Source organism: Hypanus sabinus, chromosome 1, assembly GCF_030144855.1.
Source record: "Hypanus sabinus isolate sHypSab1 chromosome 1, sHypSab1.hap1, whole genome shotgun sequence".
Taxonomy (NCBI): Eukaryota; Metazoa; Chordata; class Chondrichthyes; order Myliobatiformes; family Dasyatidae; genus Hypanus; species Hypanus sabinus.
The window spans coordinates 133,163,848-133,235,936 of record NC_082706.1 but is presented as its reverse complement, the minus strand read 5'-3'; the positions used below and the strand labels follow the sequence as shown (position 1 = coordinate 133,235,936).

The 72,089-nt window shown below is 42.7% G+C and overlaps 2 protein-coding genes across 3 annotated transcripts; one reads left to right on the top strand and one right to left on the bottom strand.

Moving 5' to 3' along the window:
• The first annotated feature begins 40,993 nt into the window (after positions 1 to 40,993).
• On the top strand, positions 40,994 to 42,061 carry LOC132404593 (melanocortin receptor 5-like). Its single transcript, XM_059988895.1, has one exon. It carries the CDS (start codon positions 40,994 to 40,996, stop codon positions 42,059 to 42,061), a length of 1,068 nt encoding a protein of 355 aa, XP_059844878.1.
• A 19,741-nt stretch (positions 42,062 to 61,802) lies between these two features.
• mc5ra (melanocortin 5a receptor) lies at positions 61,803 to 71,646 on the bottom strand. Of its 2 annotated transcripts, XM_059976849.1 has the most exons (3): positions 71,410 to 71,646; positions 68,127 to 68,215; positions 61,803 to 63,891 (listed from the first exon to the last, which is right to left on the bottom strand). In XM_059976849.1, the coding sequence occupies exon 3, from the start codon at positions 63,807 to 63,809 to the stop codon at positions 62,850 to 62,852; it is 960 nt and encodes a 319-aa protein (XP_059832832.1). In that variant the 5' UTR covers positions 63,810 to 63,891; positions 68,127 to 68,215; positions 71,410 to 71,646; the 3' UTR covers positions 61,803 to 62,849. The 2 variants fall into 2 exon arrangements, with proteins under 2 accessions (XP_059832832.1, XP_059832839.1); XM_059976856.1 differs by lacking the exon at positions 71,410 to 71,646 and having other exon boundaries at positions 61,803 to 63,888; positions 68,131 to 70,720.
• Positions 71,647 to 72,089: the final 443 nt, after the last annotated feature.

The following is a 72,089-nucleotide window of genomic DNA, read 5'->3' as shown; positions in this document are numbered from 1 at the left end:
ACAGGGAGAACGTACAAACTCCTAGCAGTGGTGGGAAATGAACCCGACTTGTTGGTACCATAAAGCGTTGTGCTAACCACTCTGCTACCATGCCATGACCTCTGATCTCCCACTGAGGAATGACTCGTGGGCCTCTGGTTTCTTCCTCCTGAAGTCAATAATCAGCTCCATGTTCCTGCCGACTTTGAGCGAGAGGTTGTTGCTGTGGTACCAGATTTTCAATTTCCCTCCTATATACTGATTCATCACCATCTTTGATTTGGCCAATGACAGTGGTGACATCAACAAGCTTAAATATGGCATTGGAGCTGTGCTTAATCACACAGTCATAAGTGTAAAGCAAGCAGATCAGGGGGCTAAGCACAGAGCCTTGTGATGCAACTGTGCAGATGAACTTTGTGGAGAAGATTTTGTTGCCAATCTAAACCAAGAGTCCAATTACTCAAGGAGGTATTGAGGCCAAGGTCTTGAAGCTTATTAATTAGTTTTGAGGGGATGATAGTATTGAATGCTGGATGGTCATATTTAATTTCATGATCAATTTAATCCTTTTCTCCTACACAGTCCATAACTGTCCAATTTACATTCAATTCCTAGTGCCCAGTTCATGTACTTCCCTTCAACAATTCATATCTTTAACCAACTTCCATAACCCTACTGGTGTGAGACTTCGGTGTCAGCAACAAAATTTCTGATCCCATTAACCACATGATCATTCAGCTCATTGATACAGTTGGCAAACAATAACAGAACCAGCACTGCTCCCTGAGACAATCCACTAGTCACAGGACTCCAGTCAGAGAGGCAACCATCTGCCATCACTCTCTGGTTTGTCCCACAAAGCCAATATCTAATCCAATTTCCTACCTCATCTTGAATGCCAAGCAACTGAACCTTCCTGACCAACCCCTGTATTCAGGACCTTGTCACATGTCTTGCTGATGTCCATGTAGACAACATTCACTGCCTCGCCCCAGGTCCAGCTGACCCAGCTGGTAGCAACTGGTAAGGGTCCCTTGCTCAGTGATACGAGTGATGGCCAATGGCGGACCCAGCAGGAGACTGGTGGGGAAGGTGGAAGAACTACGACCTTGGAAGACTATGGCTGCTTTGCAAGCAGATGATCTACCAAGAAGGGAGATGGTGATATCTTTAAACTCACCCGGCAGAAGGCAAAGGCAAACTACTGCGGTAACCTGCCAAGTACATGATTTCCCAATATGTCGGTCTCAACAAAGGATCAAAACAATGGTGTTAATGACAAGTGTCGGGACAGAGTGGCATGGAGGGAAATCATCCGCCAACTGGAAATTCCAGATGCAACCTAACAATGAACATTAGCTATACTCCAATCCTCTGGTACCTCACCTGTCACTAAGGATGATTTAAATATCTCTTCTGCACTTGACTCCCACAGGTTCTGGGAATCTATCCATCCTAATTTAAGAGGAATAGATAGAGTGGACAGCCAGTGCCTCTTCCCCAGGGCACCACTGCTCAGTACAAGAGGACATGGCTTTAAGGTAGGAGGTGGGAAGTTCAAGGGGGATATTAGAGGAAGGTTTTTTTACTGAGAGAGTGGTTGATGCCTGGAATGCACTGACTGGATCAGTGGTGGAGACAGATACACTAGTGAAACTTAAGAGACTACTAGACAGGTATATGGAGGAATTTAAGTTGGGGGTTATATGGGAAGCAGGGTTTAAGGGTTGGCACAACATTGTGGGCTGAAGGGCCTGTACTGTGCTGTACTATTCTATGTTCTGTTCTAATTTGGCTCAGGACAGCAAACACAAAGTCTATCATATTTCAAAGCAGTCATGTGTTGCTGTACTGAGGTGATGATCGGGTTGTGCAGGTAGCTTCAAGAACCGAATGGTTGAAGGGAAGTAGCTGATCTTGAAACTGGTGCTGTGGGACTTCAAGCTTCTGTACCTCCTGCATGATGGTAGCTGCAAGAAGATGGCATAGTCCAAACAGTAGTTATTACCGCTTTTAAGCAGCTTCTCCTATATATACCATCGAAACTAATCAATAAGCTTCAAGACCTTGCCTCCATACCACCCTGTGCAGTTGGATCCTTGGTTTCCTCACTTGCAGACCCCAGTCAGATTGGATTGGCAACAACATCTTCTCCACAATCTCCATCAGCATAGGTGCACTACAAGGCTGTGTGCTTAGCCCCCTGCTCTACTCACTTTACACTTATGACTGACTATGTGGCTAAACACAACTCCAATGCCACATTCAAGTTTGCTGACAACACTCTCCCAGGTCAATTCCAAGGTGGTGATGATTCAGCATATAAGAGGGAGATTGAAAATCTGGCTGAGTGGTACCACAATGACAACCTCTTACTCAGTGTCAGCAAGACCAAGAAGCTGATTATTGATGTCAGGAGGAGGAAACCAGAGGTCCATGAGACAGTCCTCATTGGAGCATCAGAGGTGGAGAGAGTCGGCAATTTTAAGTTCCTCTGTGTTATCCTCTACTTCCTTATGAGTTTGTAAAGATTTGACATACCATCTAAAACTCTGGCAAACTTCTATAACAATGTGGTGGACAGTATATTAACTGGCTGCATCACAACCTGGTATGGAAACACCAATACCCTTGAATGGGAAACACTACAAAAAGTAGTGAAAAGAGTCCAGTCCATTATGGGTAAAGCCCTCCACACCACTGAGCACGTGTACATGCAGGGAAGTAGCATCTATCATCAGCAAGCCCCACCACCCAGATCATGTACTCTTCTAGCTACTGCCATCAGGAAAAAGGTAAAGGAGCCTCAGGACTTCTCACCATCAGGTTCAGGAACAGTTATTTCCCCTCAACCATCAGCTCTCGAACCAAAGGGGATAACTTAACTCAATTTCACCGGCCCCATCACTGAACTGCTCCCACAACCTATGGACTCACTTTCAAGGATTCGTCATCTCATGTTTTCAATGTTTATTGCTTATTTATTTATTAGTTTTATTTCTTTCTTTTGTATTTGCACAGCTTGTTGTCTTTTGCACCCTAGTTAAATGTTCATGTTGGTGTGGTCTTTCATTAGTTCTATTATGGATTTATTGAGTATGCCTGCAAGAAAATGAATCTTAGGGTTGTATACAGTGATGTATATGTACATTAATAATAAATATATTTTGAACTTTGAGATACCTCCGATGGTGGAGAAGGATGTGCCCCTGGGGTACTGGGCTGTGTCCTCTATCCTTACATTCCTATGCATTTGAATTGCCATACCAGACCATGATGCAACCTATCAGGATACTCTTGTTTATGATAGTCATTAAGGTAAGTGTCCATTTGGATCCCAAGATAAGCTATTAGACAAATTGAATCTGAAATTGGTTTGGTAGTAGGAGGCATACAGTTGTGGTTAAAGGCTAGTTTTTACAGTTGAAAGCCCATAATCAGTGGAATATCACCAGAATCAGTCAGGTTCATTGTAAGACAGGGATATGAGACTGGAAAAATAAACATCACACAAATGTCAGGTGCTGGAAATTAAAGCCAAAATAGAAAAATGCATTGACATTTCAGATTGTCAAACAGAACCCACTATGGAGTCTGCCATTGCAACCAGCAGTTTGTATAATACAAAAAGAACAAACATTATTAATAGAAGAAAATCATCAACAGATCAATGGGAATTATTTTTATCATCTAGCTGTGCAATTAGGCACCATTCACATGATCATTCAGAATACTAGAGTATTTAAATTCCATCTGTTTCCAAAAGTGCATTCAAAGACATCACAAATAGCTGTGTTGTAACAATACCTTACTTGATCTCCACACCTTGGATCAGTGTCACACATTTTCACGAGATTGATCACAAACACAAGAAAATCTGCATTTACTGGAAATCCAAGCAATGCACACAAAATGTTGGAGGAACTTAGCAGGTCAGGCAGCATCTATGTAAAAGAGTACGGTTGACATTTCAGGCCTAAACCCTTCATCAGAACACTTCCTCCTCTTCCCCCTCATTCTCCTCTCTCCCTCGCTCCCCTCCTCTCCCACCCCTCTCTTCCTCTCCCTTTCTCTCTCTCTTTCTCTCCTTCTCTCCCTCATTCCCTCTCTCTTCCTCTCTCCCTTGCCTGTCATTTCAGGCCTAAAACCTTCAGCAGAACTCTTCCTCCTCTTTCCACCCCCTCTTGTTCTCTCCCACCTCTCCCCCTACTCCCCCCACTCCTTTACACCTCTCTCTCTCACCCTCACCCCTCTCCCTTTCCCGCTCTGTCAAAGTGTCTCGGCCCAAAACATCTACAGTGCTTTTTTCCTTAGGTGCTACTGAGCTCCTCCAGCATTTTGTGTTGGCTGTCCACTTTATCACATTTGGGCTATATCCCTCAGAATCCTTCCTACCCCTGCACTCATTCAAGTGCCTATTAAATGTCATTATAGTACATGCCCCAACCACTTCCTCTGGCAGTTTGTTCTATATACACTCTGCATTGAAGTTGCCCTTGTGAATCTTTCTCCTCTTGCCTTAAGCATATAGCCTCTAGTTTTCAGTTCTCTTTCACTGGGAAAACAACGGTGAGCATTCACCCTATCAACACCCCTTGTGATTTATATGCTTCTGTAAGGTCTCCAACATTCCAAGGAATGAAGTTCAGTTCAAAGTACATTTATTATCAAAGTATGTATACGTACTTGAGATTTGTATTCTTGCAGGCAACCACAAAACAAAGAAACCCAAAAGGACCCATAAAAAAGAGGACTGTCAAATGCCCAACGTGCAGAGAGAGAAAAAACAAATCATGCAAACAATAAAAGTAGGCAAATAGCATTCAAAACAAAAGTGAGCCCACAGGCACAAAGCCCGGAGCAGCCAGAGCAGGCCACAGCCTCAGCCTCTGGTCAGTGCAGAGCCCAGTAACCATCATGAATCCCAGAGCAGACCACAGCCCAGCCTCAGGTCAGTGCAGAGCCCAGTAACCATCATGAATCCCAGAGCAGACCACAGCCCAGCCTCAGGTCAGTGCAGAGCCCAGTAACCATCATGAATCCCAGAGCAGACCACAGCCCAGCCTCAGGTCAGTGCAGAGCCCAGTAACCATCATGAATCCCAGAGCAGACCACAGCCCAGCCTCAGGTCAGTGCAGAGCCCAGTAACCATCATGAACCCCAGAGCAGGCCACAGCCTCAGCCTCAGGTCAGTGCAGAGCCCAGTAACCATCATGAATCCCAGAGCAGACCACAGCCCAGCCTCGGGTCAGTGCAGAGCCCAGTAACCATCATGAATCCCAGAGCAGGCCACAGCCCAGCCTCAGGTCAGTGCAGAGCCCAGTAACCATCATGAATCCCAGAGCAGGCCACAGCCCAGCCTCAGGTCAGCACAGAGCCCAGTAACCATCATGAATCCCAGAGCAGACCACAGCCCAGCCTCGGGTCAGTGCAGAGCCCAGTAACCATCATGAATCCCAGATCAGCCTCAGCCTCAGGTCAGCACAGAGCCCAGTAACCATCATGAATCCCAGAGCAGACCACAGCCCAGCCTCGGGTCAGTGCAGAGCCCAGTAACCATCATGAATCCCAGATCAGCCTCAGCCTCAGGTCAGCACAGAGCCCAGTAACCATCATGAATCCCAGAGCAAACCACAGCCCAGCCTCAGGTCAGTGCAGAGCCCAGTAACCATCATGAATCCCAGATTAGGCCACAGTCTCAGCCTCAGGTCAGTGCAGAGCCCAGTAACCATCATGAATCCCAGATCAGCCTCAGCCTCAGGTCAGCGCAGAGCCCAGTAACCATCGTGAATCCCAGAGCAGGCCACAGCCTCAGCCTCAGGTCAGCACAGAGCCCAGTAAAGTTTGCGGAGCTACGAGCAGAACTGGCCTGACCCTTGCCTCTTGTCCTGATATTGTGACACACAGCAACACTGTGTGTCAGACAGAGTGGTCAGCAGCACTGGGGCTCCACAGGGGACTGTCCTGTCTCCCTTTCTCTTCACCATCTACACCTCAGACTTCAACTACTGCACAGAGTCTTGCCATCTTCAGAAGTTTTCTGATGACTCTGCCATAGTTGGATGCATCTGCAAGGGAGATGAGGCTGAGTACAGGGCTACGGTGGGAAACTTTGTCACATGGTGTGAGCAGAATCATCTGCAGCTTAATGTGAAAAAGACTAAGGCGCTGGTGGTGGACCTGAGGAGGGCTAAGGCACCGGTGACCCCTGTCTCCATCCAAGGATGACATAGTGGAGGATTACAAATACCTGGGGATACGAATTGACAATAAACTGGACCGGTCAAAAAACACTGAGGCTGTCTCTATTTCCTGAGGAGACTGAGGTCCTTTAACAACTGCCAGATGATGCTGAGGATGTTCTACGAGTCTGTGGTGGCGAGTGCTATCATTTTTGCTGTTGTGTGCTGGGGCAGCAGGCTGAGGGTAGCAGACACCAACAGAATCAACAAACTCATTCGTAAGGACAGTGATGTTATGGGGGTGGAACTGGACTCTCTGACAGTGGTGTCTGAAAAGAGGATGCTGTCCAAGTTGCATGCCATCTTGGACAATGACTCCCATCCACTCCATAACGTACTGGTTAGGCACAAGAGTACATTCAGCCAGAGACTCATTCCACCGAGATGCAACACTGAGCGTCATAGGAAGTCATTCCTACCTGTGGCCATCAAACTTTACAACTCCTCCCTCGGAGTGTCAGACATCCTGAGCCAATAGGCTGGTCCTGGACTTACTTCCACTTGTCATGATTAACTTATTATTATTTAATTATTTATAGTTTTATATTGCTATATTTCTTCACTATTCTTGGTTGGTGTGGCTGTAATGAAACCCAATTTCCCTCGGGATCAATAAAGTATGTCTGTCTGTCTGTCATTCTGCCTTTTCAATGCATCAGGCCTGGCACTTAAATCGTCCAAACATCGGATCATTCCTCGCAATAGGACCTGGGCCCTGGTGCATTGATATGCTCTGGGCCTGGATCTCGCCATCACGTTTCAGCCCTGTACCCGACCTTTCTAAATCAGCCTGCCACTTAGATCAATCAAACCTTGCTCTTGTTGTAGGTGGACAGGCCTCAAATCTGCCTCTCCTCTGCTCTGACTTTGCTCTGCTCCACTCCCCCCGACTTTGCCTCAAATATGCCTCGACTTCGCCTCTCACACGTATGTTTCGATTCCTGACTCAACCTCACCTTTGCTCACCTTTCCACTGTTTGCAATGATCACTTACCAGAAATTTTACAAGAAAAGCGTAATTAATAAAGTATTCAGTTGTATTCTGTAGTTTTGTTTTGTTTTCTGCCAATAAGTAGTCGTTGGGCTTCACACACATCATCATAAACCAGAAGGCCTAGCATGTCCAACCTCTCCCTGTAACTCAGGCTGTCAAGCCCTTTTAACACTCTCTTCTCAGTGCTGATTATATATCTGAAGGCACAGGGGTAGGATAAGGAATCTGCCAAAGAATGTTTTCACCCAGAGTGTGGTAGGACCCTGGCTGAGTCAAGGCAGAGATATTCACAACACTTCACAGTGTCTTGATCATCACTTTGCTCACCAAGGCATGGAAGGCAATGGACCAAGTGTTGGTAAGAGGGATTGGTATGAATAGCCCCATCTTGGTTGAGGAATTACAAAGGTGCATCTTCAAGGAGGGAAGAGAGGCAACGATGTATAAAAACTTATTTAGGAGCTTAAGGTTGTTGGTGGTATAAGTTCTGATTCCCATCTGTGGAGTGGTTAATAAATCAGAGGGGCAGTCAATGGTTGGTGTTGGGACCCTTCTTTGGGACTGAACCACTGAAGAGACCAGGACTGGATAATGACAAATTATTCAGAGGGCTATGGAGAGACAAGAGATCACAAATCCTGGAATCCGGAGCTACAAACAATTTGTCAGGGAGCAGAATCTTGTGAGGGGAAAGGAATTCCCTGTTGCAGAAAATGTACAAAGGTAAGATGTCAACTCAAAATATTGACGATTCTCTCCACCCACCCCCCCCATACACCCACACATAGATATTGCTCGATCTATTGAAATCTTCATGCAGATCTTTTGTTACATTTGGAAGGAGGGAGAGGTAAAAATATGTGGTATTTTACAAATAAGGATGACAAATTGAAAATGCAGGTGCTGCTTTAATGACAGGTGCTGGAGTGACTGGTACACTGGACAGAGTTAGGACATAAATAGCAGCCTTTTGGATAAGTGCGGGCTTGAAGAGAGGATAGAAGCAGACTCGAAATAGTTAAGCCTTACGTGGATGAAAATGACTGCAGCAGGCACCCCAAAGCAGGATCAGGTTCAGAGTTACAGAGATGGATATAGGTCGTCATTTTTGTTGTCATGGATACAGGATGCAAGGGTCATTTCAAAATATAATTAAATACTATGCTTGAAAACAATTGTTCAGTCTGAAACAGTTGCCAGGGAAAGGGATGCAGTCAGGAGCTCGAGGACAGCTGGATGTGGCAATCAAAGACACTAGCTTCTCCTGATAATTAGCTGGGAGTCACAGAAGCAATTTAAAGCAAGTAGCGAGGTTAAGAGAAGGTTGTGGTAGTCAAATGTCTGCACCTTGCATTGGTTTCCAATGCTAATATACCAATTTGATATCATAATTGTCTGCTGTATCTGCATGTTAACTTCCAAAGGTTTTTGTATGTCACACAGCTCCTGATAATCGTTCACTATTTTTAAAAAATATACTTTTATCTGCCTTTTCCATCATAGATTCACAGTCACGCAGCAGAAAAATAGCCCATTACCCCAACAGGTCTGTGCCAACCAAGATGCCCACTATGTTCAGCAGGACAACACACAGCCAACATACACCAACTGACAACAACACAGCAAATCTCTTTGCCTCTCCCCCACAACATGCTGCCTCCGGGTTGTAGCTCCACTCTTGCAAACATCAGGCCTTCAACCATCAGATTTGGGCAACCTAGGATTTCAGCCTCCGGGTTTTGACCTGTGGATTCACCAAACTCAGGCTTCAATTTCCAGACTCACTGACCTCTGGGCCTCAATCCTAGGACTTGCTGATCACAGGCCTCTGACCCCAAGACCTCCTAACCAACTTCAAACCTCCAACTTCAGGACTCGCTGACCTCTGGGATCACTAGGGACAATGTGGACCTTGGACCTCTGACTCCTAAGTGCTATGCTTGACCATTTGTTCACCCTCCCCCCCCCCCCCCACACCTCTGTTCCAGGCCCTAAACAGTTCTTCCAGGTGAGGCAGCACTACGCCAGCAAATCTGCTGGGGTTGTCTATTGCATCCAGTATTCCTGATGTGGCTTTCTCTGCACTGGTGAGACACGTCGCAAACTGGGGAACTGTTTCATCAAGCCCCTGTTCTTCTTCCTCCAAAAGCAGAACTTCATGGTGACCAAACATTTTAATTCCAATTCCCATTTTCATTCCCATTCCCATTCTGACATGTCAGTCTACGGCCTCCTCTTGTTCCAAGATGAGGCCACCCTCAGGGTGGAGGAGCAAAGTCTTATATTCTATCTGGGTACCCTCCAATCTGATGGCATGAATATTGATTTCTCCTTCTGGTAAAACATTTTCCCTCCCCCTCTCCTCTTCTTCTATTCCACACTTTGGCCTTTTACCTTTCTCACCTGCATACCACTTACCCCAGGGTCCCCTTCCCCTTCCCTTTCTCCTATGCTCCACTCTTCTCTCCAATCACATTCCTTGCTCTCCAGCCCATTACCTTTCCCATCAACTTGGCTTTACCTATCGCCTTCTAGTAGTCTCCTTCTCCTTCCCCTCCCCCCCAATCCTTCTTATTGTGACATCTTCCCCCTTCCTTTCCAGTCCTGAAGGGTCTTGTTTATAAATTTTCATAGATGCTGCCTGACCTGTTGAGTTCCTCCAGCATTTTGTGTGTGTTGCTGTAGAATTTATTGTCTAGAATGAAAAGAAAATTCTATTTCAAGAGCTATTTCAAAGCAACAAAGGACTGCTATTAAGTGGATGGTTCATTTTACAGTGACATTTAGTCATCAAGTGCTAGAACAATACAATGCCATTGATAAATACCTACTCAGCCTCTTTTGTGTCTGAGAGGGTGTTTTTGGTTCAGCCCTGATCTTCAATGCCATGCACTGTTCCTTTGCAGAGGAGACAAATCTGTTCATTGTTGGCATTGACAATAAATAAGTGAGTGAAAAACATAATTTGTAATTTTGTCCACAAAAGCACAGCAGAAAATGTCTGAATTAAGGTGCTGAACTCAAAGAATGCTTAAGGATATCAATACATCTGTGCCCTTTATTGCAAAGGAGATCTGGAAGGAAATGAGGTGTTGGTTTCTGTTTCTTCAATGCTTGTGGCCTTAGTTGCTAAAGACATTCAGCATATCCCCAATTATCATCATCATCACTTTGTGCTGTGTCAAATGACGTGGGTGACAATGTTCTTTCATCTGAGAAGATGGAATTGTATATCATCTATAAGCTGATTTTTATTGATGAACCGATCGCAAGCATCCTGTTCAGATTCAAACCACAAACAAGAGAAGATCTGGAAATCTGAGCATCACACACAAAATGCTGGAGGAACTCAGCAGCATCTACTGGAAAAAAAGCACAGTTGACATTTCGGGCCGTTTCAGGTACTTTTTCCTGGCCTGTTGAGTTCTTGATTTGTTGAACTCTCCAGCATGTTGTGTATTTTGCTCGAGATTTCCAGTGCCTGCAGAATTCTTGAGTTTATTAGCTTTTAATCTCCCAATTTACCTCATCTTCTTTAGTTTTCAATCTGAACTGCACTTTCTCTGAATTGCAATATTCTGAATGTTTTCTGTTTGCTGCCTCAGTGTAATTACTGTATACATGACATCATCTGCATGAACGCCATGCACCATGTGTTGTTCACTTCATTGTGGTCATCTGTCCATAATAAATCAAAGCCAATAAACCAATACCAAAGGGACTAGGGTATAAGTAGGGTTGGATCCAGATGCCTTTGCGATCCAAAGTTTCTTCAGATGGTTTATTAAGAGGGAAAATGAACAAGGGAAGCTGCAAGACAAAGGGAAAAGTCATTGTCTTCTCAGACTTAGACTAGAGATGAACAAAATTTCATGGATAACAATCAACTTATAAAGTAGCCAGATTCAAGTACCATGACACCTGCTACAGAAAATAAAGAAGCTTCTAGAAAAGTACAGAAGGAACAGTCCCGTAATTGCTGAAAAATTCACTGAAGAGTTACATATGCATAGGTGATTATATAAAAATAAAAGCAAGCATAGAGAAGTCGAAGAACAAAGAAAATTACAATCCTACACACCAGTCCAACAATAGGGTCAAGGATGAAATGGATTAATGTAGGATTACTGTAAAATGGGTGGTTAGTGTGGAATCAGTAGGCCGAAGTGCTTGACCTCACATTTTGAAGGGTATCTTTGCAGATACTTGAGTGGGCAGGGTATGGAGAGATATAGGATTAACACAGCCATGCGATATCAGTATTGACAATGTGATGGCTGGCATAGACACGATGGGCCAACAAGCCTGTTTCAATGCTGTGCAACTGGAATCTGGAAAACGGATTCAACAACAACTTCCAGGGGTGAATTATGCTGGAAATACTTCCAGTCAAGATGGCACCAGCATACAAAGCTCCTTCTGAATACATCATGAAGCCATTTATTTCACTTCTTTTATGTCTTTTATGTTTGTTTTTCATCTTGAACGTGATTCTGGAACTGCTGGAGCCTGTGATTTGCAGTTTGGAGATTGTTAGGGTGTTTCAGCGCTCTGCAGGAGGCAGAGGGACCATACAAGAGCTTGTGATGAGCAGCCTGCTGGATGAGCCACAAGCTGATGTTCAACTCCATTTTGACAATTAAAACTTCCATTGTTCGCTGATCAAAGCAACAAGAGAGATTGAAACAGTGAGGCGAATGCAGAAGGTGAGTGCTGGCTACCTGCCTTTTGGATGCTGGTGAGATCACTCTACCATAGGAGAGGGGAGATGGCCAGTCCTTTTGATTGCTGGGGGATCACTCTGCTGTCAGAGAGAGGAGACTGACTTCGATCATGGGTGTGATCACTCTGCTACGGAAAGGGGAGACTGACTTTTGATTGCTGGGGTATAAGAGAGGGGAGAGGCTGCCACTGCATCTGGAGAATGTTGCCCAGGGTTTCTCGATTTGGACATAGACTATAGGCTTTTTGTCAGTCTTATAGTTTTTTTTATATATGTTGCGTTTTTCACCTGATCTTTCTTGTTTTTTGTGTTTGAGGGAGGGGGATTTGGGGGTCAATGTGGCTGTTCAGTTTTTGTTTATTTTTATGCAGCAAAAGAGAGATTTGGGGGTCCCATTCTTTTCTTTCTTGGTTTTGTGGCTATCTGGAGAAGAATAATTTCAGAGTTTTATACTTTGATAATATATGAACCTTTAAATTTTGAATAAGAGTTTGCATTAATCCCACTCTCCTGCTCCTTCCAAAGCCACTCAGATTTTTATTTCTCTGAGGAGTCAGGAATCGGTTATAGAGTCAAAGAGAGACACAGAATAGAAAAAAAACCCTTTCAGTCCTGTCCATAGGTTCAAAAAATGACTGAACTTTTCCATCAACTTGAAATCATGGAGCGATAGAGTCACAGAGGTCAAGTTCAAGTTTGTTGTCATTCAACTGTATACATGTATACTGCCGAACATTCCTCTGAACCAAGGTGCACACCACAGTACATATAACTCACACACAACGCATAAAGTATTATTAACACAAATAAATCAACATAATAAAATACATTCCAGATTCCAGTTGCACAGCATTGAAACAGGCCTGTTGGCCCATCGTGTCTATGCCAGCCATCACATTGTCAATACTGATCTCACATGGCTGTGTTAATCCTGTATCTCTCCATACCCTGCTCACTCAAGTATCTGCAAAGATACCCTTCAAAATGTGAGGTCAAGCACTTCAGCCTACTGATTCCACACCAGCTACCCATTTTACAGTAATCCTACACTAATCCTATTTTATTCCCCCTATTTTCCCATCAAGTTCCTGCTGATTCCACGATAAACATAAACATTAGAGATGACGTACGGTGGCCAATTAACCCAGCATATTGCAAGTCTTCGGAAGGTGGAAGGAAACCTGTGCGATCACAGGAAGAACATGCAAAGTCTGTTTCAGGTCAATCCAAGATTAGCTCTACTGCTTACACCACTGGACTGTCCCTTCCTACTCCTATACTCCTTAGTAGTATCCAAAAATCTGTCATGTCTAAAACTTTGGAGAGTTCACAGAGCAAAGTTCAAAGTAGATTTTATTACCTAAGTATTATCAAAGTAAATGGCAGGATACTTGGTAGTGTGGAGGAGCAGAGGGATCTGGGGGTACATGTCCACAGATCTCTGAAAGTTGCCTCACAGGTAGATAGGGTAATTAAGAAAGCTTATGGGATGTTAGCTTTCATAGGTCGAGGGATAGAGTTTAAGAGATGCGAAGTAATGATGCAGCTCTATAAAACTCTAGTTAGGTGACACTTGGAGTACTGTGTCCAGTTCTGGTCGCCTCAGTATAGGAAGGATGTGGAAGCATTGGAAAGGGTACAGAGGAGATTTACCAGGATGCTGCCTGGTTTAGAGAGTATGGATTATGATCAGAGATTAAGGGAGCTAGGGCTTTACACTTTGGAAAGAAGGAGGATGAGAGGAGACATGATAGAGGTGTACAAGATATTAAGAGGACGGCCAGCACCTCTTCCCCAGGGCACCACTGCTCAATACAAGAGGACATGGTTTTAAGGTAAGGGGAGGGAAGTTAATGGGGGATATTAGAGGAAGGTTTTTCACTCAGAGAGTGGTTGGTGTGTGGAATGCACTGCCTGAGTCAGTGGTGGAGACAGATACACTAGTGAAGTTTAAGAGACTACTAGACAGGTATATGGAGGAATTTAAGATAGGGGGTTATATGGGAGGCAGGGTTTGAGGGTCGGCACAACATTGTGGGCCGAAGGGCCTGTTCTGTTCTATAATTGTAGCAGATTTGCCCTTTATTCTAAGTTTGTTATCTTCTGTTTCTCACCCCCCACCCCCCGCCCACCGAGAGGAAGTTACGTTCCAGCATTCACATTGCAAAAAGAGTTCATCTCATTTCTTTGAAAATTGAAGGACTCACTATATGACAATCCTACTGCTAGGATTAAAATCAATGGATATTTATCAAATAGTCTTACCCTAGAAAGGGGCACGAGACAGGGTTGTGCATGGTCACCACTACTCTTCGCATTATATCTGGAACCATTAGCTCAATACATCAGACAAAATGAAGATATCAGGGGAATTACTATTAAAGGGACAGAGCATAAATTGTCTTGTTATGCGGATGACATGTTGATCTATCTAGGGCAACCAACATACTCTTTACCTAAATTGATGCAATCCTTTGAACAATATGATCAATTATCAGGATACAAGATCAACATAGATAAAACCCAATTACTTTCATATCACTATAGCCCACCAAGAGAAATTGAAAGTAGATACCCCTGGGCATGGCATACAGAGTCTTTCAAATATTTGGGCATCATTATGCCAAAAGATTTGGCAAAATTATCAGAATGTAATTATCAGCCTTTATATAAAAAAATTAAGGAAGATGTGGCAAGATGGAGCCTGATTCCGTTTTTCAGTCTCAGTTCAAGGATTGAGTCTATTAAGATGAATATACTGTCCAGACTGTTATCTCTTTTTCAGACCCTACCAATAGAGATTAATCAAAGTCAATTCAATTAATGGAACAAGATGCTCTGAAGGTATATTTGGCAGTGTAAAAGGCCTAGAGTTCATCTCAAAACTTTGCAATTAGCAAAGGAAAAGGAGGGATGGGGCTTGCCTTCTCTTAGAGATTATTATTTTGCAGCACAGTTGAGAGCTGTCATATGTTGGTGCAACCCATCATATGACACTCAATGGAAAAACATTGAGGAGCGGGTACTTCCCATCCCCATACAAGCAATTTTGTCTGATAACAACCTGCAAAGGTACATAAATACTACTGATAACCCAGGGGTGAAATTGACTCTTAAAATATGGAAAACTACTATAAAAGAATATAATCTAGAGGGAGATATTGCAATTCTTAAATGGTGTGCATATGACTCTGATTTTACACCAAATAAATTGGATGCTAGATTTAAGGATTGGACAGCTAAAGGAATAACAGTTCTTTGCAACATAATGAAAGAAGGAACACTGTTCAGTTTTGAAATGCTTAAAGAGAAACACTTATTAGAAAAAGAAGATTTTTAAGGTATTTACAGATGTAACAATATGTTAATAAGACTCTTAAAAATGTAACCAAGGCAAATACATGCTTGATAGAGCTCTTTAGAAAAGCATATAATTCAGATAATGGTAGTAGAATCATTTCAAACATGTATAAGGGGTTGTCAAATCTTAAAACACTTTCGACTTCATACATTAAAACAAAATGGGAAAAGGAAGGAGGGATAATTATATCTGAGGAAGAATGGACAACAATATGGAGATATCAATGGAAGTGTACCAATTCACAGAAATGGAGGGAGTTTGGATGGAAAAACTTGATAAGATATTTTATTACACCCTCTCAGAAATTCCATTATGATAGTAACTTCCCTGTTTGCTGGAGAAATTGTGGAAATCAAAATGCAAATCATTATCATATTTTTTGGGACTGCCCTGTTATCAAAAACTATTGGAGGGGGGTACACAATGCCCTACAAGACATCTTTAAATGTGAAATACCCTTAGAGAGTAAGACAATATATTTTGGATATATACCTCAAGAATGGATGAACAGAGATAAATATTTAATGAATATACTGTTGGTGGCTGGTAAAAAGACTCTTACTAGGAAATGGTTATCACAGGAGAGCCCAACTTTAAATACATGGATGGAAATTTCAATGGACATTTACAAAATGGAGAAGATAACAGCATCTGTTAATCATAAGCTGGAACAATTTGATTTATACTGGGAAAAATGGTTTAGGAATAGACAGAGTGGACAGCCAGCACCTCTTCCCCAGGGCACCACTGCTCAGTACAAGAGGACATGGCTTTAAGGTAAGGGGAGGGGTTCAAGGGGGATATTAGAGGAAGATTTTTCACTCAGGGTGGTTGGTGTGTGGAATGCACTGCCTGAGTCAGTGGTGGATGTTTAAGAGACTACTAGACAGGTATATGGAGGAATTTAAGGTAGGGGGTTATATGGGAGGCAGGGTTTGAGGGTCGGCACAACATTGTGGGCTGAAGGGCCTGTACTGTGCTGTACTGTTCTATGTTCTATGTACATAAACGTCACCATATACAACCCCGAGATTCATTTTCTTGTGGCCATATTTAATAAATCCATATATCATATAACTATATCAGAATCAATGAAAGATCACCCAAATGGGGTGTCAACCAGAGTGCAGAAAACAACAAACTGTACAAATGCAAAAAGAAGAAACAATAATACAAAGAAATAAGCAGTAAATATTGAAAACAATAGATGAAAAGTCCTTGAAAGTTAGTCCATTGATTGTAGGTTATCCCATTTGGTTCAAGAGCCTGAAGGTTGAGAGCTAGTAATTGTACCTGAACCTTGTGGGGCACCCCTGGGGCTCTTCTTCCTGATGGCAGCAATAAGAAGAGAGCATGTCTTGAATGATGAGGGTCCCTGTTGATGGATGCTCTTTTCCCAGGACAGCACTCCGTGTAGATGTGCTCAATGGTGGGGAGAGCTTTACCCATGGTGGGCTGAGCTGATTCTATCACTTACTGTAGGAATTTTCCATTCAAGGACATTGGTGTTTTCATACCAGGCTGTGATGCTGCCAGTCAATATACTCTCCACAACATACCTGTAAAAGTTTGTCAAAGTTTTAGATGACATGCCAAATCTCAGTAAATTCCTAAGGAAGTAGAGGCACTGCTGTGCTTTCCTCGCCATTGCACTTACGTACTGGGCCCAGGACTGGTTCTCCAAAATGATAAATGAAAATGATAGGAATTTAAAATTACTGACACTTTCCACCTCTGATCCTCAAATGAAGACTGACTCATGGACCTCTGGTTTCTTTCTCCTAAAGTCAATAATCAGTTCCTTGGTCTTACTGACATTGTGAAATAGGATGTTGCTATGACTCCACTTAGTCAGATTTTCATTCTCCCTTCTGTATGCTGATTCATCACCACCTTTGATTCAGCCTACGACAGTGGTGTCATCAGCAAACTTGAATAAGGCATTGCAGCTGTGTTTAGCCACACAGTCATAAGTGTAAAGCAACTAGAGCAGGGGGCTAAGCACACAAGTCCTGTGTTGTTTCATCCACTGCGATAAAACAACACAGTGGATGTTCTTTGTTGTCCTAATGTCTGGAGCTTTGCTCTTTACCCTCTGCTTGTATGCCAGTAGGAGAAAGATAGCCAAGTGATCAGGCTTCCCAGAAGGCTTTCTGGGTATGGAATGGTAGACATTCCTTATCTTAGAATAACAGTGATCTAGTATGTTGTGGCCCCCGGTGCCACAGGTTATATGCTGATGGTAATTGGTCATGGTTTTCCTCAAACAAGCCTGGTTGAAGTCTCTGACTATGATTTGAAATATGTTGAGGTGGACTGTTTCTGGTTTGGAGATGGCATCATACAGTTTTGCGAGCTCTTGATTATAGTTAGCCACTGGTGGTATGTAAACTGTGGTCAGGATTATGGAACAGAACTCCCTGGTAAATAGCTTAGATGGAATTTGACTGTCAGATGTTCAAGGTCAGGGGAACACGTTCAACAAAGCCGCAACATCAGAGCACCAGGAAGAGTTTATCGTAAAACTCCTTGTTTTGCCTTTTCAGAATCAGCAGTTTGGTCCATCCTGTAAATCGAGGAGTCCTTGGGTCTAATCACTGTATCTGGCATGCCCACAGAAAGCCATGTTTCAATCAAGCACACAGTAAAACAGGCTCTCATTTCTCTCCAATACAGCAGACCTGCCCTTAAGTCCTCAATTTTGATCTCCAGCGACTGCACATTTGCCAACAAGATGCTAGGTAGAGGAGGTGTCATCCCTCTGCGTTTCAGCCTGGCTTGTAGTTGCCCCATCCTGCCTCACTTTCAGCAATGGCAATGAACCTTCATCCCCTTAAAGGTGCTGTGCTTGCAAGGTCCACTGAGTCCTTCAGTCGATCATCTGATATGAAGATCATTGAATTGAATTGACTTTATTTCTTACATCCTTCACATACATGAGGAATAAAAATCTTTATGTTATGTCTCCATCTAAATGTGCAATCATAGTAATTTTAAATAACTTATAATAAATAGAACAGTCAATGTAATATGGAGTACACTCAAATCAGCGTGAGTTCATCAGTCTGATGGCCTGCTGGAAGAAGCTGTCCCAGAGCCTGTTGGTCCTGGCTTGGGTCCCCAATGATCCTACAGGCCCTTTTTACACACCTGTCCTTGTAAATGTCCTGAATCATGGGAAGTTCACAACTACAGATGCACTGGGCTGTCTGCACCACTCTCTGCAGAGTCCTGTGATTAAGGGAGGTACAGTTCCCATACCAGGCAGTGATGCAGCCAGATCACGAGGGTGATTTAAAAGTCCGTTGCTTGGAGGGACATTATATGCTGCAGATTACAGTGAGAGTAATTTAAAAGGGGTATATTTAACTGAATATTTGGAACAATTGGCTGCAGCCTACAGAACGTTGCTGATGATTACCAGTGCCAATTTGTCAGCGACTTTATAATACTTCATTCAAAGGGTTAACACAGGCATGATGAGCCAGTTTTGTTTAATAGCTTATAAGCGTCTCTTCCAATGCGAAAGTTAATTAACTCTGGGCTGTTTCATGCTCTAGGAGTGCAACACCGAAGAACTGTAATTGGTTTTTCAACTAAATTCTCGGAAGTACCACAATAAACCAGAGAAAATGCTGCAAATTGAGATTGCCGTCAAATCTGCTTCCATCATCTCTGAATGCAAAGTGTGAAATGTTAATTTCCCAATCCCTCCATTTGGTCCTTTTCTGCCCTCCCTTTACCCTATCACACCTCTCCTCATCCACCATGAAGAGCTCAATGGAGACATAAACATCAACCTGAGAAGAATCAGGAGAATTTTTATTGAGAAATTAATGTGAAAATGAGTAACATGCTATCGCAAATCGTTCATGCTTGCACAAAATCCCTGATGAAAGAAGGAGGAGATGCAGCCCAAAATATCTAAGTACTTTTTAAATGTAATGAGAGACTCTGCTTCCACCAGCAAGGCTGAGATCCCACCGCTTATCGGATGAAAGAATTTTATACATTTTTAGCAATCATCTTAAATTATCCATATCGTCTCATTGCTGTCCTATCTCTAAATGGAAATAGGGCCTTCTCCCTCAGGATTCTCACAGGTTTATTCATTTGGAATAAGTATGTCTTCAAATTCTTCTGTTCCAATAGCTCAGCCCTACCAATATCTCCTCAAAATTAAACTCCTCCATCTCTTAACTCTCTCCTGTACCGTCACTCCTGATGGACAATAGCTAGCAGTATCTAGCTGTGACCTTATGCATATTTTATATAGTTCTAGCATGGCTTTCTTATTACCATATTTTGTGTTTAACTAAGTATATGCGTTCTTAGCCACTTACTTATACACTTGCTGGATTCCAAAGTCTTCCTTAGCAGAAGATGTAGAAATGTACCAGGATGCTGCCTGAATTGGAATGTATGAGCTATTAGGAGAGGTTGGCAAATTTGCCTTGTTTACGCTGGAGCATCAGAGGACTCCAGTGCTGACTCTGTGGAGACTGCACATTCTGTCTGTCACTGCCTGAGTTACCTCCAGGTCTTCTGGTTTCCCCCTAGAGTGGTAATTAATACATAGCTTCTTATTGTCTCAAGTACCAAGTTACAGTTTATTTTGCGTGCCACCTAGACAGATCATTCCATACATAAGTACTGTACGCGGAGGTAGTACAAATGACAAAGCAAAAACAGAATCCAGATTATCGAGTTACGGTTACAGAGAACATGCAGTGCAGGCAGACAAATTACATGCAAGGGTGGTGACGATGTAGACTGAGAGATAAAGAACTCATCTTTATCATACAAGAAGTCTATTCAGTGAACTAGAAGCTGTCCTTGAACCTAATGGTGCAGATGTTTAAGCTTTTGAACCTTCTGCATGATGGAAGGGGGGGGGGAAAGAAGATAGATTGACCAGAGTAGGAGGGGACTTTGATTACATCCCAAAGGCATAAGGATTGGTAGCTTGATTGTCTCCTGTAAATTGCCCTTAAATTAGGTGGGTAGAATGAGAGTCAGGTGATGTTGATGGACTTGTAATAGAAACTACTAGACAGGTATATGGAGGAATTTAAGTTGGGGGGTTATATGGGAGGCAGGGTTTGAGGGTTGGTACAACATTGTGGGCTGAAGGGCCTGTACTGTGCTGTACTATTCTATGTTCTATGTAGGAGGGATCTCCGCAGGTGAAAGCCAACACTATAGTCTTATGTACACAAGTCTATGTCCTTGATCTGTGTCTGGCAGCAGTTTGTAACCCATCCATTATGGATAACAACTGCCTTCTAATGAAAAGTTCAGGTCTCCTATCACAGACCATGTTGAAACTATTGGAATATGGAAAGTGTTCCAACTAAATTTATTTCCCTTTGAGCAGATTATTTGAATAATTGAAAAGAAGCAGCTTCAACTGAGATTTCACATCAATAATGGTTTTCAATAAACTGGACAGTGCAAATTTTGTCTAGCATCTATTTAAATAATTGCCATTTTTTTATATTATCACATCTTACAGGTACTTGTTTTTCTGTTCATGATTTTTTTTTTCTTTTTAAAGATCATTGATTTGTTTGAAGCAACTAGCATTATTACTGAAAGAGAGGAGGAGGTCTTAGTTCTGGAAATACCCATCAGATGTAATTGATTTAATTACATCCAACATTTCACATTAAGATCTTGGTCAGTTACTCCTGTAGTTAGCATTGATTGCTTACTCTCCTCACCTTGAATCAAATCATCAATCAAGCCACAAAATAGTGATACATTCATTGTTATATTGCAAAGAAAATGGATCCTGGAGTTGGAAATATAATTAACTATACTTATAACTATAATTATGACTATATAAGCAACTCCACTGAAAGCTAAACACAACATTCAATGAAATAAAGACAACAGAAATAAAGACTGTTGCATCTGTATGGTCAACTCTGTGCCTTTGCTTCCTACAAGTCTCCCACCTTATTTTTTTGTTCCAGGGAAGAGGAATTTCAGCCCCAGAGTTGGAAGGAAGAAGCTGAAATCCTTCATGCCTGGAACTGTGAAGTAAAATGGGAGAAGACTTGTGTGGAACAGCCCACTGAGAAGCTTCTTGGAGCAACAAGGGTTGAAAGGAGAACTGTATAGAGGTTGACAAGATCAAGACTGGTTTTGATGGATAAACAAAGGGAAAATCTTCCTAATAATGGACGAATCAGGGACAAGGGAATTCAGGTTTAGAGTTTTTGACTTAAGACACAGGTGCAGAATTTGCAGGCAAGCCTTTGTTTTCAGAGAACATTCTTGATGCAGAAGTAGTGGAAACAGAATGTCAATGGGATAGTCAGATGGAAGAATAATGTGAAAGACAGGGTCATAGAAGTATGGAGTCACACAGAACAGAAACAGGCCCTTTGGCCCAACTGATCCATATCAACCCAAGATTCCCATTTGCCTGAGTTTGGCCCATATCCCTCTAAACCTTTTCTATCCATGTACCTCTTTTAAATGTTGTTAATATATCTACCTCAACCACTTCCTCTGGCAGCTCATTCCAATTACAGTCAACTCTAGTGGTAGAAAAGTTGTACATCAGGCTGTTGTTAAATCTCTCCCATCTCTCCTTAAGCCTATACCTTCTGGTTCTTGATTCCTCAACCCTGGGAAGAACTGTGCAGATTGATCCTATCTACGTATGTCCCTCATAATTCTATACGGCTCTATAAAATCACATCTCATTCTCCTACGCTCCAAGATGCTCAAAAATCTCCTGGTGGAATTTTCTATGAGGAACCAGCATAAACTCAATGGACCAAATGGTCTTTTCCTGTGCTATACCAATTCTAATGTTCCATGATTCTGTAGCTCCATTCGCAAATTCTTCCATAAGTTCACTTTTCATGTACTTTTTTTAACATTAGTGTAAGTGTATCATTACTTTACCACCTCTAAGCTAACAGGAGAGGGAGAAGGAATAGGCAGTCAGTGCAGAGTAACTTGGTGGCTGTTCCCCTCAATAATAAGTATACTGCTTTGGATACTGTTGGTGGGGCGGTGGGGGGGGGGGGAGTGAAAAATGCCCTACCAGGGAGAAGCTGCAGCAAGTAGGTCTCTGGCTCTGCGGCTCAGAAGAGAAGGGCGGGAGGAGGAGAGAAGAGAAGTGCGGTACTGATAGGCTATTCCATAGTCAGGGTGCAGATGTGGATGGTGGTGTAGGTCCAATGGGCTGAGTGTCCTAATACTGTTCCTATGTGTTATGGTCTTATGGTCTTTCTTCATAATAGAGGTGGGTTCCACATTCTACTCACTCTCAGCAATAAGGTGATGAGGCAGAACAATACTGGGTCATTGATCAAGATATAAGTACTGCTCCTGGGACCTTAGATTCAGTTCACTAAGGTAGTGAGCTAGACTGAGGTTCTGTAAGGAATCACAGGCTTTCTGCCATTTACTATTCAGCTTTGCTCCAACTTCCATGCCGAGACATCAGAATCTGGTTCTGCACTCATTACTGAACCCGAAGTCGGTACACGAGAGAGGGAGGAGCATGTAAAATTCATCTGAATTTACACCAGGGAAGGCCGGAATATGAGGTTTGGCTTCATTCTTCTAATAGGGTTGCAATCAAGCAAACTAGAGATTGAAGGTAGAAGTTTATAAAATAATGGGAGTCTCGGAGATAGAAGGCAGTCAGAATCTTTTCTCTGAGGGGAGAATTGTCAAATTCTTGAAGGCATAGCATGAAAGTTTGAGGAGAAAAACTTACAGGTGAAGTTATGTGGGATATATTTTCTTTGCCACAATCAAGGAGGAGGTACAGGAACCTTAAATCACACACTCAATGTTTCAGAATTGCAACGTACTGCTGCCGCAAACCAGCAAAATCCACAATATATTCCTGGAGTGGACTGCCAGGTTGCTGGTGACAGCAGATATTATAGTAGCATTCCAGAGACTTTTAGATAAGCACAGGAGTATGTAGGGACAGGAGGGATATGGATCATGAGCAGCAGAAGTTTTCTTTGGTATCGTGCTCAGCACTGACATTGTGGGCTGAAGGGCCTGTCCATGTGCTGTTTGGTTCTATGTTCTTTCTTAAAGTAAAGTTGCAAAATGTTTACTTTATCTTGAGGTTTCAGTTGCTCTCGGATTTTCTAATGAAGGAAGAAATTATGTGATCTGTCTGAACAGTATGCAGGGCAAGGTTTTCAATGTATTGGGGAATGTGTGACAGTTGTAAACCCATACCAATACCCGTAAGTGGTGGAGCACTTGTGCTTGGCTGATATTCATCTAGAAATTGGTTACGAGGAGGTGGTTTAAAACTCACCTCAATTAGCTTTTAACATGGGTGAACATCTTCCAATCAGCTGATGTTCAAATGTTAATATTACATGGGATAAGCTTTGGAGAGGGGAAAGATTTAAAGCAGACCTGAAGTGTAAATTTTCCACACAGAGGATGTCCTTGGAACAAGCTGCCAGAAAAAAAATGGCAGAGGTGGGTACAATCACAATGTTTAAAAGACATTGGAAAGGTCTGGGCCAAATACAGGCAAATAGAGTTAGCATGGATAGGCATCTTGATTGGTATGGATAAGTTTGGCTGAAAGGTCTGTTTCACTTTGTATAGCTCAAAGAAACCTATGAAGCTGGAAAATTCATTAATCATTAAAGGGGGTTGTAAATAGCCCAGATAGAAGTTAAGGTGTGGTCTACTTTATTTGAGGCTTCACTACAGCTGTGAGTGAGGCTCCTAACAACTCTGAAAGGGAGTGGGGTTGCAAGATGATCCTTCCTCTGCACTAACTAGGTGCTCTATGAAGTGCTTACCCACTCTGCATTTGGTTACCCCATTGTAGAGAGGACTGCATTGTGAATGCTGACTGTGGCCCATTGGGTTAGAGGTGCAAATGAATCACTGCTTCACCTGGAGTGATGGTTTGGGTACCTGGATGGGGCGCATTCATACTGTTCTGTGAACTGGATCTTACACTTTAACCACAGTTACAATTTAAAGCTTCATCTGCCACGAAGATCCACCTCTGGAGATGCCAGCCCAAATAAAAAGTCAGATTTGCTCACTCCCTTGGAATATGAACCCAATGTTCCTTCAAGATACTTGATTAGTAGAATCGTAGAGTCATACAGCACAGAAACAGGCACTTCAATCCAATTGATCCATCCTGACCACGACTGCAGTCTAAGCTGGTCCCATTTGCCTGTATTTGGCTCATTCCCTCTAAAAATTTCCTATTCATGTACCCGTCCAAATATTTTTTTTAAATGTTGCTAACATACAGTATCTGCCTCAACCCCTTCCTCGTGCAGTTCATTCCATAAGCTAATCACTCTCTAGGTGAAAGGGTTGCCCTTATGTTTCTATTAAATCTTTCCTTCCTTACCTTAAACCAATGCCCTTGATTTCCCAACTCTGGAAAGAAATATTTGCGCTATCTATGCCCATAATATTTAACACACCTTCAAAAGATCACCCCTCATTTCCTATACTGCAATGAAAAAAGCCCCAATCTTCTCAACCCCTCTCTATAACTCAGTCCCTCAAAAACCAGAAATGTCTTCTCAGTACACGTGGCAATAATAAACCAATTACAATTCATATGTCCTCTGTTCTAGATCAGCTCTTCTGCAAACATACCTCCTCCCCTTTAGGCATCTACTTCTTCACATCTACTTAATATTTTAGAATTTAGAATTTTGAATCTTGTAGTTGTGCCCCTGGAATTCTGTTAAGACCAACTTCCAAGGCAAGCCTGCAGTAAGAGAGTGTAAAGTTCATAACATCATCTTTGCACTGCACTGTACTGCAAAACAACAAATGTCACATCATATAAGAAAGAGATAATAAACCTGTTTCTGATTCTGATTGTGTATTAAATATCTTAATTGTGTTATGCAAACACATCTAAATTGATAATTTTTGTTTAAGGAAGTATATATGTTAACAGACTGAAGGGTGAGTTCATAGAGGCTTTTAAAATCATGAAGGGCATAGAAAAGATGAATACACACAGTTTTTTTTTCCAAGGGGAAGGGGAGCAAAAGTGAGCAAAGGTTTAAAGTGAGAGCAGAGAGTGGTGCAAATATAGAATGAGCTGCCAGAGGAAGTAGTTGAGGCAGGTACAAAAACAATATTTAAAAGACATTAAGGATAAGTACTGTACGAGGATGGTTATGTTGAGAGCTCCTTCTTCTAGAGCCATGGACCCCCATGACTAACCAAGGGTCTGTGGATCCCATGTTGAGAACCCCTGTTCTAGAAGCTCAGATGCTGAGTCTAAATCCCAATGTAGTACCATGGAAACACCTACACCAAAAAGATGACAAAATCTGAATTAAGTTTATTATCACTGATATACAGTACTTCATGAAATTTGTTGTTTTGTAGCAGTAGTATCATGCAAGGTATAAAATTTACCGTAAGATACGAAAATAAGTAGTGTAAATGAGGAATAAAGAGGTAATGTTCAAGGGTTCATGGGTCATTCAGAAATCTGAAGACAGAGAGGAAGAAGCTGGTTCTAGAATGTTGAATGTGAGTCTTCAGGCTCCTGTACCTCCACGTTCATAAATACAAAAAGAGATGGAAATATTTCTAACACAAAAAATAAAGCAATATTTTACTGATAACATTCAGCTATCTGGTGTGTCACTCCAAAGAGTCATATATTTATATTGCATGGCCTTCAACCCAACATGTCCACACCAACCAAGGTGTTTTCCTGAGTTAATCCCATTTGTCTGCATATGTCCCTCATCCCTTGAGTCCTTTTCTATCCGTGTACCTGTCCAATGCTTCTTAAGTATTTTGTAGCTGCCTCTGGTCTGGCAGTTCAGTTCATATACCAACCACTCTCCGACACAGAATGTAACAAACCTTCAGAATTCCAAAGCCAAGTGGATTGTGTAAACCCAGGACCAAGGTTAATAGATTTTTGGATATTAAGGGAGTCTAGGAACATGAGATTAAAGTTGACATGGGCTAAAGATCAGAAAGGGGCATATTGAACTGTAGAGTCAGCACTTGTGGCAGACTGGTCTTTTTCAGATTCTCTTTTGTGTGATAATTGTAGAACCCTGTGCTAGACCAGCACAGCTAATCCACTGCATCACCGGGTTCCTACTTGTCTTGCCTGACAGCAGCAGCGATATTAATGATTTTAAGTTCCTCAGTATCATTTGACACTTGGATCCCCTGTATTTCAATAACATTTGCTTTGTCTTTTGCATTGAATTGTTTGTTTAAACCCTTCACAATTTCTTTGTTTTCTGTGACAATAGCTCCTGGCTTTACTGCCATGGGAACCACATTCATTTTTGTCACTTTCTTCCGAGATATTTTCCTAAAATAGAATGTCAAATACAACGGAACGTGCATCTCAGATGAAGGGGGATGTTTACAGATGTGTGGAGCAATGTTTTATTGTACAGAGAGTGGTGGGTGCCTGGAGCGGGCAAGCTAGGAGTAATGCTAGAATCAGAAACAGGTTTTTATCACCAACATACATATGTCATGAAATATGTTGCTTTGTGGCAGCAGTAAGATGTCAGAGAATTACTATAAGCTGTTCAAGAGGCTTTTAGATAAGTGTATGAATATGTGGGGAATAGAGAGATATGCACTGGCAGAAAGGTTTAGTTTAATTTCACCTTGTGTTCAGCACAGGTATTACAGATTGAAAGGCCTGTTTCTGTTCTGCACTCTTCTATGATCTTCAATTAGAGCTGTTTAAAAATTCCTCCACTGAATGGTGACAGTGTCGGGTGGAGGACCAAGGATTGTGAAATAGATCAGTTCAGAAGGAGGAATTGTCATAGAATCAAACACCAGAGAAGTGGGCCTTTTGGCCCATTATATGCATACTCACCATTGAGTAGCCAAACATACTAATCTCATTATCCAGCACTTGGCCAATAGCCTGCTGCACGTTGATGGCCCAAGTGCTCGTCCAGAAGTTTCAATAGTTCAATTTAATATCAGAGAATTACTCTTACTCTTTGCAAACATCCATGAAACAGAGAGAAAATAAAACACAAAGAATGAATGAAAGAAAAATGATAGAACCCCAAAGCCCCCCTCCCATGCACAAGCAACAGCAAAAGCATCAGCCCACCCCCCACCATCCCCTGGAGACCATGATCTAAAGTCCATCAAAAACTACTGACCATCGTAACACTTCGACATCTCAACAGGCTCCCTGCCTTACTAACAAGGGAGGGAGAGAGAGAGGTGGTAGTGTTAGAGGATTCTATCATCGGGGATAGATGGGTGATCCATGGCCGTAAACAAATCTTCAGGATATTACGTTACCTCCCTGGTGCTGGGGTCAAGGCTGTCTCAGAGGGTCTGCAAGTCTCTCTGAAGAGTGAGGATGAACTAGAGTGAGTAGACACACAACATATTGGTATTGATAACATGGGTAGGAGAAGAAAGAGGAATAATGAGGTTTGTTAAGAGTTCATGGGCCGTACAGAAATCTGACGACGGAGGGAAGTGTGGATGTTCAGGCGCTCGTACCTCCTCCCTGGTGGCGGTAATGATAAGAGGGCAAGAGGAGAGGCCAACAGCTCGCTGTTTTGATGGTACAGTCTGCAGTGTTGCTCATTCGAGTTCCTCTGACTCGAGAATCAACAAACTCTCTCTCACACCGAGAGATTGCTCGAGTGCAGAGCCTCCTGACAGCTGAGCCCACTGCCTCTTACATGTTGTGAAAGTCTCTGCCTTCGCCACCCCATCAGGCAGTGTTCCAGATTCTAATCACCCTCTGGGTGAAAAAAACCTTCACTTCCCTTCTGGATCTCCTACCCTTTATATTAAACCCTCCGGTTTTAGACCCTTCCGAGGGGATAATGTTTCACTATTAACGCCATTCTTAATTTTGTATGCCTCGGTCAGATTTGTCCATCAACTTTAATCAGAAAGTAGTTGTCTGGAGAGAGACAGAGAATTCTGCTGTGTGCTTGCTAGTCATCTCACTAAAATAGGTAATTCCAGCATTGTAAATTGCCCAGAGCACTTACCAGCGAGAATAATGTGCCTTGTGAAGCAGAGACCAGATAAATCTAAAGTTGTAGCACGATCTCTCTCTGAACTAAATCTTGCATGCCACAGAACAAAGCCTGTTCTGCACAAGAAACAGGAGTGAGCAGGAGGAGAAGTACATTTTTTTGTGTTAGACAAGGGCAAACAACACAAGGCTAGAAAATATTATTTTCAATGAACAAGTACTTAGAACTTAGAACATAATTCAGCACAGTACGGGCCCTATGGCCCGAGTTCCCTCTGTTCTTCCACACTGCTAAGAATCCTGTCACTACTTTGCCTTTAAATTGGCTTTCCAAAGTGCTTTCACACTTTTCTAGTTGAATTCCATCTGTCACTTCTCAGCTCAGCCTGCTATCAATGACCCGTTGTAACCTATGACAACCTTCCACACTAATCACACCACCAACCTTTGTATCACCTGCAAACTTAGTAACGCACCCTTCCACTTCAACATGGAAGTCACTTACAAAAAAACCGCGAAAAGCAGGGGCCACAGAACAGGTCCCTGCAAAATACCACTAGTCACCAACCTCCAGGTAGAATACCCTCCATCTACTATCGCTGTCTGCCTTCTGTGGGCAAGCCAAGTTTCCTTGAATTCCATGCCTCCTTCCACTTTGAATCATTTTTGCCTGGGATTTTTGGTTTGCCTCTTTCTCCTCTATGAAAACTGAGAATAATGTGTCTTGAGAAGCAAAGAGTAAGGATTTTGGGTTGTATATACTGTGCACATCCTCTGATATTAAATCGAACCATTGAACTATTGAAATGGTAGTGTTAGAGGATTCTATCATCAGGGGATAAATGGGTGATCCATGGCCATAAACAAATCTTAAGGATATTACGTTACCTCCCTGGTGCTGGGGTCAAGGCTGTCTCAGAGGGTCTGCAAGTCTCTCTGAAGAGTGAGGATGAACTAGAGTGAGTAGACACACAGCATATTGGTATTGATAACATGGGTAAGAGAAGAAAGAGGAATAATGAGGTTTGTTAAGAGTTCATGGGCCGTACAGAAATCAGACGACGGAGGGAAGTGTGGATGTTAAGGCGCTTGTACCTCCTCCCTAGTGGCGGTAATGAGAAGAGGGCAAGTGGCAGATGGCAAGCAAAGAACCGTACAACGTTAGTCAAGGATTGCATTACCTCAAGTGCTGGGGGAAGCTATCCTAGAAGGCTCCATAAATGAGGCCATATGGGTAAAGATGAGGAACAAAAAGAGTGCTATCACTTTGTTGGGGGGTGTATTGCAGTCCTCCTGAAAGTTGACAGGAGACAGAGGAACAAATATTTAGAACATAGAGGAGAGGATTAAAGTTTCCTGAATATTAACTGAGATTGCCTTAGTTTAAAAGGCTCAAAAGGTCAGGATTTTGAGGAGTATCCAGGAGAGATTTTTGATTCAATATGTAAATACCCAATGAGGGAAGAGACTTTACTGGATCTTATCTTGGAGAATGAAGTTGTTCAAATATCCAGAATGTCATTGGGTGTGCATTCTAGAGATAGCGACCATAACTCTATATATGTATTTTAAAGGAGTTATGAAAAAGGATAGGGATAGACCTGGAATAAAGGTCTTACACTGGTAGAAGAACAATGTCATTAAAAGAAGACAGGTCCTGACAAAGGTAGGCTCTGAATATCTCCTTGTAGCTACATCTACATCTCCACAATGTGCTCCTGCAAGACTAAAGGCCAAGCAACACTCCCATTACCTGGAAAAAATGGAAGAGCGGAGAGAAATTAGATTTATTTTTCACATGTACATTGACACAAAGTGAAATGCATTGTTTGTTTTAACAACCAACACAACTTAGCCTCGTAAAGCAAAGAGGGGTCACAAAATGTCACTGACAGAGCAGATAGAATGAAGGTAAATCAGAAAGAAGTTTATGGATATATTAAGGATGAAAGAATAACTAGGAAAGAGTAGGGTCCATTATGAAAAACAGGGGCAAATCACACTGTAAGGGCAATGGAACATAATTTGTGAAGATGGAAACCTAATTCTTCCCTCTAGATTTTGTGCTTTTGTCTTAATATCATCTCACAATTTAAAAATAACAGACCAAGTTCAATATCAGTAGTGCATATGGTAAATGTCATATGTAACTTTAATGAGATGGACCTCCATCCTAATAGTCCATTCACATCATTGTTATAATATAAAGAGATCTAAAATGGTCAAACATCATTATCTGACAATAAAAAAGGGGAAATGAAGAGCCATTTTCTAAATCCCTGTAGCATTCCCATTACCTGCAAAGGCTTTAGATCAAGAAGCAGTTTTAATTTACAGCCTGAAGGTTTTGTTCATGTATGTTTCACAGGCATCACAGAAGATTTATCAGGGTGTGTGTGTGTCTGCAGAGCATTATTTGCAGTGAATGATTTAGTTGTTAATGCTGCTCTGGTGATTTACCATCAATTTTCAATTAGTCTTCAATTTGCTGCTTTTAACCATTTCAAAACAGGAATGAAACACCTGCAAAACTGTACCTGTTTAAAATGCTTTCTACTGATAAAACTTAGTGTTGGCAATAATTGCCAGTCACCCAGAATTTATATTTTCATTCCATTTTCCATGAATAGCTCATGTGGCTTTAAAAATGACAAGTGGATTCCTGTCTAATCCATCCAGGACTGAGAATAGAAGTTCACTCAGTCAATCTTTACAAGTCTCTAATCCAGAAATTTCCAAAACAGTCAGAGACTCATAAGAAACTACAGGCATCTCAGCCCATCAAGTTTGCCCTGACCATTTACATGAATCCTCTTCTATATTCATCGCACATGCTTGGCAATGATACTGGTTTTATTGTTGTCACATCTTCTAAGATATAGCAAGAAGCTATATTTTTTGCATGCCATCCAGACAGATCATGCCATACGTAAGCACATCAGGGTAGTAAAAAGAGAAACAGAATGCTCCTTCATTGGATGCTATCAGATTTGCTGAGTTCCTTCACCATTTTGTGTGTATTGCAGATTATAGTGTTGAAGTTACAGAGAAAGTGCAGTGCAAATAGATAAATAAAGTGCAAGGCTCACTTCAATGTAGACTGAGAGATCAAGAGTTCATCTTTAGCTCAGCAACTTTCCCCACAGTATGCCACTCACCTACACACGAGGGGCAATATACTGTGATTGCAGCCAATTGACCTGTCAACCAGCTTGTCTTTGGGATGTGGGAGGAAACTGCATCATCAAGAGGACCCTCCCCCACCACACACACACACCCTCTCTCTCAAACACACACACACACACTCAACTCACACTCACACACACCCTCTCTCTCTCACATACACACTCTCAACTCACTCTCACACACACCCTCTCTCTCTCACACACACACACCCTCTCTCTCTCACACACACACACTCACACACACCCTCTCTCTCACACACACACACTCACACACACCCTCTCTCTCACACACACACACACACCCTCTCTCTCACACACACACACACCCACACACCCTCTCTCTCTCTCTCTCTCTCTCTCTCTCTCACACACACCCTCTGTCTCTCTCACACACACACACACATGTGCAAACAGCACCAAAGTCAGGAAGTACACACACAAAACCATCAAACGCACCTTGTATGTTAACCCATTAATTCCCAGAATCATTCTTGTGGACATCTGTACAAGTACAGTGAAAAGCTTGCTTGCAGCAGCAATGCAGCCTAATGTCCACCTCAATCGCAGATTCTAACCATTTCAGTAATACCTTTGTAATGTTATGTAGTGTTGCAACATGGAAACAGACCATTCAATTCAGCAAACAGTGTGACATTCAAGTTCCATAAAATCTTCCTCTTATCTTTCAAAGTTAGAGCAAAAAACATAGAAAAGTATAGTACATAAATAGCCCTTTCAGCCCACCATGTCTGTACTGGTTAGGATGCTGATCTAAACTAATTCCATCTGCCCATTCATAGGGAAGTCTAAGTTCCTCTTAACTGTTGCTATCTTATCTGTTTTTGCCACCTCGCCGAGCAGCACATTCCAGAAGGTGGATGTAGGGACACGGAAGGATCAATTGGGTCAACCTTGGCTTGATTCTGCACTGTGGATAACTTTATTTACTTTGTAACACATCCCCCTATTCCTTTCTTCCTTGTGTGTTACTCTAGCTTCCCTGTAAATGCATCAAATGGCCTGAAGACGCACACTCAAGTTTATAGAACAACTTCTTTCCCTCCATCGTCAGATTTCTGAATGGTCCATGAACCCATGAGTACCACCCCTCTATTCCATTCTCACACTACTGATTTATTTTGTAACTTATAAATCATTGTAATGTCTTGCACTGTACTGCTGCTGCAAAACAAATTATTTCACAATATATGTCAGTGATAACAAATTTGATTGTGATACTGAATCCTAAAGGAAAGCTGAGTCAGTGGCTGTGTGTGTGTGTGTGTGTGTGTGTGTGTGTGTGTGTGTGTGTGTGTGTGTGTGTGTGTGTGTGTGTGTGTGTGCGCGTGCGCACGCTCTGGGAATAGGATACACTGTGCCTTGCTGAAATTGTAAAGTAAATAATGGGTCAACTGTTCATCAGAACCAACTCGTGAGGCTACTGCAGTCTCATCTAAAGTCAGCAAATAAAGATTTCCCAGCAGAAACCATTGGATAACAGGCTGAGACTAGAACGCTGACTGGTATCCCAACTCAAAACAAAAATTAATCCTAGTTGTCAATATTGATACAATCAATATCGACTAACCAGTGAGTAAAGTCATAGAATTGTAGAGGACAGACAGGCCCTTTGGCCCAACTGATTCATACCAGTCAAGATGACCATCTGAACTAACCCCATTTGCCTGCATTTGGCCCATATTCCTATCCATGTACCTGTCCAAGTATCTTAAATGTTGTTACCTGACTCAAACACCTGGTATTTCATTCCATAGACTCCACCACAATCTGAAAAGGTTCCTATTAAACAGGGGGAATGGGAACAGGAGTGATAGGGCAGTTGGTAATACGAACAGATGCAGTATGTAGTGAGACTGTGAGGAAGGACAGCCAGATGATAGGGCAAAATTGCAGTCAGTGGAATGAATTGAAATGTAACATGGGGACAAGATCAAAAAGGTGATGAATACAGGACTGAAGGTGTTATAGTTGAATGCACAGAGAATAGAGAATAAGGTAGATGATCTTGTGGTACACTTTGTGGCATTGTGGGCATCACTGAGTCATGGCTGAAAGAAAATCATAGTTTGGAGCTTAGCTTCCAAGGATACTCTTGGAAGAGTATCCAAGAGGATACTCTACCTGTCAAAAGGACAGGCAGGTAGGCAGAGGGAGTGGGGTGTCTCTGTTGGAAAAAAAGATCTTTAGAAAGAGGTGACATACTATCGGAAGATGCAGAATCCTTGTGGGTAGAGTTGAGAAACTCCAGGGGTAAAAAAAAATGGATGAAACTCCAAACAGTAGCTAGGATGTCAAATATAAATTACAATGGAAGGTAGAAAATGTATATAAAAAGGGCACTGTTACAATAGTCATGGGGTATTTCAATATGCAGGTAGATTGGAAAATCAAGTCGATGCTGGATCCCAAGAGAGATAATTTGTTGAACATTTGCAAGATGGCTTTTTAGAGCAGCTTAAGGTTGTGCCCACTCGGGGAAAAGCAGTTCTGGATTTGGTGTTGTGTAATGAGCCAACTTTGTTAGGGAGCTTAAGGTAGAGGAAACCTCTAGAGACTGTGATTGTATATGATAGAATTCATGCTGCAGTTTGAGAGAGAGGCTAAAGTCAGATGTATCCGTTTTACACTGGAGTAAAGGGAATTACAGAGGCTTGAGAGAGGAACTGGCCAAAATTGATTGGAAGAGGACACTAGCACGGATGATGGCAAAACAGCAATGGCTGGAGTACTGGGGGCATTGGGAAGGCGCAAGGATAGATACATTCCAAAAATGAAGAAATGTTCTAAAGGGAGAATAAGGCAACAAGGGAAGTCAAAGACAGCATGAAAGGAAAATAGAGGGCATATAATATAGCAAAAAGTAGATGGAAGTTAGAGGATTAGAAACCTTTTAAAAACCAACAAAAGGCATACTAAAAGCACCATAAAGAAAAGATGAAATATGAAGGTAAGCTATCCTATAATATAAAAGAGGATAACCAAAGTTTTTACAGACATATATAAAGATAAAAGAGAGATGAGAATGGATATAAAGAGCAAACACGAGGAAATCTGCAGATGCTGGAAATTCAAACAACACACACAAAATGCTGGTGGAACACAGCAGGCCAGGCAGCATCTATAAGGAGAAGCACTGTCGACGTTTTGGGCTGAGACCCTGCTTCTCCCTATAGATGCTGCCTGGCTTGCTATGTTACACCAGCATTTTGTGTGTGTTGTGAGAGTGGATATTGTACCTCTGGGAAATGATGTTGTAGAGGTAGAAATGGGGGACAAAGAAATGGCAGACTAACTTAACAGGTATTTTACTATGGAAGACACTAGCGTTATACCAGAAATCGAAGAGTGTCAGGGGGCAGAAGTAAATGTAATTGCTATTACTAAGGAGAAGGTACTTATCAAGTTGAAAGGTCTGGAGGAAGATAATTCACGTGGACCAGATGAACTACATACTAGGGTCCCAAGAGAGGTAGCTAAAGAAATTGTAGAATTGTGGAGGCATTAGTAACGAGCTTTCAAGAATCACTAGGTTCTGGAATGATTCTTGAAGAATAGAAAATTACAAATATTATTCTACTCTTTAAGAAGGGAGGGAGGCAGAGGAAAGGAAATTATAAGCCAGTTAGCCTGACATCAGTGGTTGGGAAGAAGCTGGAGTCCATTATTCAGTATGAGGTTTCAGGGTACTTGGAGGCACATAATAAAATAAGCCAGAGTCAGCATGGTTTCCTTAAGGGCAAATATTGCCAGACAAATCTATTGAAATTCTTTAAGGAAACAACAAGCCAGCTAGTCAAAGGAGTCAGAGGATATTCCTTACTTGTATTTTCAGAAGGCCTTTGACAAGATGCCATGCATGCAGCTGCTAACAGGATAAGAGGCCATGGTATTATAGGAAAGATACTGGCATGGATAGAAAATTGGCTCACTGACCGGATGCAAACTGTGAAAATAAAGGGAGTCTTTACTGGTTGGCTGCCGGTTCTAGTGGTGTTCTGCAGGTGTCAGTATTGAGACCACTTTCATATTACACCTCAATGACTTGGATGAGTGGCCAAGTTTACAGACAATACAAAGATTCGTAAAGTGCAGATAGTGTTAAGGAAGCAGGGAGTCTACAGAAAGACCAAGACATTGGTAGAATAGGGAAAGAAGCTTCAGGTAGAATATAATGTAGGGAAATGCTTGGCCATGCACTTTGGTAGGAGAAATAAAGGCATGCACTATTTTCAAAATGCAGAGAAAATTCAAAACTCAGAGCTGCAAAGGGACCTGGGAGATGTCCAGTCCCTGTGCACCTCCATCCTTCATCAGGAAGGCCTCAAAGCTCTCTATTTCTTTCTGGACACCAGATCCAACCAGTTCTCCTCCATCGATCGGAAATGGTCCTCACTCTCAATAATTTCTCCTTCAGTTCCCCCCACTTTCTTCAAACAAAGGGTATAGCCATGGGTACTGACATGGGTCCCAGCTATGCCTATGCCTGCCCAAGTGAACTGACTATGTTCCAAACCTACATTGGTATCACTCCCCAACTTTCCCTACGCTACTTCGAAAGTGTGTTGATGCTGCTTCCTGCACCCATGCAGAGCTCGTCAACTTCACTGCCTCCAACTTCCACCCTGCCTTCAAATTTACCTGGTCCATTTTTGACACCTCCCTCCTTTTCGATCTCTCTGTCTCTATTTCTGGAGACAGCTTACCTACTGATGTCTTTTATAAACTGACCCGCACTGCTACCTGGACTATACCTCTTCCCACCCTGTTACTTGTAAGGATGCCATCCCCTTCTCTCTATTCCTTCATCTCTGCCGCATCTGCTCTCAGGATGAGGCTTTTCATTCCAGAACCAGGGAGATGCCCTCCTTCTCCAAAGAAAGGGTCTTCCCTTCTTCCACCATCAATGCTCCCCTCAACTGCATCACTTCCATTTCGCACAAGTTTGCACATTTTGGTAGGACTAATCAAAATAGGACTTACATGGTAAATGGTAGGGCATTGAGGAGTGCAGTAGAACAGAGTGATCTAGGAATAATGGTGCATAGTTCCCTGAAGGTGGAACCTCATGTGGAAAGGGTGGAGAAGAAAGCTTTTGTTATGCTGGCCTTCGTAAATCAGATCATTGAGTATAGGAGTTGGGATGTAATGTTAAAATTGTACAAGGCATTGGTAAAGCCAAATTTGGAGTATTGTGTACAGTTCTGGTCACCAAATTATAGGAAAGATGTTCTCAAAATAGAGAGAGTACAGAGGAGATTTACTAGCATGTTACCTGGGTTTCAGCACCTAAGTTACAGAGAAAGGTTGAACAAGTTAGGTCTTTATTCTTTGGAGCATAGATGGTTGAGGGGAGTCTTGATAGAGGTATTTACAATTATGAGGGGGATAGATAGAGTTGACGTGGATAGGCTTTTTCCATTGAGTAGTGGAGATTCAAACAAGGGGACATGAGTTGAGAGTTAAGGGGCAAAAGTTTAGGGGTAACATGAGGGGGAATTTCTTTACTCAGAGAGTGGTAGCTGTGTGGAACGAGCTTCCAGTAGAAGTGGTAGAGGCAGGTTCGATATTGCCATTTAAAGTAAAATTGGATAGGTATATGGACAGGATAAGAATGGAGGGTTATGGACTGAGTGCAGGTTGGTGGGACTAGGTGAGAGTAAGTGTTCCACATGGACTAGAAGGACCGAGGTGGCCTGTTTCCATGCTGTAATTGTTATATGGTTATAAGTCTGCCCTCATGCCATCCTCCTGCCACCCCACCAGGGCAGAGTTCCTCTTGTCTTCACCTACCATCCCACCAGCCTCTGTATCCAGCACGTAATCCTCCATAACTTCTGCCATCTCCAACAAGATACCACCACCAAGCAAATCTTTACCTTGCCCCCACTCTCTGCTTTCCGCAGGGATCACTCTCTATGTGACTCCCTTGTCCCTCCCCACTGATCTCCTTCCTGGCTCTTATCCTTGCAAGCAGAACAAATGCTATAGCTGTCCCTACACCTCCTCCCTCACTACCATTCAGGGCTCCATCAGTCCTTCCAGGTGAGACAACACTTCACCAGTCAGACTGTTGGTGTCATCTACTGTACCCGGTGCTCACGATGTGGTCTCCTGTACATCGCTGAGACCCAGCATTGGAAGACCACTTCGCTGGGCACCTACACTTCGTCTGCCAGAAAAAGCGGTATCTCCCAGTGGCCGCCGATTTTAATTCCACTTCACATTTCCATTCCAACTTATCAGTCCATGGCTTCTGCATCTGTTGTGATGAGGTCACACTCAGGTTGGAGGAGCAACACCTCATATTCCGTCTGGGTAGCCTCCGGCCTGGTGGCATGAATATCGATTTCTCAAACTTCTGGTAATGCACCCACCTTCTTCACCATTCCCACTTCCCTCTCTCACCTTATCACCTTACTTGCCCACCACCTCCCTCTGGTGCTCCTCCCCCTTCCCTTTCTTCCATATCCTTCTGTTCTCTCCTATCAGTCTCCCCCTTCAGCCTTTTATCTCGTTCACCTATCAACTTCCCAGCTCTTTACTTCACTCCTCCTCAGTTTCACATATCACATACTACCTTCTATTTCTTCCTCCCCTCACCCCCACCCTCACTTTCTTACTCTGATCTCACTTTTTTCCTCTAGTTCTGTTGAAGGGTCCTGGCCCAAAACTTCGACTTTTCCTTTGATGCGACCCGGCCTTCTGAGGTCCTCCAGAATTTTATGTGTGTTGCTTGGGTTTCCAGCATCAGCAGATTTTCTCTTGTTTGCAATTTTAGCATTCATTTCGAGAGGACTAGAATACAAAAGCAAGGATGTAGTGCTGAGGCTTTATAAGGCATTGAGCAAACTGCACAGAGTATTGTGAGCAGTTTGGGTCCCTAATCTAAGAAAAAGGTGTGCTGGCACCGTACTTCACTGAGTTGAGTCCTGTGTATTTCACTGTACTTGTCCACAGGACTCAACTTGAAAATTTCTCCCCACAAACCCCTCCACACCATCCCACATCCAGTAACTCTACTCCTCTCCTTAACCTCCAAAAGAAATCAGCCATCAAGTCAGCACGGACTAGAAGGGCAGAGATGGCCTGTTTCCATGCTGTAATTGTTATATGGTTATCTATGGACAACACCACAGCAAGTTGTCCAGCAAGACAGCAGCATCAGGGTCTGCTCTTCACCCCTCATTATTTAGTCCACTCCAATCTTAGCAACTCAATGGACAATGAATAGAACTGATAGAAGGTAATCCTCCCACCCTGACCTGCATTGTCACTGGGAAAAGGATCTTCCTCTGTCCCAGTGAGTGCAATTTCAGAACTCAGCTGAGCAGAGAAAGCGGATGGAAATGGGCAGTTGTCAATTCAGATTGAGAACTTTTGACTGATAGAGGGACGATAGTCAGGAAAAGAGGGGGTGGGGTGGGCATCAGATGAAGAAGGGAAGAGTTAAAATATGGGGTGATGATAGGTTGAGGCAACAAAGTGCTGCAAATAATGGAATCCAATAGGGGAAGGAGGTAAAGAATGGACTCTTTCCCTTCTACCTTTCGGTCCAGATGAAAGGTCAGTACCCGAAATGTCAACTGTCCATTTTCCTCCACAGATGCTGCCTGACCTGTTGAGTTCCTCAGGTATCTTGTATGTTGCTTGCTCCACATCCCAGACTCTGCAGTCTCTTGTGTCTTCATTTTCAGATCAGTTTGTTCCGATGTGTTCCCAAACTGAGTCTTGATGAAACTTCCTACAATAGCTGTGAATGGAGGAGGGATTTTTTACAATTTTTTGTGTTCGTACTTTTCCATTTTGTTACATCAAATTAAAGATCTCATTGAACTACAGTGATATTTTCAGGACTGGGTTTTCTGCATTTTCTGCATAGGTATTCCCCTCATTAGGTCCAAGCAGATATTCAACATCTTTGCATTTCACTTTCATTTAACCAAACCAACATATTCTTATTTGAAAAGCATATAATGGCTCTGGGCCTCTACTCACTAGAATTCAGAAAAATGAAGGCTGACCTCATTGAAACCAATCAAATGATGAAAGGCCTTGATAGAGTGGATGTGGAGAGGATGTTTCCTATGGTGGGAGTCCAAGAGCAGAGGACACAACCTTTTAAAATGGAGATGAGGAGGAATTTCTTTAGCCAGAGAGTGGTGAATCTCTGGAATTCTTTGCCACAGGCAGCTGTGGAGGCCAAATCTTTAAGGCAGGGGCTGATAGATGCTCGATTGGTCAGGGCATGAAAGGATATGGGGAGCGGGCAGGAGATTGGAGCTGAGAGGAAAATTAGATCAGCATGATGAAATGGCGAAGCAGGCACAATGCCCCTGTATCTTATGGTCTCATGTTCTTATTTTGCTACTTATTCCTATTTTTGTTTCCTCCCCACCACAAAATCACCAAAGTGATACCCTATTATAAGACTTGTACAATAGATAAACTCTTGACCTCACAATCTGCCTCATCATAACCCTTGCACCTTATTTTCACTGCAATAGTAATTGCAGCACTGCATTCTGTCATTGCGTTTCACTTTGCACAGCCTCAATGTACTGATGTTTTGAAATAATCCATATGGATGTTATACAAAGCATGAGTTATTAACTGCATCTCGGTACTTGTGATAATAATAAACCAGTTACCAATTAGCATTATATGTATCTGCAGCATTAAGTCAGCTTTTCCTGAATAGAACAGGATTCCTGCACCTGGTCGCCGTGGCCATCCAGGCAGCCAAGGGTTCTGCCCAAGCTGACTGCTTGCCCTCCTTCTGGAGTTAAGTCTGTTGCCATGTGCTCCTGGAGATGGAGCATGCGGTATCATTGAGGGCTTTCCAGAACTAGTGGGCAACAGAGGCTCAAGTGTGTCCTGGATAAAGGTGACTATGTTTAAATTGGAAGTTATTGACTGTGGAATAGCATAGTATTGCAATAATTTGATGATGTAATCACTGAGTAAACCTTCCTTGAGAAAGGAAAAGAATAGGGAAGCAAGGCCCAAGTTCCCAACGCTCTCTAAGATGTTTCTCTTGAACTCTCTACTGGATTTCAAATCAGATACAATGACTCCCTGACAAGTAGAGACTACATCTACCCCCTAAAATCATTTCAGGTGGTGGGGAATGACTATTAGGTGTCACTTCTTATCTTCCCTGTAGACCATTTCCCTTTAATTAATCGTTTCTCAGTTCTGGCATCATCCTTGAAACCTTCCTCCAATTCTTCTGTATCCTTTTTATGATACTGGGGTCCAAATTATTCACAGTACTCTGAACTTGACCTGACCAAAATTAAATATTTGATTGAGTTTCATCCTGTTGTGCTTTTTTTTCTCAGGTATTTAACTTCCGTTTCCTGATGGAGGGAAGATATCTTGACAATATGGAAAACTGTAGAGAGGACAAATCTTCCACATCAAGAAAGTGACTTTCACACTCATTGCTGAAGAGTAATTCTCCTTGAATTTTGCCTGGGATGCCTGACATGATGATCCCAGGATGTAGCACATTGCTGGACTCAAATGGCATCCTGCCCACGCCCCCAGATGCCACCCTCTCTCCACATTCACATCCCACCATCTCCCCTTGGCTGCCGTATGGGACAGAGGTTGTGATAGACACCATTAACCAAACCAACATGAATGCCACGGAGGAGTGCTCTCAAATCAAGATCCCCACTGAGGTGTATCTCATCCTGGGGCTAGTGAGCTTGTTGGAAAACCTACTAGTGGTCATTGCAGTACTGAAGAACAAGAACCTCCACTTACCCATGTACTTCTTCATCTGTAGTTTGGCAGGTTCAGACATCCTTCTATGTCTATCCAAAGCTTGGGAAGCGTTTACAATATCGCTGGTAAACAACCACAAGGATACCTTCACACAAACCTTTTTATTAAGTATGGACAATGTATTTGACTCATTAATATGCATTTCCTTCCTTGCCTCCATTTTTAACTTGGCTGCAATTACAACCGACCGATACATCTCAATTTTCCATTGTTTGCGATACCACAACATTATGACACGGAAGCGAGTTGCCTTTGCCATTGCAGGGATCTGGGTGTTCTGCACTTCCACCGGTATCCTCATGATCAACTTTCACAACAGCCAAGGCATCGTCAGCTTCTATATTATATTTTTCCTGCTGTCAGTAGTTCTTATTGTGTCCCTTTACATCTACATGTTCCTGTTGGCACAGATGCATGCCAGGAAGATTAGAATACTTCCAGGTCATGCAGCGCACCAGGGAATCAATTTTAAAGGAGCCTTCACAGTAACTGTCCTCCTCGGGGTCTTCATTTTCTGTTGGGCCCCTTTATCCTTGCACTTTATCCTCTTCTTACTCTGCCCTTCAGATCCATACTGTGCATGCTTTATGTCCCTCTTTCAAATTGACCTCATTTTTATCATGTGCCACTCAATCATTGACCCACTTATTTATGCGTTCCGAGATCCCAAATTATCCAATACTTTTAAGAAGATGATGTTCTGTCACAAGAAGCAATGGTACTTCCATGCATCACCCAGTTTTTTGAACATTTAGTTGATCCACAGAGACTGGAAAAGCAAGCTACCATGCTGTGATTGCCAAGCGTGGGAGAGGTAGGGGATGGGAGCCAGATGCAATGATGCTGAGTCAAAAAGTTTGAGTTCTTCAGAGTGACAAGCACACACTTTGTTGTGGCACTGAGGAGAATGCTGCCTTTCAGATGTAGTGTTAAACAGTATAACACTCAATAGTAGCCAACATTCTGCCAGGGATAAAGCAGTTTTTGGTACTGTTTCCACATCCGAGCTGACTATTTTTAGTGATCTCTTTGTTGCTATGTATGGTTTCTCTGTCCCTGTCAGTTGCAAGCGAGTGTTGGCTGTTTCCTGCTCCACTATGATTTGATTCAACTCATTCAGTGTCAACCACAATTGCTTTACATTGTTACATGATTTATTTTAACTCCTGGATTATACGTGGCCTCGTTCTGTATAATAGCTTTAAGTGGAACCTGTTTGCTCTCAGTACCTGAATGCCAAGTGAATCACTGAGAGGAAAAGAGCAAAGAAAAATTCATCAGTGTTGATCCAAAAGATTTTAAAGATCAATAAGATTCATGCAGTTTTTGCATACTAATGTAAATGTGATATATACTGTGATGACTGCTCTAAATAACAGAGCATCAAGTGCAAGTAGATAATAACAAGGAAGATCATAATGAGGTAGATTGTCAGACCAGTATCCTTCTTTTTGTACAAAAAGTCCATTCAAGTGTCTGATAACAGCTGTCCTTGAGCCTGGTGGAATGTGCTTTCAGGGTTTTGTATCTTCTTCCCAGCAGAAGAGGGGAGATGTGTGGGCTGTATAGGGTCTTTGATTGTGCAAGCTGCTTCACTAAGACTGCAGTTTGTATAGACAGAGTCCACAGAGGGAGGCTGGTTCCTGTAATGTGCTAAGCTGCATCCATGCTCACAAGTTTTATCTGTGATAAAAACTGTTTTGTCCCCAGCAGAATGTTGGCTACTTTTGAGTGTTATACTGCTTAACACTGCATCTGAAAGACAGCACTCCCCTCGGTGCAACAACAAAACACTGGGCTTGTCACTTCTTGCAGTCACATGCAGAGTAGTTGCCGTACCAAGCTGCTTATGCATCCAGGCAGAAATGGTGCATCAATATGTCATGTTCACCCAGAATGTCCAGGGTGGATGGGGTCATTGTTTATGCTGGATGTTTCACTGAGGCAGCTTTTGTTAGTCAGATATTGAAAGATATCGGGGGAAAGGTTCAGTTGAATGCTGGAGCTATTTTTTTATTCTCACAATGTGTCACTAACAAGGATCAGAATTTATTGTCCTTCCTGAATTTCCCTTGAATTGTGTGACTCTCTAGACCATTCCAATGTGCTGTTAAGGATTGGCCACTGGAGTTGAGTTGTTTTTGGTACAACCTCTCAGAACAAAAACAAACCACTGGCTTTGTGTGTGCCACCTAACATATTGAGCTTGCCTATCTGATGTCGGAGGTTCACTGTGGTAACTCAAAATATTTTTTTACCATTCTGCAAATACCAGTTGTCTCACTGGTAAAAAGGAATTTTCTCCCAACCTGAAAATCACCCACAGGAGCTTGTGACATCTTGATCTGAGATCTCAGCCCAAGACATCAATTATCCCCTGGTCTCCACAGATGCTGCCTAACCAGCTGCATTTCTCCAGCAGATTGTTGCTTTCTTGCTTCAGATTCTACCTGTGGTCACTCGTGTCTCATGTAAAATGTTTCTAAGCATGAAAAGGGCTTGGCTCCCTTCCAGTTTGCACTCATTTGTGTCTCCCTGTTGTCTGCTGAGCAGAGTGATGGATATTCAATGTTGTATTCATAATGATGGGATATCCATGAACAACAAGGACTCTCTGGGAAAAAAAGGGAATGTTTTTCATCTGGCACCCATAGAGTGCATGTGTTAGAAAGTAGACAGTGCCATCTAGTGGTGAAACTATGACCAACCGAAAGGTGACAAAGGACACTTCAATCTCAAACGGCTCTCAGGAATCAGTTCAACACTTTTCTGACATCCAGAGGGGACTTTGCTGTTTAGGCAGCAAAGTCTATGTATAAGGTGCTGAGTACAGGCACTGTTGTCTCTGTAGCATTGAACCTTGACTGGAACATGGGTCAACAATCACCTGGAGGAACTCAGCAGGTCTGGCAACATCTCTGGAAATGAATAAACAGTCAATGTTTTGAGCTGAGGCCCTTCCTCGGGACTGGAAAGGAAGAGGGAAGAAGCCAAAATAAGAAGGCGGGTGGAGGAGGAGGAGTACAAGCTGTTGGGCCATCTACTGTATCCAGTGCTCTTGATGCAGCCTCCTCTACATTGTTGAGAGCCAAAGTAGATTGAAAGACTGCTTTGTCGAGCTCCTTCACTCCATTCATAAAAAGCAGGATTTCCCGGTGACCAGCCATTTTAATTCCAATCCTCCTTCCCATGTCAGTCCATGGCCTCCTCTACTGCAATGATGAAGCCACTCTCAGTTGGAGGAGCAATACCTCATATCCCTTCTGGGCTAGCCACCAACCTGATGACATGAGCATTGATTTCTCTAATCTACAGTAATTTCCTCCCCCCCCCCCACCATCCCTCATCTTCAATTCCCCACTCTGGATCCCCTCTTACCTCTTCTCTTCTCTTCTCCTCACCTGCTTATCACCTTTCCCTGGTGCCCCTTCCCCTTTCTCCCAAGGTCCACTCTCCTTTCTTATCAGATTCCTTCCTCTCCAACCCTTTACCTTTTCCACCTATCATCTCCCTGCTTCTTACTTCATTCCCCCCTTCCCCCACCCACCTTGGCTTCATCTTTCACCATCTAGCTCATACTTCTTCCCCTCCCACCACCTTTTTTCTGGTTCCTTTCCAGTCCTGATGAAGGACTCGGCCAGAAACATCTACTGTTTATTCATTTCCTGACCTGCTGAGATCCTCCAGCATTCTGTGTGTGTTGTTCTGAATTTCTAGAATCTGCAGAATCTCTTGTCTCAACAATCACTTATCACTTAATTTTGCTTACACTGCAGTTTACTTGTAGAGTGCAAAATATCCAGGCCAAATCCTTCAGGACCATGCAGTATTCCAAGCACGGATAGCTTCTGCTGATGAATTTTGATTTTTGTTGATACTTAACAGTTGTGTTCTTGTACATTGTTCTGTATTATGTAGGTACATACAATATAGAACATAGAATAGTCCAGCACAGGAGCAACCTGTGATTTCTCTGATAATTATGCTGCCAAATTTAACTAATCCCTTCTGCCCACACATCTTGATAATCCCTCCAATTCCTGCATGTTTCCGCCACAAAATTGGCAGTACATTCTAGGTACCTAACCACTCTCTATGTGGAAAAAAAAGTATAATCTACATATCTCCTTTAAACTTTCTCCTCTCTAACCTCAAAGCATATAAAACATTTTAAAATGTTTATTGGTTTGATTTATAATACTGAAAACTGATGCATTTCAGAAATCATTAATTTCTGTGAGAATACCAAATATGCCCAGTAAAATTCTGTAAGCATTGTATATGGAAGCAGAGATCTTCTATTCCATAAGCTTTTTTTTGCATTGAGTCCCAACCAAACCCGTGTTTGCCCCAATTACTTCTTTCAGGACATTCTGGTTAGATTTTGGACCCATAATTTGCCAAGCTATTCCTGAAGTTCCATTACCCAGTACAGTGTCCTCCTGCTACAATGGCTCAAACATACTGAGGAACCATTATTGTCAAACATACCAGACTTCATGATGCAACTCATACTTCAGTCTCATACTCGAAAGAGGAGCATTTACAGAGCAATGGGTAGGGAGTGGTGTGGACCTGCTGGGTTAATTGATCAATTCTTCCAAAGAGATAGTACAAGCCTTTTGGGATCTTCCATGCCGTGTCCTGTTCATTGGGGTGAGCTATAATGGAAGTTGCAGCCGTCGTATTTTAGCATATTTGAGCAATATAGAGAAAACTATCCTCAGACTTGATGCGGATGCTATACAGTACTGTCAAACCATACTCAGTTGCTGTCTAGATTGTTTGTAATTTATGTCAAATCTGCAACACAATGTTAATTCCTTCTGCATAATGGCATGATTCTTGTAATTCATTCATATTCTGCTCATATAGCTCACACTGATTTTTGATTCATCTATTCAACATCTCCAAGTAGATGAACTTATTCCTATTCCATGCCAGACTGCTAAGCAAATCAACAAATGTTCCCTAACATTTGCATTCTGTTTGAATTAGCTTTGTGGTATACTTAATCATAATTTTAATGAGATGATTTAATAAAGAACATTTAATAATAGTAAGTGCTATTTTTATTTTATTTTTGAAAAGGTTCATCTGCACCTTGCAATGTGGTTCGAAGTAGGTTTCAGGCACAGTGACTGATTTTAAGCCTAGAGTAAAGTTGGAAACCAAATAAAACAGGTCATTAGCTGAGAGCCAACTAGGTGAAGCCTTTTGAGACATAAATTACAACAAAATTACTCATAAAGCTGAGAAACATGGGTCAATAATTAATAAATTTGCTTTCGGTAAGTTGTGTTTGATTAATTTCAAAGAGTAATGAACAGTGTTGACGAAGGCAAGGCAATGTTGTTCATGTGCCTTTCAGAAAATGATTTACAAATTGCCACATGATTGACAACCAATTATATTAAAAGTAAGATGATAATATAGATGAAAGAATATTAAATCTCAATATAAAGATTAAAAAATGAGGACAGCAGAAAGGTGCTTTGACATGGAATGCATGCAAAACTGTCCTACAAGGGTCAATATAGGGCCATTATTTTTTGCAGTAATTTACAAGTTGAACCTGGGTATATGGAACTATAGATGCAAAGCTGGGAACTGCAACAGTAGCAACCAGCACTATAAGAATGCAGACAGACTGGTGAAATGAGGCAAATTGAATTTAATATCGAGAGATGAGAAACAAATAAGACCAGGAAAGTAGGTGATATTTTTCAGTCCCTAGAGTGGAACCCATTTTTTCCAATATTCCCTTTGATTCCAATATCCAGCCAAATTTTTAACAGGCCACTTTCCTTGTTGACACAGAAGAGGGAAAATAAGTGAATTTACAAGATGCCCTGCCCTGAATTTGAATATGTTCCTGATAGAACATTGTCTTCTGCCTCCAATCCTGCTCTCAGCTTTCTGTGCTGCCTTCCCTTCTGCACACTCTGCCTTTCCCTAAAACCCCACCATGGTATGTTGCTAAAAGGATGAAGAGTATACAAACCCAGTGTCCACAGATGAGTAAGTGCACAAGAAAATGTAAAAAGCAGTAGCTCCTGACACAAAGCGCTCCGCTGAATTGTAAATGATGCTTTTAGTCAATGTTTAAGTACATTAATGTTCCTTAGGGTTGTTATAGCTGGGGGTGGTAATGGAGACAAGCTCCCACCTATTAAATGCTCCCAATGGCATGTACCTCAGATAGCCTTGGACAACCAAGACCAGCTCCTGGCCTTCACATGTGGCCTATCTACTGAGCCTGGCAAAACCATTTCTACTGACAGGAGAAGGGGCAAAGGTGGGTTACTGGCACCTTAAAACCAGTCGCTTCAGGCAGATGGGGCTCGTCACCCATGGTTGGCAGCTTATCTAGGAGAAGGAAAACTCTGATCTCAAACTTCTGCTACCTTGCAGCTATACCCACTCATGGGGAAGGCTCCAGGAGTAAATCCCGAAGGAAAAATCCAGAACTGGAGTCCCTAAGTAGTCCTACATTGAGTTCAATACTGACTGGCAACTCTTGCAACACTGCTGGTACCAAACTGTGTTGGTCTCTGCCGTTCCTTTGGGTTTATCAGATACATGGAGAGGAGGAGCTTGCTACATGGGCAACAGCTTGTTCTCCATATCTTAGAGCCCAGGCTTGCATATCTAGACAGCTAGGAGGCACTATGCATGGTCAACTCTGACTGATAGAGGCTTCAGAAGTACATTGACTAGTATAATAACAACTCACTGCCTGGATCCCTATTGGAAAATAATTGAGTTTGCATTATTTGTTCTTAAGTTTATAACAGTACAATGGGGATTTTCAATTTGTAAAATTGAAGAATGTGAGGCAACACTTCACCTTCGAATCCAGCTCCCCCCCTCACTTCCGTTCAGGGCCCTAAATAGTTTTTCCAGGTGAGGCAAATCTGCTGGGATCATCTTGTTGAAGATGTCAAGGTAGCCAAGGTAAGATCATTCATGATGCTTCAAGACTCAAAAGACCTTGTCATCAAGAACACCCAGCCGGATGTGAGATCAGGCAGGAAGTGGTCAGCCCGGGTAGCAGTTGATGAGGCAGAATCTAGACTGAAGCACAAGGAGACGGTTGGGGCTATCCAGCCAGGCCACCAGGGACTTGGCTGGACAACCCACAAGTGATGATCATCTTCTGCAGGTAAGGAGCGCCGTGAGCTTGTAACGCATGAAATACGAGAGGTAGAAGAGGAGAAGAGGTTAGCTAAAGCAGCTGGCCTGACCAAACAAGGGGCTTGGACCTGGTGGGAAAGTGTTGGACAACGACATCTATCTTGGAATGTTCTGTGGCAGAGGGAACCACTCCGCATTTCTTTTCTATGCAGAGCAGCGAATGACCTGCTCCCAGCACCGGCCAACCTCAGCACCTGGTATGAAGATAACAGACAGGTGTGCTGCTTGTGGTGAGAAGGGAACACTTCAACATATTTTGAGTGCATGCAGAGTCAATCTTTCCAGCGGCATGTACACCTGGAGACATAACAATGTTCTCAAGGTTGTAACAGAAGCGGCTGAGCAGAGAGTACTGAAGCACAACTTATCTCATGCCCCATGCTGCACAGAACATCGCTTATCATTTGTGAAAGAAGGCTCCAAGTCAAGGGTGTACAGCACAGGCCCACGATCAAGCATACTTTCTTCAGCCAGTGATTGGTGTGTCAAGGCCGACCTGGATGGGAAAGGCAATTCCCCGGAGCAAATAGCTTTCACCACATTGTGTCCAGATATAATCGTCTGGTCTGACACCAGTAGAGAAGTGGCTATTGGTGAACTCACAGTCCCCTGGGAAGATATCATCGATGAAGCCCATGTGCACGTTAACCAAGTATGCAGAATTAAGATCATAGTGCAAAGACAGAGGATGGAAGGTCTCATGCTATCCATTCGAAGTAGGGTGCCGTGGCTTTATTGCATTCACTTTCCAGAAGAGGCTGTGTGACCTTGGCTTCACTAGAAGAGAGATCAAGTCAACCAGCAGGGCTGTAGCTGAGGCAGCAGAGGCAGGATCATCATGCGTGTGGACCAAGTACGTCCCGAGGGGCAGATAGTCGGACAGTGTATCCATCTTTTGTAAACTCTTCAGTAGCTGCATAGACACCTGACGAGTAGACTATCTGCTGGATGGAAGTGACCAACAACTCCGATAGAGGCAGATGCCAAGTTGTTAAGCTCATCAGTGGGAGGTGGTGCTGGCCCACCACCTTGAGGGAGTCTTGATCATAAGCGGGCCGAAACTCCTGAAGACAGGTGGCAGATCAACTGATGATCCCACTGGTGATAGCACAGGACAGTTAACATCTCAGTCCAAGAGTATTTTCAATTCTTTTGTGCCAGTGCTCCCACTATGGCCTCCTCTATATAGGTGAGACCCATTGTAAATTGGGGTAGTGCTTCATTGAGCTCCTCCACTCCATCTGCCAAAAGCTGAAATTCCCGGTGGCCAAACATCTTAACTCTGGTTCCATTCCTGTTCTAACAAGTCAGTCCATGGCCTCCCCTTCTGCCGCAAGAAGGCACAATTGGTGGAGGAACAACACCTTATGTTCTGTCTGAGTGGTCTCCAACGCGATGGCAGGAATATTGATTTCTCCTTCCAGTAAAAATATTTTTCTCTCCTGTCCCCCTTCTTCTATTCCCCACTCTGGTCTCATATCTCCCTGCCTAGGTCCCCTTCTCCTTCCCTTTCCTCTCCTATCAGATTCCTTCCTCTGCAGCCCTTTACTTTTCCCAGCCACCCAGCTTCACTAATCACCTTCCAGCTGTCCTTCCACTTCTTATTCTGGTATTTCCCCCTTCCTTACCAGTCCTGAAAAAAGGGTTTTGGCTGAAACATTGATTATTTATTGATTTCCATAGATGCTGCCTGACCTGCTGAGTTCTTCCAGCATTTTGTGTGTGTTGCAATGAAAGATAAGGATTTTTTTTCCACAAACTAAATTGATTTGATGCACTTCAATGGTGGAGGAACTAATAGCGTAGTAATGTATAGAACCTGGACCCATTTATCCAACAATATATCATGGTCAAACTCATATTTCAATCAAGCATAAAGAGAGGCAGTTAACTGCTGCAAACACTAAGATACGCACTAATTTATGACTTGCCTAACAGTGTAGTTTCATCAGTTTCCAGGCAGAAAATAGATTTTACTCAGTTTAATAAGCAGAAGCATTAGTCACTTCATGTTTCCTGCCTCACGTTATTTATTGTTATAGACACAGATCAAACATTGAGAAGTTCTCTAAATGGCAGACAATGAAAATTACATTGGCAGGTGCAAATATAAATTGGAGCAGCGAATTAATTGATCACTTCATCACTGACAGCCATGTCTTCAGCTGCTGAAATGCCAGAATTAATTTCCTTAAACCACTTGGAATCTCTAATCTCCTCCCTCATTTAAGTGGCTTCTTGAAATGTTGGGGCAGAATGATTTCATTCCGCCCTAAACTCCCACAGCAACAGGCTTAGTTTTCTAGTACACCTACAAAATGGCTTGTGCATACATTCCCATCTTGATATGACCTGCCTTTCATCTCCTTCCTGTTTATCACCTCGTTCTCTATTTCACTGTGTTCTCCTATCAGATTCCCTTTCCTTCAGCCCTTTATCCCTTCCACCTATTGTCTCCCAGTTTCTTACATCATTTTCCCTCCTCCTCTCCTCCACCCGCCTCCCCCCCTCACATGATCTCACCTATCACATGCCAGCTTGTACTACCCACCTGCCTCTCACCTTCTATTTTTTTTACAGTCGTGTTGAAGGGTCTTGGCTCAACGCATCAACTGTTTACTTCCTTCCATAGACGCTGACTTACCTCCTGAGTTCCTCCAGCAGGTGATGTAGCTGTTGCTCAAGATTTTCAGCATCTGTTGAATCTCGGGTTTACAAAATGGCTTAGGGCATTTTCACAATATTGACAGTGCTACATAAATGCAAGATAGTGTGAAATAAAACATAAAATGCTGGAAATAATAAACAGAGTAAACATTTCTCTTCCATGGGTCTGGTCTGACCTGTTGAGTATTTACAGTGTTCTACATTGAGGGGCAAATCTTGCACCCAGAGGGTGGGTCAGAACATTGAATGAGCTGGCAGAGGAAGTGATTAGGACAGGTACATGGACAGGAAAGATTTACAGGGATATGAGTCAAATGGGACCAGCTAAAATGGAATTCTTGATCAGTGACACCTAGTTAATGATAATGAACATAGTTAAGAAAAAATGGGAGGACTTGGTGGGTTGGAGACAGGGGAAAGTGATGGTGGACTGGTGAAATGAGGATGAGGCAATCTCATAAGTTCATGTCCGGACAGCTGAATGTGATGTTACAGAGAAAAGGAGGAGGCAAATCATATTACACAGGGTTTTGTACTTTCTAAGTGAAATAAAACTGTGCAGATGCTGGAGATCTGAAATAAAAATAGAAAAAGCTGAAAAAAGGTTCGCAGATCAGTCTGTAATTGTGGAAAGAGAAATGCTTAAGATTTCATTTTGAAGATCCTTTGTCCGAATTGAGCATCTTGTGCTTTCAACTATGTTTCTAGCCTCCACTGAACTCTGATATATGAATATGAAATAGATGCTAGGCTTTAAACAGTTAGTATGCCATGATCAATACTATATCAACAGTACCTTGCAAGTGAAAATCAAAGAAAATTAAAATAATGGACACTCTGATGACAAAAGTTGAGGAGTATTTTGTCTGAATTAAAACATTACGTTTGAGAGATACAAGTTCTTTTCCTGTGACCACAAACAAGGTGCTAGCTTTGACCTACACACACTGAGCTACGCACACAGAGTAAGTCCTGTGAGTTTCAAGATTTGGCAGACTCACTAATTAGAGACAAACTAGTCTGCAGAATCCCAGATGATGGACTTAGAGAAAGCCTGCTTTATGAAAAAGATTTAACACTGGAAAAGGCTGTGGAAATGTATAGGACAGCAGGGACCATGCAATCACAGGGCAGAAACAACAGTGCATGCCGTAAAAACAGGGACTGAGCACAAGGCATTTCCCAAAGCAACAGCATAGCAAAGGCATAGGTTCAAACAGCAAATACAGCAAACATCCAGTAGGCACATGCCAAAGATATGTCTTTTAATATAGCTCAGGGAAAATCAGTGTGAATGGAGCCAAGGATAAATAATGAATAGCAAGTGCAGTGAGGAATAGTTTACGGAAATCATTGGGATAGATCAAAAGATGATAGGAAACTGGAAAAACAATTGTATGTGTGTTTTAAAGATATTTCAATCATCTGGAAAATCCTTGGACAAATCAAGCTAAGGAGTTAATCATAGCACACTTTCAAGATTGTTTCCTAGAACATTACAAGCAAATAAACTAAGAACATTGTTCAATAAAGCAAGGCTGCCTAGTAACTATAGTGTAACTCGCTGGGAGAGGTTTCACTGCTAATGTCATGATCTTTCTGTAGAAGCAGTGTTTGGGTTGTGGTTAGAGATAGCGGGTGCTTTGGAACGGGTGCCAATGATGGGAGGGTGTTTTCGTGCCGTGTGATCTGGGTCTTTTGTTCGGTGGGAAATGAAGAGAGAAGACACTGGAGTGGAGCCATGATCCGACGAAGCCCAGCGAGATCAAGGGAGAATCGGCAAAGGGTAAACCATGAGCTCCAACTTGTGCACATCAGACTGTTTCATTAAAATGGGCCCTTTTTTTCTTTTTTGCTTTTTCTTCTCAACCCTGTAGTTAAATTAAGAATTATAAAGCTAAATTGTTTAATTGCATGCAGTGTCCTGTCTGTTATTTCGTGGTACTGATTTGTAACAGAGTAACAAATCACGCAGCATCCACACGAACAGAGGGGTTTTGGGGTGGGCTCGCACCTCGATCTCACCCGTTCGGCCGGGCCAGAGATTGTCTCACCTAGACTTACGCAGCTGACAGAACCTAAGGGTTATGATAGCAAAGATTCCTCTGTGGAATTGTGATAAAGACAGGAATTTTAAATTAAGTTTTCAAATGATATGATACATTTGATATTTGGGCTCTTAAGTTCAAACAAGTTGGCTTGGTCAAGTATTTGAAGTTTTTATTTCAGAGAATAAAATTATTAATGTCACAAGGTCTGCTTAGGAAAGATCTGCCTAACGAGATATGAAGTTTTTGGATGGATCATACTACCTTTGATCCTCACTCATCTCCCTTGTCTAACAGTTTTCAAAACAAATGGCCCATAGATAGGGTGAATGCAGACAGCCTTTTTCTCAGGGTGGGGGAATCAAGTTATCAAGTTCAAATTTAATTGTCATTCGACCATACACTTGAATACAGCCAAAGAGAACAGCATTCCTCTGCAGTCAAGGTGAAAAAAAGACACAGTACCAACAGTCACACACAGCACAAGGCACATATAATTACAACAGCAGTAAAACCTACAATAAAGAATACATAATATAGGCCAAATCCCTGAGTGTCATGGCCTGAAGAATGATGTAGATTTAATCAAGAACTAAAGGTCATAGGTTTAAGATGAGAGGTGAGAGATTAAAAGGGACTTTGAGGGGCAACTTTTTCACTAAAAGCATAGTCTGTATATGAAATGAGCTGCCAGAAGAAGTGGTTGAGACAGGTATTTTAACCATATTTAAAAGATATGTGGACAGATACATGGACAGGAAAGGCTTAGAGCAGGGGATTCCAGCCTGTTTTATGCCATGGATCAATACCGTTAAGCAAGGGCTGAGATGGATAGGAATCTTGGCTGGCTTAACCTATCTGGGCCAAAGGGCTCATTTATATGCTGTATGATTCTACGACTCTAAATGTCCAAAAGACCATGGGAATGGCCATAAGTCCTCTGCCCATATTCTGATAATTTTTTGAACCTTCTATCATAATACTTTCATAGTAATTGGTAGCCGTCCAATACCTGAGTACAAGACAAGTCCATAGACTTGTACCGAGTTAGGGAGTTGGAACAGGAGCTGGATGAACTATGGATCATTCGGGAGGTGGAGGCAGAGATAGATAGGAGTTATCAGGAGGTAGTCACACCAAAAAACCAAGAAGTAGGCAGATGGGTGACGGTCCAGAGAGGCAGGGGGAGCAGGCAGAGAGAGCAGAGCACCCCTGCGGCCATTCCCATTAACAATAAGTATACCGTACTGGATACTGTTGATGGGGATGACCTACCAGGAATGAGTTGTAGTGGTCCTGCCTCTGGCACAGAGGTTGAACCCTCAACTAGAAAGGGGAGGAGGGAAGAGAAGAGAGCGATAGTTTTAGGGGACTCTATAGTTAGGGGGGCAGATAGGAGATTTTGTGGGGCAGATCGGGAGTCTCGGATGGTATGTTGCCTCCCTGGTGCCAGGGTCCGGGACATCTCAGATCGGGTGCAGGCTATTCTTGAGAGTGAGGGCATGAACCCAGATGTAGTGGTCCATGTAGGGACCAATGATGTAGGTAAGGTGAGTGAGGGGGTCCTGCTTAGAGAGTTCAGGGAGTTAGGAGTGAAGCTGAAAGGCAGGACCTCCAGGGTGACAATCTCGGGATTGCTACCTGTGCCACGTGCGAGTGAGGCGAAGAATAGAATGATTATGCACATTAATACGAGGCTGAGAGCATGGTGCAGGAAGGAAGGGTTCAGGTTTTTGGATAATTGGTCTTTGTTCCAGGGACATTGGGATCTGTTTCGAAAGGATGGTCTACATCTGAACCGGAGGGGTACTAACATTCTTGCAGGAGTATTTGCCAGTGCTGCTCGGGGGGGTTTAAACTAGATGTGCAGGGGGCAAGGATCCAGATCCAGAGGGTTGGTCAGAAGGTGCATGGGGTTAAATGTGTACAAGGTTTGGGTGATCTTGAGAAGGTCATCAAAATTCAGGGTGCAATTTGCCCGATGGAAGTTCAAGGAGCTGGGTTAGGTACAGTAGACAGTGTTTTAAGCAAAGAGAGGAGGAATGGGCTAAGAATTCTATACTTGAATGCGCATAGTGTCAGAAATAAGACAGATGAGCTTGAAGCTCAGATGAAAATGGGGAACTACGATATTGTTGGGATAACGGAGACATGGCTGCAAGGGGATCAGGCCTGGGAATTGAGTGTACCAGGGTATACGTGCTATCGTAGAGACAGAAATATGGGAAGAGGGGGTGGGGTGGCCCTGTTGGTGAGGAATGAGATTCAGCAAGAGGTGACTTGGGAACAGGGGAAGTAGAGTCTGTGTGGATTGAGCTGAGGAACAGTAAGGGTAAAAAGACCCTAATGGGTGTTGTGTACAGGCCCCCAAACAGTAGCGTGGATATTGGGTACAAGTTGATTAGGGAGTTAACATTGGCATGTGCTAAAGGTAATGCAGTCGTTATGGGAGATTTCAACATGCAGGTGAACTGGGAGAATCGGGTAGGTGCTGGACCCCAGGATAGGGAGTTTGTGGAGTGTCTAAGGAATATATTTTTAGAACAGCTTGTGCTTGAGCCAACCAGGAACGAGGCTATTTTGGACCTGGTGATGTGTAATGAACAGGAATTGATAAGTGATCTTGAAGTAAAGGAGCCATTAGGAAGTAGTGATCATAACATGATAAGTTTTTATCTACAATTTGAGAGGGATAGGGGCAGATCAGAGGTGTCAGTGTTGCAATTAAATAAAGGAGACTACGGAGCCATGAGGGATGAGCTGGCCAAAGTTAAATGGGCAGATGCCCTGGCAGGAAAGACGGTGGATCAGCAGTGGCAGATATTCTTGGGCATAATACAAAAGATGCAAATACAGTTCATTCCAATGAGAAGGAAGGATTCAAAGAGAGGGAAGGGGCCACAGTGGTTGACAAAGGAAGTCAGAGATTGTATAGCAATAAAGAAAAAGAAGTATGACAGGGCTAAGATGAGTGGGAATACAGATGATTGGGAAAGTTTTAAGGAACAGCAGAACTTAACTAAAAAAGCAATACGGAGAGAAAAAATCAGGTATGAGCTCAGTCTAGCCAGGAATATAAAAGGGGATAGCAAAAGCTTTTTTAGCTATGTGAAGAGAAAGAAGATAGTTAAGAACAATGTTGGCCCCTTGAAGAATGAATTGGGAGAAATTGTTATGGGAAACAGGGAAATGGCAACAGAATTTAATGCATACTTTAGATCTGTCTTCACCAGGGAGGACACAAGCAATCTCCCAGATGTATGGATGGGCCAGGGTCATAAGATATCAGAGGAATTGAGGCAGATTGACATTAGGAAAGAAACTGTGATGAGTAGACTGGTAGGACTGAAGGCTAATAAATCCCCGGGTCCAGATGGTCTGCATCCAAGGGTTCTAAAAGAGGTGGCTCAGGAAATTGCGGATGCATTGGTAATCATTTTCCAATGTTCCTTAGATTCAGGATCAGTTCCTGAAGATTGGAGAGTGGCTAATGTTATCCCACTTTTCAAGAAGGGAGGGAAGGAGAAAACGGAGAACTATCGCCCTGTTAGCCTAATGTCAGTCGTGGGGAAGATGCTTGAGTCCATTATTAAGGACGAAATAGTGGCACATCTAGATGGCAGAAATAGGATTAGGCCGAGCCAGCATGGATTTACCAAGGGCAAATCATGCTTGACTAATCTGTTGGAGTTTTTTGAGGGTGTAACAAGGATGTTAGATGAGGGTAAGCCAGTAGATGTTGTGTACCTAGATTTTCAGAAGGCATTCGATAAGGTGCCACATAGGAGATTGGTGAGTAAAATCAGAGCTCATGGCATTGGGGGCAGGGTTTCAACATGGATAGAAAACTGGTTGGCAGATAGAAAGCAAAGGGTAGCAGTGAATGGGTGTTTCTCAGACTGGCTGGAGGTGACTAGTGGGGTACCACAGGGCTCTGTATTGGGACCACAGCTCTTTACGATTTATGTCAATGATTTAGATGAGGGCATTGAAAACTATATCAGCAAGTTTGCTGACGATACTAAACTGGGTGGCAGTGTGACATGCGAAGAGGACGTTAGGAGAATACAGGGAGACTTGGATAGGCTGAGTGAGTGGGCAGATACTTGGCAGATGTCATTCAATGTGAATAAATGTGAAGTTATCCACTTTGGAAGCTGGAACAAGAGGGCAGAGTATTGTCTGAACGGTGTCGAGTTAGGTAAGGGAGAAATGCAAAGAGACCTAGGAGTCCTAGTTCACCAGTCAATGAAGGTGAATGAGCAAGTGCAACAGGCAGTGAAGAGGGCAAATGGAATGTTGGCCTTTGTTACAAGGGGAATTGAATACAAGAGCAAGGATGTTCTTTTGCATTTGTACAGGGCCCTGGTGAGACCACACCTGGAATATTGTGTACAGTTTTGGTCTCCAGGTTTAAGGAAGGACATTCTGGCAATTGAGGAAGTGCAGCGTAGATTCACTAGGTTGATTCCTGGGATGGCAGGGCTGTCTTACGCAGAGAGATTGGAGAGATTGGGCTAGTACACGCTGGAATTGAGGAGATTGAGAGGGGATCTGATTGAAACGTTTAAGATAATTAAAGGATTTGATAGGATTGAGGCAGGAAATATGTTCCAGATGTTGGGAGAGTCCAGTACCAGAGGGCATGGATTGAGAATAAGAGATCAGTTATTTAAAACAGAGTTGAGGAAGAGCTTCTTCTCCCAGAGAGTTGTGGAGGTGTGGAATGCACTGCCTCGGAAGACGGTGGAGGCCAATTCTCTGGATGCTTTCAAGAAGGAGCTGGATAGATATCTGATGGATAGGGGAATCAAGGGATATGGGGACAAGGTAGGGACTGGGTATTGATAGTGAATGATCAGCCATGATCTCAGAATGGCGGTGCAGACTCGAGGGGCCGAATGGTCTACTTCTGCACCTATTGTCTATTGTCTATTGTCTATTGTCTATAATAATCCAGATCAATACTCAAATGCAGTCCAGAGGAGATAGACTTCTGACTTTCAGAGTAAAGCCATGCCTCATCTGATTTCCAAAGTGCTACAAACCCCAGAAGGTGAGCAAAAATACCAAGTCAATATTTATTTGAAGTGCCACTAGTTAATCTGTTCCATGCATTACAATATTTAACATTATTGCATTTTAGTTTGTTATTTACGTGTGCATTTTATCAAGTAAAGTCACTTTTTATTGTCATTTTGACCATAAACTGTTGGTACAGTACACAGTAAAAATGAAACAACGTTCCTTCAGGACCATGGTGCTACATGAAACAATACAAAACTACCCTAGACTATGTGAGACAGCACAAGGCTACACTAGACTACATAAAAACAACATAAAAACTGCACTAGACTACAGACCTACACAAGACTACATAAAGTGCACAAAAACAATGCAGAGCAGTACAATAATTCAATCATTCATTAATAATTAATAAACAAGGCAATAGGCACAGTAGAGGACAAATATCAATATAATAATAAATGTTGTAGATGTCAGACTAGACTCGGGGTACTGAGGAGTCTGATGGCTTGGAGGTATGCTTACCTTCATGTGTTATGTATACTACTGTGCTTTACACCCTAGTTCAAAGAAAAGTTGTCTCATTTCTATATACATTAAATGGTTATATAAATTTTATGCAAGTACAGGATATAGACCATAAGACCGTAAGACAAAGGAGCAGAAGTCGGCCATTCGGCCCATCGAGTCTGCTCCGCCATTTCATCATGAGCTGATCCAATCTCCCCTTCAGTCCCATTCACCCCGCCTTCTCGCCATAACCTTTGATGCCCTGACTACTCAGATACCTATCAATCTCTGCCTTAAATACACCCAATGACTTGGCCTCCACTGCTGCCCGTGGCAACAAATTCCATAGATTCACCATCCTCTGGCTAAAAAAAAATTTTCACATCTCTGTTCTGAATGGGTGCCCTGCAATCCTCAAGTCATGTCCTCTCGTTCTAGACTCCCCCACCATGGGAAACAAGTTTGCCACATCCACTCTGTCCATGCCTTTCAACATTCCAAATGCTTCTATGAGGTCCCCCCTCATTCTTCTAAACTCCAGGGAGTACAGTCCAAGAGCGGTCAAATGTTCCTCATATGTTAACTCTCTCATTCCCGGAATCATTTTAGTGAATCTTCTCTGAACCCTCTCCAATGTCAGCACATCCTTTCTTAAATAAGGAGCCCAAAACTGCACACAGTATTCCAAGTGAGGTCTTACCAGTGCCTTATAGAGCCTCAATATCACATTTCTGCTCCTATACTCTATTCCCCTAGAAATGAATGTCAACATTGCATTCGCCTTCTTCACCACTGACTCAACCTGGAGGTTAACCTTATGGGTATCCTGCACGAGGACGCCCAAGTCCCGTTAAATGACAATAAACTTGACTTGGCTTGACTAACTCTACGACCTTAATATATAAAATATTTTTAAAATTCAATTGACTGGTACACTGTCACATTCCAGTCTATGTGTGTAACTTGATTTGCTTCTGGCAATACAACTGTGACAATACTTCAAAATGTCTTTATTGCCTATAAAGCTCCTGGGACATCCTGAAGTTGTGAAGCAACTTACGTCTTACACAACATTCTTTATTACCTGACTTTTGGAGCAGAGACAATAACATAATTCTGAGAATGAATCCTTTGTAGAACAATAAGAGTCTTGGAAATGAAAGTAGATAGCTCCAATTGATGCATTAATATTACATTGTGTTGCACCAATTTCTTAGCATCAAGACTCACTATATCTGTCTTGGGTTAAGTATGTATGAAACATTATTAGATTAAGTTTTCATTCACTGCTTACTTAAATAAGAAAACATATGGTACTTCTAATGTAATTTCTTATTTGTAACAAAACAATCGCTTCTTCAACAGATTCAACAGATATGTCTTCAACACATACATTAAGATCTTCCATCCATAATGCTTTCAGTATCACATACAATTTAATATATACAAATAGAAAAACATATTTTTCTGAATTCATACAATCATCACTTCAGATACACATGCACAATAAGATGGGATAGCACTAGATTTGTTAATACAAAGCAGCACATAAAAAGAACCATAGGGAATTTATAGCTAACATATTAACAAAGCATTTAAGATATGTAAGAGAATACACATTAAACATTAGTCCAACAGATGTTGCTTTGAGATATATTCAACTGAACAGACTAAATACTAATCCTGATAAATGACATTTTCAGATTTAATGAATATTTTATCACTTCTCTTTATATATTGAAAGCTGGAGTTCACTGATTTTACTGAAGAGGTGTCATTGAACTGAGAATCACAATTATTATTTTCAGTCTTCCTCATGCATTTTCTCAAGCATTTGTTCACATTGTGATATACTGTGCTGTTGCTGTAAAAAGTTCTTATTTTCTTTTTTGCTCCATTTATTTAGTTCTATTTTTAAACTTTTTTTAATTGTAATTTATAGTTTTTATTACGTATTGCTGCTGCAAAACTACAGATTTCATGACATATGCCAATGTTAAAACTGATTCTGATTCTAATTCTTTCCTTTGTATTTATGCCCATAACAATAAGCTGGAACTTCAACTCCTTTGCTTTTCAAGAATTTATCTACTTAATGTATGTACTTGGCTTGAAACGTCAACCATTTCTTTCCCTCCGCAGAGGCTTCCTGGCCTGCTGTGTTTCTGCAGAAGATTGTGTTTAGCTCCAGATCCCAGCAACTTGTGTCTCAGTCTCATAAATTACTTCATCTAAACCATGTATGTTAGTTAACAAGTTAGATCTGATAGTTGATTCTAGAAGTTAAATTAACAGCTGCTACAAAAGACAATCCAGCAGGGCACTTAGACAAACACAAGATAGTTGGACAAAGTTAACCTGTTTTGGGGTGGGGGTTATTATATTTGACCTTTTTATTGAAGTTTTTAGACAGTAATGTGCTGTTTATTTTGAGGAAGTAATAGATGTAACATACTCAGTTGTCCAGAAGGCATTTGATAAAATGTCACCACAGACGTCATTGTGGAAAGTAATAGTTTCAGGCAAAGGGGACTAGCTTAGATGGGATATCTTGGATCTCATGGACCACTTTGACTGCAGGGCCTGTATCAACATTGTATAACTCTGTGACTTAAAGTGGAGGTAGATAAAATTTTGAAAGATTAAAAAAATTGAGGGTATTGAGGAGTTGGCACTGAAGAGGAATTGAAGCCAGCATAGATCAGCTGTGATCCTATTGAATTTGAGGCAGTTTTGAGAGGCCTGTGGTCTACTCCTGCTCCAATTTTCTTGTGTTTTTGTGTTAATCTCAGTTTAGCTGTCAAGCAAAGGGGTCAGTAGAGAGAGATGAATGAGGACAGAGGAGAGAGGGAAATATCTAATGTTAGAAATTGGAAATACAGAACAACACAGTTCAATGGCTCCATTTAATATCGGAAAATGTATATAGTATACAACCTGAAATTCTTACTCTTCACAGACAGCCACAAAACAGAAGAAAACCCCAAAGGATGAATGACAGAAAAACATTACAACCCCAAAGACCCCTACCCCCTCCCATGCACTAGCAGTGGCAAAGCATCAACCCTCCCCCAATCTGTGCAAGCAGATAAGCATCACCACCCACCAAGCAAGCAATAGTAAAGCCCCAACAGTTACTGAAAATTTAAAGTAAAGGAGTATGTTGGAAACTATTCAGCATATCACACAGTTCAGTGGAGAGAGAAAAACAGAATTAATGGTGCAGGTTGATGACCTTCTATCAGAAAACAGTAACTGACTGTTCCAGGGATTTACCTTTCTCCTTTTGCCTCATTCTTTCCTCTCTATTAAAGATGAGTGGAGCAAAATTTAGGGAAGATGTCAGCAGTAGTTTTTTTTTTACACACAGAGTAGTAGATGCCTGGAATGCACTGCCAGGGATGGTGGTAGAGGCTGATACATTGGTAACTTTAAGACTCTTAGACACATTGATGTAAGAAAAGTGGAGTGTTACGGGTCGTGTAGGGGGATAGATTGATCATGGAGTAGCTTTATAGAGGTTGGCACAATGTCGTGGGCTATGCTGTAGTGTTTTGTGTTCCATGTTTTACTTACACCTTCTTGAGGGAGATCAGCAGTAATTAAGAAGCTTCAAACTCTCTGTTACAGCAAAAGCATTTGCATTGTTCACTCTCTCAGGGTCTCAACCACTTTATCAGCATTCCACTCCTTCCCCTCCTCTGCTTGTTTTCTAACGTTTCCTAGTTTTGGGTGTTGCCAGACCTGCCAGATGTTGCCAGACCTGTGCTAAGCACTTTCCATTCTTACTTCAGGTTCCCAGTAACAGGAGAGGTTTTTTTTCCTCTCTCACTTTTCCCTAAGCATTTGAAATTCAATACAGATAAATGCAAGGTGGTGAGGTGTCTTGGCAGGAGAAATCGACCAGAGGAGGGACTCAAAGCTCCTCAGAATACAGGTGTACTGTTAAAAGATACAAACTAAACACTAGGGCATATTCCTAGAGGGACAAGTTGACAAGTAGAGAAGTTGTGCTGAGAACTATATCAGATCATGACTTCCACTACATTTAGTTATTGGAACCTTTAAAAGCCAACAACCTTCGCTCACTATAGTCTCACTTGACAGTAAGTCCACAAACTGCCCTTAAACTGTGGCAGCAAATAATCTCCTTTAACGTCTTCCGCATTTCTTGACTGCGGAAGGCGTAGATGAGTGGGTCAATGATCGAGTTACACATGATGAGGATCAGATACAAGTTGAAGTGTGACATGAAGCATGTGCAGTAAAGGTTCCTGGGGCAGGAGATCATGAGGATGAGGTGCAGGAACAATGGTGCCCAGCAGACAATGAAGATGCCAAGCAGGATCGTCAAGGTGATGGCGCCTTTCATGCTTGCTTGCTGATGGATGGAGTTGGAGCCTGACATAGCAGCAATCCGCTTGGCATGGGAGCGGGCCAGCAGAAACATGTGGCTATAGAGGGATGCCATGATGAGCAGCATAATGAAGAACATGGTGACAAGACAGATGATGACTGTCGGGCTTTCGGAGTAGATGATGAAAATGATGCCACACCCGGTGCATAACGCCCAGATCCCTGCAATAATAAAGGCCGCTCTCTTCATGCTCATGATGTGGTGGTAGCGCAATGCGTAAAATATGGTGATGTATCTATCGACAGCAATGGCCAAGAGACTGCACATGGATGCCACCACTGAGGTGCAGATCATGGAGTCAAACACGTTGTCTACATGTTTGACAAAGCTGTCTTTGACAACCAAATGCCTGCTGTGGAGTAAAGTTATCACAATGGTTTCCCATGCATTGGACACACTCACCAGCATGTCGGCCACCGCCAAGCTGCAAACGAAGAAGTACATAGGGGAATGCAGGTTCCTGTTCTTAATAATTGCAGCAATAACCAGAATATTTTCTAGCAGACTAATGATACCCAGAATTAGGAACACCTCAACTGCCACACTGACTTGTTCGCATAAAGCAGTAGAGCTCCTTGTCCTGTTCACCATTGCCTCAGCCAGAGTTACACTCATCAGGGAAAGCTTGGTTAAATTCATCCTTAACTCCTGGACTTCAAGGGCGCAGTCATCCTCTTCTGCTTTCACTGTGAGGTGCTTGTAGAGAAAGCCGTGTGGTCTACTTCAGAAAAGAAACATGTTTAATTGAATGTCCGATGAGCTTTTGCTCTGGTTTGAAGTTCCAGAGGCTGTACCATTTTCCTACTTGTTTGCAGGATGTGGAATGACTGTCAAGGCTGGTACTTATTGTCTGCCCCTTAACTGGTCCTAAACTGCTAATGGCTCCAAAGACAAATATATCAAAATATATGCACCTGCCAAGATTGAATCATAGTATTGTACAGTTTTTGAAACAGGCCCTACTGCCCTCTGTGTCTATGTTGACCATCAAGCCCCTCTATAGTAATCCCACTTGCCTGCATTAATTCCATATCCCTCTATGACTTGTTCATTCCACTACCTGTCCAGACACCTCTTAAGTAACTGTTCCTGCCTCTACCACCTTTTTTCCTGACAGGACCCTCACTATTCCTCACTAAACATTAATCTTCACTGTAACAAGAGCAGGCAGGCCCTGAAGTTGTCTTGTCTCACTTCTAAAAGATTGCCTTGAAAGTGAACGGAATGGAATTTCCCAACATGCCAATGGCTTCATGCTTGCCAGTAATGATAAATAGAAACATAGAAAGCCTACAGCACAATATAGTTCTTCGGCCCACAATGCTGTACTGAACATGTACTTACTTTAGAAATTACCTAGGGTTACCCATAGCCCTCTATTTTTCTAAGTTCCAAGAGCCTCTTAAAAGATCCTGTTGTTTCCACCTCCACCACAGTCGTCGGCAGCCCATTCCGCGTACTCACCACTCTGCATAAAAAAACTTACCCCTGACTTTCCCCCTGTACCTACTTCCAAGCACCTTAAAACTGTGCCCTCTCGCGTTAGCCATTTCAGCCCTGGGAAAAAGCCTCTGACCATCTACACAAACAATCCCTCTCATCATCTTATACAGTTCTGTCAGGTCACCTCTCATCCTTCGTCACTCCAAGGAGAAAAGTTCACTCAACCTATTCTCATAAGGTATGCTTCCCAATACTGGCAACATACTTGTAAATCTCCTCTGCACCCTTTCTATAGTTTCCACATCCTTCCTGTAGTGAGGTGACCAGAACTGAGCACAGTACTCCAAGTGGGGTCTGACTAGGCTCCTATATAGCTATAACATTGCCTCTCGGCTCTTGAACTCAATCCCACGGTTGATGAAGGCCAATACACCATGTACAATTTTTTAATCATGAAGAAAGTTCTCAGTCTGAAACATCAACTGTTTATTCCTCTCCATAGATGCTGACTAACTTGCTGATCTCCTTCAGCATTTTGTGTGTTGCTCAAGATTTCCCCCACCTGCAGAATCTCTCATGTTTATGCAATTCTTTAACACCTGTTTCTAAACTGGATGTATTAGACAGAGTATTAAGTTATAGAACACAGAACAGTACAGCATGGAACAGGCCCTTTGGCTCACAATGTTGTGCCAAATTAATTAACCTAATGACACCCAATCCATTCAGCCTGTACGTTGTCTATATCCCAGCATTCTCTGCATGTTCATGTACCTAAGAGCCTCTTAAACAGCTCGATCATATTTGCCTCCTCCACCCACTTCAGGCACTCCCCCTGGTTTAGATAGGGACCAAACACACACAAATGGCACTAGCTTAGTTGGGAAGCTTGATTAGCACAGACAAGTTGGACTGAATGGCCTATTTCCATGCTGTGTGACTCTGAGTGGGTAACACCAAGGAAAGCTCTGAAAAGCATTAGTCGAGATCTGTCAAACCAGAGCCTTAGATTGGTATCTGCAACCACTGTAATAGGACTTTCACTGGGTAAAACTAATTCCTGGGCCATGCTACCACCCTCTCTCACCCCCACCCCCATTCTGGATGGATCTATGAAACCGTACTCTTCTTCAGAGGCCAAGAGGGGACTGTGTAGAAGTATATATGGTTACGAGAGGCATATGTAAAGTAGATAATCAATATTTTTCAACAGGGTGGAAATGTCAAATAATAGAGGGCTTCGCTTTAAGCTGAGAAGCTGAGAGCAGGAAAGTTTAAAGGAATTTTATTGCACAGAGAGTGGTAGGTGCCTGGAAGCTCTGCCAGGGGTGGTGACAGAAGTAGTTACAACAGCAGTGTTTAAGAGGACATGATCAGGCAGCGGAAGCTCACAGCAATTGGATTAGAACATAAAAGCAAGGACCAAATAAGGCTTTATAAGGCATTGGTCAGACTGAATTGGAATACTGTGAGTAATTATGAAGTCCTTATATAAGAAAGGATGTGCTTGCCCTGGAGATGAACCAGAGAAAGTTCACAAGAAAGATCCCAGGATTCAAAAGATTAAAGTTTGAGGAGCATTTGATGAAACTGGGCCTGGAATTCAGAAGGATGAGGGTGGATCTCATTGAAACCTACTGGATACTGAAAGGCCTAGATAAAGTGGAGATGGAGAGGTTGCTTCCTTTAGTAGGAGAGTCCTGGATCTGAGTGCACAGCCTCAGAATAAAGGGACATCACTTTAGAACTGAGATGAGGAAGAATTTCTTCAATTAGAGGGCAGTGAATCTCATTGCCACACAGGGCTGTGGAGGCCAAATTATTGGTGCAGTTAAGGTAAAGATTCACACACAAAATGCTGGAGGAACTCAGCAGGTGAGACAGCATCTATAGAAGTGAATAAACAGTCAACGTCTTGGACAGAGACTCCTGCTCAGGAGTGGAAATGAAGGGGGAAGACACAGAATAAAAAGGGGGAAAGAAGGGAAGAAGAGTTAGCTAGAAGGTGATAGGTAAAGCCAGGTGGGTGGGAAAGGTAAAGAGCTGGAGAAGAAGGAATCTGATAGGAGAGGAGAGTGGATCATGGGAGAAAGGGAAGAAGGAATGGCACCGGGGAAGGTGACAGGCAGATGAGAAGAAAGAAGAGGCTAGAGTGGGGAATAGAATAAGAGGGAAGCAGAGAGGGAAAAGAAACACCAGATGAGAAATTGATGTTCATGCCATCAGGTTGGAGTCTACCTAGATGGAATATAAAGTGTTACTGCTCCAACCTGAGAGTGGCCTCATCATGGAAAAAGGGAGGCCATGGACTGACATGTTGGAATGGGAACGGGGATAGGAATTAAAATGGTTGGCCACCAGGAAATACTGTTTTGTCAGATGGAGCGAAAGAGCTCTACAAAGCAGTCCCCCAATTTACATCGGGTCACACCAATGTAGAAGAGGTCATCGGGAGCACAATAAATGACCCCAACTGATTCGCAGGTGAAGTGTTGCCTCACCTAAATCTGTGAGGTAAATGACTTTAATTGGGGAACTGCTTTGTTAAGCATCTCCATTCCATCACCCAATAGTGGAATTTCCCTGTGGCCAACCATTTTAATTCCTATCCCCATTCCCATTCTGACACGTCCGTCCATGGCCTCCTTGTTTGTGTTGATGAGGCCTGTCTCAGGACGGAGCAATGCCTCATATTCTGTCTAGGTAGCCTCCAATCTGATGGCATGAACATCGATTTTTCTTACCCGTAATTTTTTTACCTCCCCTTTCCCTCTTCTTCTATTTCCCACTCTAGCCTCTTACTTCTTTTCCTCACCTGCCTATCACCTCCTCCTCCTCCATCCCTTTCTCTTATGGTCAACTCTCCTCTCCTATCAGATTCCTTCTTCTCTAACCCTTTAACCCTCTAACCCTCTCCTATTCCTTCTTCTCTAACCCTCTCCTATTCCTTCTTCTCTAACCCTCTCCTATTCCTTCTTCTCTAACCCTTTAACATTCCCACACACCTGGCTTCACCTATCACCTTCCGGCTAATTGTCTTTCCCCTCCCCTCACCAGTGCGTTCCCCCTTCCTTTCCATTCCTGAAGAAGGTCTTGACCCAAAATGATGACTGTTTATTCATCTCTATAGATGTTGCCTGACCTACTGAGTTTCTGGAGCTTCTCCAGCATTTTGTATCTGTTGTTCTGGATTTCCAACATCTGTAGAATGTCCTGCATTTATAAGGAAGAGACGGATAGGTCTTTGATTGTAAAGGGCTGAAGGGAAAAGGCAGGAGAGTGAAGTTGACAAAATCATTAAGTATGGTTAAATGGCAGAGCAGAATTGATGGGTTGAATGGCCTAATTCTGTTCCTATATCCTATCCTATCAATAAAGGCCATGGGCAAGTAGGTGGGATTAGTTTTGATTGACAGCATGATCAGCACTGACATCATGAGCGAAAGGGCTGTTCCTTTACTGTTCTGTTCTATGTAAGTAGGGCATATGAAGAGTTAACGTGTGTGCTGGTACCTGCCTGCTTAAGGTGGAGAAAGGAGGTGCATTCAAGATAAGTCTTTCACCTCCTCTTCGTCAGTTGCAACCCCCAAGTTATGATGGACCTGGAAAGGAAAGAAAAGGATGGAGAGTTAGAACTCAATGGTGAGTGTGAGAAGAGGTAGCGGAGACGATGCTACATTGCCCAAGTGATAGACAAAGTTACTTAAGCTCCAAGCGTGAATTTGTAATGCTCTGTCACTGTGTTTATGAAGATGTTTTGAGGAGATGAAAACAACGACAGAGGAGTAAAACATCGGGCATCATGTCATCCAGTTTCACCGGGTAAACTGCCCCTGCACAGCTCTTCTGGAGACTCTGGAAGACTGAAGAGAATACAAGGCAAAGTAGGAAGAAAATCATCAAATTAAAAGTACTGTGATTTTATTCATTAATTATATCTGTTCGGTTCAATAGCTAATCAATGACAATCTAACAGTCTGTTCAATAGTTAATTGATGAAAGATCCCATGAATATGTTAGATGAACAATAGGGGTGGAGCCAGCCATGAGATGAAACCTCCTGAAGTATTTCCAACTAATACTGGGGACTATAATTCTGGCGTGCAGAGCTCAGGCCGCCCCATTACCGGAAGGATGGGGAAGCTTTGGACTGAGTGAGGAGGAAGTGCACCAGGATGCTGCCCGGATTTTAACCATGAGGAGACACTGGACACGATCGGATAGTGCCAAAAGTCAGGAGGAGACCAGATAGGAGTTCATTAAATTATGGGAGGCATTGATAGGATAGACGGTCAGAATCTCATTCACAGGGTAGAAACACCAAACACTAAAGGTCGGAGTGGGAAAGTTTGAGGAAGATGTGCTGGGCAAGAAGTTGCCTGGAACGCACCGCCAGGGTGTCACCAGGTTCGGACATAGCCCAAGTGCGGAGTGAGAGGCATTGAAGCAGGTCGATAGTTCACGGACTTTAATACGAACCGTGTTCAAGGGAAAATAAAACAATAAACGCTCGGCCAAACACGGCCATTAACTAAAACTCTCAAAAGGAAAAAGCCTACACTGCGGCTGAAAAGAACTTTTAAACATTAAACGAATGCCTCCAGTCTTCAGAGTCAGTTGACTTAAAGTCCAGTAACTCAGGGAAGGCCGAATGTAAGACAGCAGCAAAGCGTTGCTGTGCTCCGTCCGAATCTCGACAGGCACTACGATGACAAGTATGGAGTTAAATACTATCACGATTAAATAATAATTAGCTGACACGTCCAAATTCACAAGCACAATTGCCGTATCTACTGCGCTGCCAAATCCGTGGTTGTGACGGAGGGGAGGTGATTAGTAGCATTTCGATGGACAACGAATAGGCAGGGAATGAAGGGATGTGGATTATGTACAGGCAGATGGATCGGTTTCATTTGGTATCATGGATGACATAGACAACGGGGGCTGAAGAGACGGTTCCTACACTGTACTGTCTCCTCAGACCAGGATGAGATATTTTTATATCTACTGCATGTAGGACAGGTGGGCATACAAGAATGCAGGAACTGGGTTGCCTTTATGATCCGATGGTAGAAGAGTTTCCAGCACCACCTCTAAAGATGAGTAAGAAAAGCTAGCGAGGAGGGGTGGAGGATTGGAGGGCAGATTTCCAGCAACACACTGGCCTTTCCATCTAGCCAATTTGAATTCAAACTTTTGCAAACCTCCCAAAACTGATCCGGCCTTTAAAGTACTTCTGCTCCTGCCTCCTTTTCCTATAATCTGAGGGAGTTCTGATTCGGAAAACCACCCAGCGCCACGTTTCTCTGGGTGTGGCTTCACAAGCCCATTCGTTCAAAATTCCCATCATGTATTTTCCACAGGACACCGCCCCATGCCAACGATGAAAATCACTCTGATCGTTTCAGAAAGTGGATCAGTAAGTCCATGAGTTAACATCACTGTCCATTGGAATCGAATTCAGCAAATCAGGCTTTATGGCACTTGGGAATATCTCTCTCTCTCTCTCTCTCTCTCTCTTCATTGTTTTCCTGTACTGCACTTTCTCTGTAACTGAATTGACTTGAACTTACTTTATTTCTTACATCCTTCACGTACAAGAATAAAAATCTTTATATTATGTCTCCATCTGAATGTGCAATGTGCGAATTATAGTCATTTGTAATTAATTGTATGTACAGTAAGATGTACAACAGAACAGTCAATGTGGCTTAGAGATACAATTGTGTCAGTGCAAACTAATCAGTCTGATGGCCTAGCGGAAGAAGCTGTCCCGAAGCCTGTTGGTCCTGGTTTTAATGCCGCGGTACCGTTTCCCGGATGTTAGCAGCTGGAACAGTTTGTGGTTGGGGTGACTTGGGTCCCCAATGATCCTTCAGGCCCCTTTTACACACCTGTCACTGTAAATGTCCTGAATAGTGGGAAGTTCACACCTACAGATGCGCTGGGCTGTCCTTACAACTCTCTGCAGAGTCCTGCGGTTGAGGGGAGTACAGTTCCCATTCCAGGCAGTGATACAGCCAGTCAGGATGCTCTCAGTTGTGCCCCTGTAGAAAGGCCCTAGGATTTGGGGACTCTTTATTCTACATTCTGTTATTGATTTTCCCTTGTCCTACCTCCTTGTACTGATGTGGTGAATTGATTCCTACGGATGAGGTGAAACAAGCTTTTCATTGAATCTCCATACATGAGACAATAATAATTTACTAATTTACCACGTGGCTTTCCAGTTCTGAGGATGGTTTCACTCGGTCCGTTTTTACCTGTTTTCATATAGTCACAATATTTATTATCATTTACTAATAAGAGATTAGCTTAAACACACTATAGCCTCAGAGTTAACTGATTGGTTCCTGGACAAGTGCCCACAGCACAGACGTTTAACCATCAAGTGCGACCCACGAAATAAGCCTTGTCTAAAGAGCTATCATCAAATTGTGACAATATAATTCACGGGACTGTCTTTAAGACCCCTCCTGATAATGGGGGAAATTAAATCTGCAGTCCCTACCCCGTATGATTTGGATACAACTCGAGTGAAATCGCCCTTCGCTGCGACGGGGGTGCGTTTATATACAGGTGATAAATACCAGCTTTCCTAACAATCCAGTGAAAGAGATTAAAAATAAAATTCAAATATCCAGTGAAGAAGAATCAAACGCTTTAGCGCAGACATCAACATTTCAATTGTAAATGGTAAAATGTCGGTTTAATGATTGCTTAAGGTCTTCAATAAGCGCACAAGATATCTGAAAGTTACTTACTGAAAGACCTGCTAGCCCACTGCATCACCTACCTTTTCCAGGTCCCCTGTCTTCCAGCTCGCAATGAGACCGACTTCAACTGGAAGGGAGATTCCTCAGCTCTGCTCTAACGGATTTCGTGAGGTCCGGAGGCAGTCTGCGCCTTCACGAGCCCCGGAAACGGCAGCAACTTAAACTGAACTGGTAGTGCCTCCCCCTCCGACTGAATGCACGCCAGGGTGAGCACAGCCGGGTACCTGGTCGATCACAAGCGCTTACTCAGGGACAATTCAGCCGGCGCGTTTCTGAAGGCAGCGGGGCGGAAAGTTTAAAGGACATTCATCAGGCAAGTTTTTACAGAGTGGGGGCGCCTGGGGAAGTGTGGAAACATACGACAGCAGTTCTTAAGAGGCTTTTAGAAAGACGTGAACAGGCAGGGAATGGAGGAACGTAGGCTGATGAGTTAATTCGGACTGGCATCATGGCTGGCATAGACATCAAGGATTAAAAGAGCCTGTTCTATTCTATGCTTCAAGTTCTGACTGGATCTTGTTCAGCTAAAGTTATAAAATTATATGAGGAGAGATAGAGGGGACAGACAGTGTCCTTTTCCTTCAGACAAAACCTACTATTAGGGTATATACATGTGGGGTGGGGGTGGGGGGTCACCTTAAGCAATTTTTTTACATAGAGAGCGGTGGATGCCCGGAAAGCACCTCCAGGGGTGGTGGTG

Excerpts from the sequence above, each read along its gene's own strand:
- LOC132404593 (XM_059988895.1), top strand. The coding sequence starts at position 40,994 with ATGCCTGACATGATGATCCCAGGATGTAGCACATTGCTGGACTCAAAT.
- mc5ra (XM_059976849.1), bottom strand. The coding sequence starts at position 63,809 with ATGAATTTAACCAAGCTTTCCCTGATGAGTGTAACTCTGGCTGAGGCA.